This window comes from Bicyclus anynana, chromosome 26, assembly GCF_947172395.1.
Source record: "Bicyclus anynana chromosome 26, ilBicAnyn1.1, whole genome shotgun sequence".
Taxonomy (NCBI): domain Eukaryota; kingdom Metazoa; phylum Arthropoda; class Insecta; order Lepidoptera; family Nymphalidae; genus Bicyclus; species Bicyclus anynana.
The window spans coordinates 4,943,222-5,015,310 of NC_069108.1; the positions used below are offsets into that span (position 1 = coordinate 4,943,222).

The window sequence follows — 72,089 nt, forward strand, 5'->3', positions numbered from 1 at the left end:
AGGAAGGGAAAGTATAATGCTACCTAACTATAAACGACCTTCTGCAGTATCGGCTCAATGTATTTCATCAATGCAGAAATAGATCATTGCAGTTAGTTCCATGATTTATTAAGAGAAATATATTGCAAGATCATAGTTTTTGTATTCTTCGCAGAATATACTATGCACAAAAATTAAGGGAGCAGAAAAAAAATCCAAATTTTTGGGGGATTTTCAACAGGCTGTAACTTATACAAAAATGGTCGCACAGCAAAAAAATAAAAAGCAAATTGTAGCTCTAAGTGTTTAGTTTTTGGATCTGAGTTTGAAATTTTTTTTTTGAAAATATTTTTCGAGTAATCATAAGAAAACCACTGAAAAAAAATTTTCGAAATTTTTTTGGTTTTTTTTTTTAATCTACGGACGTGGAAAAAATTTTTTCGACTCAACCTCCATATGGACCGGATAGCTTGTTTATTCAGATTTAATTTCGTTTTTTTTAAATCTCGATACGAGCATTTCTCGCTGAGATATCGATGTTTGAATGGAAAAAGATCATTTTGTCTTTGATTACCAATATCTCAGCAACCAATGATCGCACAGAAATTTTGAGGTTGGTTTCAAAAATTTGAATAAACTCTCTACAAGGGTTGGCAATTGAATTTTGAAAAAAAAATTTTATTTCAATCATTACATGAATTTGAAAAAGCATCCAAAAAAGGGCTTTTTGTCGTTTTTTGGAAAATCAAGCGCCCAATCAAAAATATTGCGGAAATCACTGACGTTAAGTGTGCCTTTTACTGTTCAATATACCCACAAAAACCCTACAAAGTTTCAATTCAATCCAGCCAACCGTTTTTTTTTCCCACTTGATCGAATTTTTGAAAAAATTAAAGGAGCAAGAATTTCGCTCTGAAAATGTCATAATTTACGCTTTTGTGCTTGTGAGGTAGTGTCTGAATTTTTTTTTTTTTTTTATTCTTTACAAGTTAGCCCTTGACTACAATCTCACATGATGGTAAGTGATGATGCAGTCTAAAATGGAAGCGGGCTAACTTGTTAGGAGGAGGATGAAAATCCACACCCCTTTCGGTTTCTACACGGCCTCGTACCGGAACGCTAAATCGCTTGGCGGTACGTCTTTGCCGGTAGGGTGGTAACTAGCCACGGCGGAAGCCTCCCACCGGCCAAAAATTTGAGCTGAATGAGCATTTTGTTCCTAATAATATTGGTTTGAACCATATCACTAATAGGGAAATATCAGATAGAAAATTAAGAATTCCTCAAGCATGAGATTGAACCTCACATACAATAAGTGGTTTGATGAAGTCGACATATTTGGTATGACCGAAAGAACATACAAAAAAGTGATAATTGCAGATAATATTTTTTTTACAAATTCGAAACTATCTCTGGACAACAAACTTCTCATCTACAAAGCTGTATTGACACCAATTTGGCAATATGCAATACAGCTCTGGGGCACTGCTCGTGACTCCAGCATCTCAATAATTCAAAGAGCTGAAAACTACATACTCAATGCATCATGGTACATTAAAAATAGCGAGATCCATGAGTATATGTGTATCAAAACGGTGAAAGAGGAAATCCAACATAGCAGGAACTATAAACAGCGATTGGAACACCATCCCAATCCACTGGCAGCTCAGCTCACTATACCAGACTATCTTAAAAGCCTGAAAAGAAAAACAATCTTGGAGCTGGATGTGTAATAGTCCAGTTTTAACAACAATATGAATGTCTTTGATTGATGTGTTTTCAAATGTGTTCTTAATTTGTAAAGCGGGCAAAATAAATGCATTGTGTGTGTTGCATAATATGTGCAACAGCGCACACATTGCAGCACCTGACCTTGACACACGTGACATAGTCAGAGACAGGAGACGACAGCGGAGACACGCATACTATAGCGCTGAGAAACGAAAGTTGGGTCAATACTTGCGCTCCAAAAATGTCCTCATACGTAAACTAACACCTTGCGGTAAACAACTTGCGTTGCAGAGGCCACTTTAAAGTAAATCGATAGTAAATAGATGCTTGTAAGACTAAGCCAAACCTTTTTTAAATAGATTTCAAAAAGGAGAACCAGAACTTTTGTCATACAATTAAAAGCTCCACAAAGAATCCTTACAAAAGGACCGACAACAAACCTGAAAATCACAAATGCGAATTATTTTCTCATCTCTACACCCACAACAAATTCATTCATAGTGAGGAATCATAGAGTTGTATATCAAAAATCATCCTCAGGCCTCATGGGCGAGGATTTAAAGACCAAATCGACGCTCAAACTGTCTTTCAGGAGATCTCTTAACTACAGCCTATTGTAATATTTTATTACCAGCTGGCAATGACTAACTGAAAATGTGTACTTACATTTAAAATTACTTTATAATGTTTGACTATAATATAATTTAACTTGTACTATTCAATTGAACTTAGTAAATATTATTCTCAGTCGTTCATTGTATATTTATGTAATTAATATTTCGATCTAAGATTTTTTTGTGAATATTTTTTTAACACACCAGACTAGTTTAAGTAAAAATTAATTCATTTATATAAATTACCTTACCAGTACCTTAGTAAAGTTGTTATTAAAAAAGGACAATTAAATAAATGTAAGAATAATAAAAATGAAATATTTTTTCTATTGGAACATTTTGTTTTATTCTTTACAGGTTAGCCCTTAACAACAATCTCAAGTGATGGTAAGTGATGATGCAATCGAAGATGAAAGCGGGCTAACTTGTTAGGAGGAGGATGAATCACCCCTTTCGGTTTCTACACGACATCGTACTGGAACGCTAAATCGCTTGGCGGTACAACTTTGCCGTTACGGTGGTACTAGTGGCCGAAGCCTCCCAACAAACCATTAGGTAAAAAAGTATTATTTGTCATCGCATGCGGCAACAAAATATTTAGTTCGAATTTTATATACATAAATATGATACTAGTTTTTCTCTTCATTACGGTTAAGCAGTCGGGATTTTTTCGTTTTGTAATAATATTTTTTATTAAGGAATTATTAGAAAGGAAACGAACCCTGGGTACTACGAGAATTTAGTAGTTTTTCTCATTGTTCCAGATATGTGACGCAAACCTAAATATAAGTATATTGATGCTTCCTATGGGGGTGTCAGCTATGATTGCCATAATTGGAACCGAAGTACCCTGGAGGCTGATATGCGAAACTAAATGATACCGACGAAGCATACCTAACATTAAACATCACATTATAGCCCAAATACTTAAAAGGATGACTCCAATATTGCACACAAGCCAAAACTCTTTTAGCTCGCAGGACACTTCACCATAACCCCCAAAATCAATGCATTGTGGTGTATTATATAATATGTGCTGCAGTGCGTAATCAAAGACAGGAGACGACAGTCAAGACCACCAGCATACGAGCGCTTGGAAACGAATTATTTGTGTGTGGAATTAGGCGACAAAGTAAGATTACTTTAGCAGTAGCGTCTACAGGTATCGCAGTCACATGGCTCACTTTAGGTAAAACGGCTCACACAATGTTCAAAATAATGAAGATCTATTTTTCGTAGACGCCCTTGGTGGCAATGGGAAGACTGCCTGGCGAGAGCAATTTTTGCCGGCATTAGGCGACGAAGTATTATTTTTGGAATTTGAAACCTTGACCGTGCATGATTCATCACGAGCCATGCAGGAATTGGTCTCAGACATGCACATGCTTCTACTGTTCAAGTGGTTGGACCGCCTGAACCACCAACATTACCTCCTGTTCATAGGGGGCCACTTCAAAGGAGAAGGGAAGGAAGGGAAAGTATAATGCTACCTAATTATAAACGACCTTCTGCAATATCGACTCAATTTATTTCATCAATGCAGAAATAGATCATTGCAGTTAGTTCCATGATTTATTAAGAGACATATATTGCAAGATCATATAATATAATATGTATTCTTCGCAGAATACAAAAACTATGATCTTGCATAGTTGTCGAAAGTAGTAGTGTAGGGTATGTGAAACACATTTATTTAGCAATCAGTGCCATTTACTACCTCAAATGAACGAGACACATGCTACTTTTAGTGGAATTCAATTAGAACATCTAATTAATATTTTGAAGTCACATAAAAATATTTTGAATTTTGAAAATGTTTCAGAAATGCCAAAATAATTTTGCCATTATTGGACTGATCTTACAGTAGCCCTGTTTCTAATTCTATGATCTATTACCTCCGCTAAATCGTAAACAACCTTAACGTGGTTTAGCTATTTATTTCATTAAATTGAGGACAGGTGAGAGTAACAGACGCTTAGCAACTCTTTAAGATAAAGCAAGGTCTACATTGGAAATGATTAGGAAAAAAGTGAGGTTGTGTCTGAATGAGCATTTTGTTCCTGATAATATTGATTGGAACCATATCACTAATAGGGAAATATCAGATAGAAATTTAAGAATTCCTCGAGCATGAGATTGAACCTCACATACAATAAGTGGTTTGATGAAGTCGACATATGTGGTATGACCGAAAGAACATACAAAAAAGTGATAATTGCAGATATTATTTTTTTATGAAATTCGAAACTATCGCTGGACAAAAAATTTCTCATCTACAAAGCTGTATTGAAACCAATTTGTCAATATGCAATACAGCTCTGGGGCACTGCTCGTGACTCCAGCATCTCAATAATTCAAAGAGCTGAAAACTACATGCTCAATGCATCATGGTACATTAAAAATAGCGAGATCCATGAGTATATGTGTATCAAAACGGTGAAAGAGGAAATCCAACATAGCAGGAACTATAAACAGCGATTGGAACACCATCCCAATCCACTGGCAGCTCAGCTCACTATACCAGACTATTTTAAAAGCCTGAAAAGAAAAACAATCTTGGAGCTGGATGTGTAATAGTCCAGTTTTAACAACAATATGAATGTCTCCAGAGGGGATACTCATGTCACATACCAACATCCAACCTAAAACTCATCTGCTCGTAGTCTTTTTGACTTTGACTTTTTTGAAATTAACAGCGATTCTTTGATTGATGTGTTTTCAAATGAGTTCTTAATTTGTAAAGCGGACAAAAGAAATGCATTGTGTGTGTTGCATAATATGCAACAGCGCACGCATTGCAGCACCTGACCTAGACACACGTGACATAGTCAGAGACAGGAGACGGCAGCGGAGACACGCATACTATAGCGCTGGGAAACGAAAGTCGGGTCAATACTTGCGCTCCAAAAATGTCCTCATACGTAAACTAACATCTTGCGGTAAACAAGTTGCGTTCCAGAGGCCACTATTGTTATCGCCGCGTTTGCCGCTTTTGAATTTACATGTTGTTAATAAATAGTGTAGGAAATAGTAGTCTGTGACAGCGACGTCGCTCGATCTAGTGTCGGCTTGAGTGTGCTCGTGGCGTTCGAGCCGTCCACATCTCTTGTTGCGTAATTCTTTATGGGTTACTTGGGATAGGCGGGGAGAGTCACTTGAGTGAAAAAGGGGAGTGTTTGTATACAGTCAAAGGATCCTTTAACCCTACACACGTTGTTCACAAGTACGTGACTCCACTCAAAGTCATTCTCTGCCATTCTAGGGTCTTATTTTGGTTACAGTTTGATTTGTTAATTATGTTGTCCTGACAAGTGTTGTGAATCATAACCTTTGTTTGACATTACTTTTCATATTTTTATAATCACCTTTGAGTCCTATAATACTATAGAGTAAATCATAGTTTAGAACACCTCGACGCAAAACGCAATGGCTTAGCCATTGCTTTAACTGTGGTATTAAACTTGTGGTGGTCACACACACATAGATATGTAAATGTAAATTGTACGTTACAGTCAATCTAAGTGTAAGTGTAGGCTACACGGCTAGGACGCACTCGTCTCGACTCGCACGATTGATTACTAAGCCAAACCTTTTTTAAATAGATTTCAAAAAGGAGAACCGGAACTTTTGTCATACAATTAAAAGCTCCACAAAGAATCCTTACAAAAGGACTGATAACAAACCTGAAAATCACAAATGCGAATTATTTTCTCATCTCTACACCCACAACAAATTCATTCATAGTGAGAAATCATAGAGTTGTATATCAAAAATCATCCTCAGGCCTCATGGGCGAGGATTTAAAGACCAAATCGACGCTCAAACTGTCTTTTAGGAGATCTCTTAACTACAGCCTATTGTAATATTTTATTACCAGCTGGCAATGACTAACTGAAAATGTGTACTTACATTTAAAATCACTTTATAATGTTTGACTATAATATAATTTAACTTGTACTATTCAATTAAACTTAGTAAATATTATTCTCAGTCGTTCATTCTATATTGATTTAGACCTAATTAATATTTTGAAATCACATAAAAATATGTTGTATTTTGAAAATGTTTCAGAAATGCCAAATTAATTTTGCCATTATTTGACTGGTCTTACAGTAGCCCTGTTTCTAATTCTATGATCTTTTACCTCCGCTAAATCGTAAACAACCTTAACGTGGTTTAGCTATTTATTTAATTAAATTGAGGACAGGTGAGAGTAACAGACGCTTAACAGACGCTTAGCAACTCTTTAAGATATAGCAAGGTCTACATTGGAAATGATTAGGAAAAAAGTGAGGTTGTGTCTGAATGAGCATTTTGTTCCTAATAATATTGGTTTGAACCATATCACTAATAGGGAAATATCAGATAGAAATTTAAGAATTCCTCAAGCATGAGATTGAACCTCACATACAATAAGTGGTTTGATGAAGTCGACATATGTGGTATGACCGAAAGAACATACAAAAAGGTGATAATTGCAGATAATATTTTTTTTAGAAATTCGAAACTATCTCTGGACAACAAACTTCTCATCTACAAAGCTGTATTGAAATTTGGCAATATGGAATACAGCTCTGGGGCACTGCTTGGGACTCCAGCATCTCAATAATTCAAAGAGCTGAAAACTACTTACTCAATGCATCATGGTACATTAAAAATAGCGAGATCCATGAGTATATATGTACTATTCAATTGAACTCAGTAAATATTATTCTCAGTCGTTCTTTGTATATTTATGTAATTAATATTTCGATCTAAGATTTTTTTATGAATAATTTTTAACACACCAGACTAGTTTAAGTAAAAATTAATTAATTTATATAAATATTACAGTACCTTAGTAACATTGTTATAAAAAAAGGACAATTAAATAAATGTAAGAATGATAAAAATGAAATATTTTTTCTATTGGAACATTTTTCTTTATTCTTTACAGGTTAGCCCTTAACAACAATCTCAACTGATGGTAAGGGATGATGAAATCGAAGATGAAAGCGGGCTAACTTCTTAGGAGGAAGATAAATATCCACACCACTTTCGGTTTCTACACGATATCGTACTGGAACGCTAACTCGCTTGGCGGTACAACTTTGCCGTTACGGTGGTACTAGCATGGCCGAAGCCTCCCAACAAACCACTAGGTAAAAAAGTATTATTTGTCATCGCATGCGGCAACAAAATATTTAGTTCGAATTATATACTATACATAAATATGATACTTTTTTTTATGCATTATAGATCAGCGCTTGACTACAATTAAGCCTGATGGTAAGCATTAATGCGGTCTAAGTTGGAGCGCGCTTACCTAGAAGATGCCTATTCACTCTCGCTTTGAAGGTGTCCAAATTATGTGTCAGGAAACACAAACGCCGGAAGGGCATTCCAAATTTTTGCTGTACGAATTACGAACACTAGTTTTTCCTCTTCATTACGGTTAAGCAGTCGGGATTTTTTTTTGTAATAATATTTTTTATTAACGAATTATTAGAAAGGAAACGAAACCTGGGTACTACGAGAATTTAGTAGGTTTTCTCATTGTTCCAGATATGTGACGCAAACCTCAATATACTTTATATTGATGCTTCCTATGGGGGTGTCAGCCATGATCTTATCAGGTCACGGTTACATCCTCCCGAATGGCCCTCTAAGCCGAGGTCCGAGTCTCATAGGAGACGCCCTTAGAGAGTCATTCCGTCCTCTATCTTTATTTCAGCCTTCGGGTCTCATCAGGCGATGCTTCTGCGCTCGCCCAAACCCCCCGGTAACGTAGTGGTCCCACATGGAGCCATCAGCACTTACTCAACACGAAAAAAAAAGTCAGCCATGACTCCTATAACACAGCCTATCCCGAAGTATCCTGGAGGCTGATATGCGAAATTAAATGATGCAGACGAAGCATACCTAACATTGAACATCACATTATAGCCCAAATACTTAAAAGGAGATTCAGGATATGCCCAATGTGATAGGATGGCCAGCCATCCTATCACATTGGGCTGCATAGCCGATAATTTACGGGAAAGTCAAAAAATATATTTGTCGGATGAGTTGAACTTATCTAAGATTCACAAAATGTATAATGAAAACAATCCAAATAAAGTATCATACGCAACATACAGCAACTATTTCAACAAAAAATTCAACATATTATTCGGCTATCCTAGGATGGACAAATCTTCGACTTGCGATGAATTACAAGCTGAGAAAACACATTTCGAAACTAAGCTTCTCTCCTTGATGTCCAAGAAAAATATCAGATTTTGTCTCAACTTCAAAGAATCGAAAAAAACTTAGCAGTATGTAAATTAATTGAAGATGTAAATGACACACAAAAGGAGGCCCTAAGTGATTATGCAGAAGACGAAGATGGATCAACTTCGATTCCCCTATCCCGTGTTTCTTGCTCGCTAAGATGCATAAATTAGGCTGGTGGGAGGCTTTGGCCGTGGCTAGTTACCACCCTACCGGCCAAGACGTACCGGCAAGCGATTTAACTTTTTTTTTCCCATTCCCATTCACCAGTGCTAGGGGTGGGTACGACAATAGACCAACGGGGGATTGAACCACCACCCCTCGGTGATGACTCCGACCACTTGTACCGTTGAGCTATTGGGGCTTTTACCCTCAAACACTCTTATTCGTCAGGAAACACCCAAAATTTACGAGTAAATACCAGAAGAGGAAATACATTTATTACACCATGCTTAACAGCCTTAAAACAATAGGCCAAAATAGCCCTCATTTTAGGTCAGTAATTATTGACAACAAAAAATTTCCAAAAAATATTTGTAAATGAAGAGAAACTGACAATATTTAAAAGAAAATTTTAAATATGGTTAATGATTAATGTTAATAGGTACGCAAAATCATTTGAAACTTCGTTTCATTAGAGCTTTTATCTAAACAGATACACTAGTTTTTGTTTTATTTAAAAATACTAAATAGTTATGAATTTACATGCATTCAAAGTTCGCATAAATATCGATTCCCGACAACGATCGCGATATTGGACGTGACGTCATCACACATCATTTGGTCATAGACAATTTCGTACTTCTGCCTAAGCTACTGAAGAACTAATGGTTAAAATTGAACTTTTTTTTTGTGTTGAAAAGCCTATAGCCTAGCCTCGAAGAAGGCTATACATAACATCAAGCGACGACCAATAGGAACAAAGCACCGATCAAAAATGTGGCCAAAACGGAGAAAATAGTGTTCGGTTGTCGGCTAGTCTTCCTAATAAGTACAAATGCGAAAGGTCATTCTCACGAAACATGAAATTTGGCAGGGAGGTAGTCCATAGATAGTAGGTATCTGCTAATAATGGATTTTGCGTTAGAGCCGGATTAAAGAGGTCTACAGGTTCTTACAAGTTTGTATGAGAGTCCTTGATTTTTTATGCTACAAACTTGAAATTCAATTAATAATCCAAATTAACCAAAAATAATGATTTATTTTATAACTAGATTATTTTAGTAGATATCTTTAGACCTGGAAAAAAATATTCTTCTTAAAGTATCGAGAAAAAATCTGATTGGAGTTAGTATGAACTAACAATTTAAAAAAATATACTTCAATCAAAAAAAATCGAAACTGTCCGCAAGTACTCTTCAATTTTTTTGATGAGAAGTATAGTTTTGCCATTTTACAATTACTAAGAAATTTCAGGACATATTTACATTTTAATTTTTTCCTAATATTCCAGGTATTCCATTATCACACATCCGAGGAATTCATAGAATAAAAGATACAAAGAAGAGATCATAATATACAATTTATAACTTACAACCATGTTGGTACAACTTGAAGCAGCATTAACACGCCTAATGCTGCTTCAAGTTGTACCAACATGGCTCGACGATGGACAATGGGCTCTCAAGGTGGTAAAATGGTGAAACCCTGCACCAGAAAACCAGTGTTATATTTCTAGAGGGACAGCTGATGACGGGTGATTAGTCCTAACTAGTGACTATTCCAAACTCCTGTGGTATAAGACAGGTTCCTCCCTAATCCATGTAGTCTTTGTGAAACTAACAATATGTGGTGATATTTGTCAGGTCTGCTTTGTTTAATCTATACTTACACACTTCGAGCTGTGAAGCTGAAGTGGCAATAGGTAGGCCAGATAGTTTGAAGAGACAATGGACGTTGGGGTCCCAAGGTGCTGGAATGGTGAGCCTACACCGGAAAGCACAATGTTGGTTGACCTTCCACTAGGTGAATTGAGGACATCAAGCAGGTTGCAAGAAGCCTTTGAAAGCTGGGGGCTCGAGACTGTTGTGTTTTGAAGTCCATGCAAGAGGCATCTGTCCAGTGCAGACAATGGACGTCCACTGTCTGACAATGATGATGATCCTTACATATTAACTCCTATCTTATCAGCACCCAGCTATAGTCATAACTGGTCTCCTCACCATAACATGGACGTGATGGATTTTATTTAATTTTAGGTGTCCAAGCACAGTGATAGTCAGCAAGTAGGTTACAGGTTGGAGGCTTATGTTCAACACATGACATTCATTGACTGATGATGAAAATGATGATGACTTGATAACTGTTTTATACTATAAACATTTTAACACAACTGTTAAAAACCAAAAATAAAATATATTTTTCCAAACCAAGTTGACAACGTCAAATACAAAAGAATAAGTGCTATGCAATTATGCAATTAATGTGACTATGTTAATTTTATTTTATATACTAACTGATTGTTATTGCATGATTTGCTTTACTCTTTAGAACATGTAAACAGACATTCAGTAATTTCAGACCAATTAATAATAACACACCAGGGCCTTAAGCCATGTAGCATGTCAGTTCTCTCACTAACACTTCAAAAAGTAACAAAATGTATTCCCATACATTTTTGTAGTTTTTGAAGCGTTAGCGTTTGTAGAAAGAGAAATGACATGCTACAGGCCAAGATTATAGTTCATCACCTTACAAGCTACACAATTGTCAGCTGACATCAGCAATGAAACATCTGTCAGCTGCTACCACAAAGATGCAAAACAGTCTCAGTTATTTCTTCCCCGTTGAAAATTTGTTCACATTTTGTATGAACACTTAGTAAAGTTGACATGTTTTACGCTACCTCCTCAATTTACCGACTTTCACTGACCACCTTGAGTTTCCCTGACCTTTTCTGATATTTTCTAACTCCCTGACCAATTCAACAGCAATACACATTTACGGAAACCAAGAAAGACATCAAATGCAAAAAATGTGGTTATAATCATTCACTTTTTCACAGTAATTGAATTTTCATTTCTTTTTAGCTTCCTATTGAAGTTTATCAAAATTCAAAAGAAAACTTAAATAATTTTGGCAATAATGCATAAATTGTAGTATGTATGTTGTATGTGTAAGACATAAATAAATTACATGCCTTTTTTTTAAATAATTGAATGTACTTACACACACATCACTATTTAGCCCCAAAGTAAACATATGTTAAGTCTGTGTTATGGGTACTAAAATAGCAGATTTTAATAATACATATATGTAAATACTACTTAAATACTTTACCTATTGATGGATAAATACACCCAGACACTAGAAACCCATGTTCATCCACCAATCTAGTATGATGACTCAAAATATTTTCCATTTGATAGAATCAAACCCACAGCCGTACACACAGGAAGCAAGATCACTACTCACTGTGCCACATGGCAGTTAATTTCTCAATTACGAAGACTGTCTGTCTGTAAACTCAGATGACTGGAGCGAACCAACAGAAACCTGTACCAAGGAAATTATGCATACTAGGCCATGAAGATAGATTCAGCTAGATTTCTATAAATGGTAACCTTAGACCGAATTTAAACAAAAATGCTTCAATTAATGTAAGTGTAGGACATGAATTAATTAAGTACACAACTTTTACAATTACAAGTCCTTAAACTTTTGGCTGGATTCTGGAGTGATCTAATAGGAACCTGATACAAAAATGAACTTTTTAGGACTGTCACTAATTTTCACAGACCACTTTTAGCTGACCTAAATATCACTAACTAGGATAAACACATAAATACACACGGAATGGCACTATGAGCTAATTAACACCTAAACAACCAGGTAGTATCCAAAAAAAATCTATTCAATGAACTAATGAAGCACCAAAAGCCACGACCAACATTTTAAATTGACCAAAGTGAAAGACCAAAGCATTTTCAAGATTAAACGATGAGCAAGAACAAATAAGGTATTTCCTGACTTCGACAGTCGTATTTTCATTTGGATTTTGTAATTAATCTATGAAGTGGACACTGAACACTATCGAAGAGTTTACATGTTTGGTTTCTACATCTACATAATTGTTTTCTTCCACCACAACACAACGTCAAATTGAGTCTTCCACGAAATTCATAAATTCACTTTATAATTTTTGTTTTTCGTAATTTGCATGATAAATGAAATGATAACTGTTTAACTTTAGCCGCAACGAGTCAACGACTGCACTGCACTCTGTGTCAAGTCAACATCACCTCTGCAGTCAGCAGTATATTCCACAGATCAGTACCTATAATCTGGTCTCTGCATGCCTCCTGAGTAAATAATATGTCCCTTCCTTGCTGCTGCAGCCATGTGATGCAACAAATTATAACAATTAAATCTAGAAAATAAAATGTCGGATCAGATTGACAAATTACAAATCGATTATTCGACACAGTAGACTAGCGCTAATATTCAATGTACTCTATGGCTAGGCCAAAGAGTAGAGTAACACAGACCACAAATGAACAACAGTGAAAATCAACAACAGTGAAAATTTCATTTTCAAAGTTAAAGTTCATTTAAAGGGTTTCATATTTACGCTTTGACACCTATATATATGGACCTGTGTCATTTTACGTCAAAATTGGTCAAGGATTTAACTTTTTAAAGAATAAACAAAATTTTTTCGTAACCTCTCTAACTTAAAGAAAGCTACCTTAATGGAGCGAGATAGATATTTTTTTAGTCATTGCTTAAAGAGGTTAGACATATTTTACATGACAACATCAATTATGTCAGTTGTGACCAAATTATCTTTTGTTTTTAGTGACCAAAAATGGCTATTGTTGTGGTTCCGGTGTAACGTTATTCAAATTATTACGGAAATAATAACCAATAAGCTTGTGAATCGCAAAATAAATTAAATTTATACAATGGTGAAGTGTGCAGTTGTTGCCTGCACCAACAAAACCCAAACAAAACTAGCGGGAATTTCATTTCACAAGTTAGTATTAAAATCTTTGATTTTTCTGTTGATATTGAGTATTTTAAAGGTATTTTTTTCTAATTGACTTTTTTTTTCCATTTCCATTGACTAATTTAAAGCTTTACAATACGTGGTTTTATGGGCAATCCGTTATAGAATTGAATTATTTCACTAGTTTTAGTTTGACCGTATACGTAGTGTTGGGAAAGTGTTGTTTACAATATCGATGAATAGTGAGTGTGATGATTTGTTTTGCTATATCATCGAAATAAGCGAAAACGTATAAATTAATAAATTATTTTATGTTCTATAAGTATAGTTATTTTATATTTTTCAGATTTCCAAAAAATCATTATTTAAGACAAAAATGGCTAAACAGCTTTAACAGGCCTAATTTTAAGCCATCACGATATAGCTGCATATGTAGTGATCATTTTAAGAAGGATCACATTAATTTAACATGCGTTCCGCGCCTCAAAAACAATGCCTGTCCATCTATCCCGGTGAGAATCTTTTTTCATCGTATTCATTCTTGTTTGTGATAATATAGGAATTCCCTCATTTTAAAATATCTGAATACTAGCAAATTTTAGTTTGAACATTTATTTATATAATTTTTTTATTGTGTCCAATAGTGTAAGAGAAAGATATCATTCACAAATTTGAAAAAAGATTTTGCTGGTTGGTTGCTTTATGTACTCATATAAATACTAATGTTGCATTTATAGTAATATTTTAGTAGATAACCAAAGAATAAAAATTACCTATTGCAGAATTTATCACCTGAGCAACAAGTAAGACAACCCTTGCAAGAAGTGAATCTTAATCTGTTATCAGAGAGTCATGACAATGCTGTTTCCCAAAATGGAATACAAGTATTGTATTGTATTGTCAAAAACATACTTAAAAACTAAAATTTTCTTGTAATAACGTCTCAAAAAAATATGAAAAAAAAAAATTGTCTGGTAGAACGATAATCAAATTTTAAAAGACCATTTATAAAAAAGTGTCAACTAGCTATTACTTTTTGTTATGTATAACGTCCTTGTATCAAAAATTGTAAGTTTTGCAACTTCTATACGGTTCGTATCGTACTGACAAGAGAACGTATTTGTTTTTGAATTTCATATTCGTACCGGGTACGACACCGTCATGTTCCGTACGCTCCATCTGTATATTATTGATTAATCTGTGTTAGATACAAAACAATTTAATGAGAAAATCAATTGTATGGAATTTTATATTATAATAATGTAAGACAGAATTTAAAATGTTTCATTTTAGTAAACATAATATTTTGTATAATTTATTAATTTTATATCGAGTGCTTAATTATTATCGATAAAACAGCCCTAGCTCAATTTAGAGACCAAACATGGTTACCGGAAGCCTCAAAAATAATTACTTGTCACATATCCTCTATTATCTATGTATCTAAGGTAGAGAGTAAATTGGCGTCACCAAAGAATATAATATACTCCAAGAGAAGAAGTGAATCTACATAAACGGAAACGTTGGATATAGCGACATTATTTCCGCATATGAAATATTTTTGACTTAAATTAAATGGAGATTTTTGATTTGAATTTTTTATTGATTATAAACCACAATTCCTATTGACCATTCAGAACTTACTTGAAACTAAAGTACGCTTATTGTCTAACTCTAGTATTTATTTCCGCAACGTTGGTTATGCATAAACTCCAAAAGTCTTTGTACTGAAGTTTCATGTTTCGGCCACTTGCTCGAACCAATCAAGTCACAATTTTTATTTTCTATGGTCACACAAAATTCAGAAACAGCTCGTAAAATTTAGATACTGGCCGACATTGCAAATTCACCGAGCATTATGTATACAAATAGGATCATGACCCATTTAGATACTAGCCTCGTCATTGTTTCCAACTCAGTGGCGTTTTCACTAGATCTGGTAGTTTAGACTTACCTCATAAGCTTAGTTCGGACTACTTTAGTATTTTAGTCGAGTACGAACGATTTTTAGATTTACCGCCCAAAAAACGTTCGTACTCGACCAAAATACTAAAATAGTCCGACGAACTAGGCGGCCTGGTATTAGTAGCTAATCTTTTAGTGGTTACCGTTATGGTTTCTTCAGATAGTTGTAAGGTGCGAAATTCAACCTGTCACGATTTATTCGAATTTCAGAAGATAACTTGAATTTAATTCTAGGTACAAGAGCATATTTTTTTGTGTATCGTTGTCACAGTTTGTGAAGAAAAATGGTGCAATATTAACATAATATCAAATAGCGAAATCACAGATTATTCAATAATAGGCAGATGGAGCGATATTATTATTTTTTTCTTTTATTCTTTAGCAAGTTAGCCCTTGACTACAATCTCACTTGATGTTAAGTAATATAATAATCAATAATAACCAAATAAAAAAATACTCCATCTTATTTCTTTTGTTTTTGAGAACAGTTTTTAAAACATTTTTTTTTCTTTACAAGTCAACCCTTGACTACAATCTCACTTGATGGTAAGTGATGATGTCAAGTCTAAGATGGAAACGGGCTAACTTGTTAGGAGGAGGATGAAAATCCACGGTCTCTACACGATATCGTACCGGAACGCTAAATCGCTTGGCGGTACGTCTTTGCCGGTAGGGTGGTAACTAGCCACGGCGGAAGCCTCTTACCAGCCAGACCTGGACCAATTAAGAAAATCTCAATCTGCCCAGCCGGGGATCGAACCCAGGACCTCCGTTTTTGTAAATCCACTGCTCCACGGAGGCCGTCAAAATTTAAAAACATAAGACGCCATTTTTAGTTTACTATTTAAAGAATAATAGTCAACCAACTTAAAAAACGTAATTGGAAATCGAAAATTGCATACTAATTCCGTTGTTAATTAAAAAGATAAAGATGTCAGTACCATAACTCAGTGTCTGTTGAAACTAGGTGAGGTGAGAGGTACATGCCCCGGGCCGGATTCGATCCCACACCCTCCGGAATCGGAGGCAGAGGTCATATCCACTGGGCTATCACGGCTACCTACAGATAAGAAATAGAACCTTACAGTCAGATAAAAAAATTATAAAAAAATAATTTCAACCCTCCCACTACGGGACAATTGAGTAGGCAACCAACCAGAGCAAGGTACCTACACACATTACGAGCCGTCTCAAGAATCACTTACTTAAAATCAAATCAAATCAAATCAAAAATCATTTATTTCAAGTAGGCTCAGTTTACAAGCACTTTTGACACGTCAGTTGACTTATTTGTAAAGATTCTACCACCGGTTCGGAAGGCAGGTTCTGCTGAGAAGATACCGGCAAAAAAACTCAACAGTTGCTCTTTTGAAAAAGTCATACAGTATTATAATTTACAATTGATAACAATTACTGTTTACATTTCTTATAGTTTTACTTCCTGTGTGAAGGTGGAAGCTGATCCAACGGCCTCCAAGCATCTTTATCATTAAGGAACTCATCAATGTTGTAGTACCCTCGACTAAGTAAATGTTTTTTAACACATTGCTTAAAGCTATTACTATTATTGGCAGGTCCATCACAGTCTTGGGGATCTTATTATAGAAGAGTACACCCAAATCTACAAAAGATTTTTTTACTCTTTGGAGACGATATGCAGAAATAACTAACTTATGCCCGTGTCTAGTAAGTCGTGGGTTTAAATCTCCTAAACTTTTACTCACTGTCTTCTGTATCCGACCTAGTCCAACTTCGCCCAGAGAATTTCATAATTCACTAGATCGAATGCCTTGCTTAAGTCCAAAAAACACGCGTATACAGATGTTTCACGACTTGTATAATAACTTACAGCGTGCTTTAAGGCAACAATAGCCGAATGTTGAGAGCCCGGGACGGAAGCCAAACTCTAGGTCTTCAATCACTACATTCTTCAGCAGTTCGGGTTGTATCAAACATTCTAGAATCTTACCTGTGATAGTTCCCAGCGAGATTGGACGGTATATACGGATTAAGAAATTCATTCTGAATTTGTGACCGTAATTTACATATTTCGCAACATTAATTGTTATGTCTTCATCTATTGAGAATGGTGACCCTAATTTAAAGATGGACAAAAAGGAAGTTACAAATTAAATACCTACGAAAAATTTAATAAGTGGAGAAAAGAACAACGAGTTGATTCACTTACGGAAGATGATTTTTAAACTAATAACTCCTACGTTTACATATTGGATAGAAGCAGGCGTTACTTTGCGGAAGTTCATCATGATTATACAATGATTTATTTATTCTGCTATCATCCGCGAAAATTCGGCGAACCTTCGATGTTGACTCTACAACGTGCAATTGCACGTTGTAGAGTCAACATCTCCTGAGGATGCTCCGGTTTCGGGGTGAAACGTACGTAGAGAGTATTTTGTCGGACCTGGGTGACGTTGTCGCATGGGTTCGCCGAATTTTCGCGGATGATAGCAAAATAAATAAATCATTATATAATCCTACGTTTACCTCACATACTCATTATTCATCTTCACAACAGTCGGAAATTAAGTTTCCGGGTAAAAGCAGCCCTTTTAACATAAATTTTTCTAAGTTCGTACATTTAACTTTTAATTCAAATAAAACATTGAATTACCGTACGGAATTATTTTATTTCTCGCAATCGTAGTGAAAAATATAGTGTAACACGCGGGGCTAAACCCATTACAAACTCGGTTTCTATTTAGCGGTTTAGTATTTAGGTATTTAGTAGTTCCTAAAAATACCTCGTATAATGGGTCGTTTTAGCCCCTTGTATAACAATCTACTATTCTTTTATTTCCGCTAGGGTACAATAACTGATATCCGGGGTATCCTGGGATCCATACAATTTTGGACCATCTCCTTTTTTGTTTACACCAGGGCCCTTGGTTACCTAGATACGCTACTGTTCGTACTACGATATTGACTTACGACCCTAGAGTTGATGTATACGAAGTTTGGTATTACCAGTTTGGATTTTTGGTACACGGGATTTTACGTTTTATATTTTTGCAGTTTAATGTAACTTATCATTTGACCCTAATGAGGAGAGATCGACGTTTGAAGGGTCAAATTAATATCAGTATAGTGATGTACGAGTTAAATACATGTTTTATCGATATATTTAATTTCTCTCATTTATTGTATTAACAATTTGTGTGTTTTTATTTTTGAATGATCTATTTCACAGCGGGGTTGACTGGTGACAGATGGGCTGGCTCATTATTATCCGACTACGTTAGGAGGGTCATATATTTCGACCGTATGATAGATTTTGACACATGAGGTGTCACTGAGTTTTTCAGAATTGTGGTAGCTAAAAAAAAGTTTTCAAAATGACGCCCGAAAATGAAAAAAGGTAGGTGGTGGGGATTTTTCACCCTAACTTAACCATGGCCTTCTCGCTACCGTTCAGTTTGATAGTATCAAAATGAAAGGTAGCGAGAAGGCCATGTATACATATAATACTGTTTTTTTAACAGAAATTGTCAAAAAGCTTGCTTAACATTTAAAAAAAACAAGGGTAGGGGTAGGGTAGGGGTAGGGTATGGGTAGGGTAGGGGTAGGGTAGGGGTAGAGTTGGATAGGGGTAGTTGAAAGTTTACATCGAGTTCCACGCGGACGAAGTCGCGGGCGTCTGCTAGTTCTAACTAAATATTATAGTGCTGCAGGCGGGAATAACAATACTTTCTTACCTACGCGCAAACATCAAAGAAACATCCGTACAAACTTTCGCGTTTATAATATTATTAGGATATTGAATTATTAGTTTTTATCTAAACTAATATTTTAAGATTAGCTTTTTACTTAATTGTTTGTTACGATTTAACTCAAAAACTACTTGACCGACTTCAAAAACATCTTTATTAGAAAGCTAAATCTAATCTGAGTAACGTAAGCTATGTTATTTTTACGGGACCTACGCGGTTGAATCCGCGGGGCGTGTGCTACTTTATCGATAAATGAATAGAGGTACATCACTAGTGTAAGCGGATAAAACGTACTTCTAGGTAAGAATGCTATGTAGCTATGCCAAATAGTGGTGATCGGTCATGAGACGACGTTGTGTTTCAAACTTTAATTTTTAACTGACTTAAAAAATAAGAGGACATTTCTGAATTCGACCGTATATAGTTTTTTAATAGTTTTTAAAATGAGGTAAGTCCATTCCAACGACATTATTTGTACCTACTTAGTCCACTCATGTATTTTTAATTTATAATCACAGAGTATCCAGAGAGAGTCTTTACAAACTGCGTGCTGAAGCCTCAGACTAAATACATAAGGACTAGTATCGCACCCAAATTCACGAACAAAATTTTCTGCCATTTTCTAAGGAAAACGAGCTTAGATTTAATACATATCTTATACTAAACTAGCAATTTTTGTTTGTTTTTTACACATTTAAATACACAAAAAGGTATTTTTACGGAGGTTTTTAACCGACGGACACGGTTGTAAACTATGAAGCATCGATTCTATAGAGACAGTGTTTATAATCGCATAAGATCGTTGATCATATACTTTGACAGAAAAATAATGTCTTGTGACGCAGGTCTATATCTAATTAGTCTGAGGCTGAAGCCGGTGCAACCCACAAAAAAAAACAAAAGTCACGCGTCTCCTTGTCATCCGCATATACAAACTTTTTTCATATTCATAATTTGTATTTCAAAATTTAACACTAACAGCAATTACGTAAATTAATATAATTATCAATAATAACCCACTAACCAATAATAAAATAATCCATCTTAATTCTTTAGTTTTTGAGAACAGATTTTAAAATAATTAAACAGCTTTTCCGGTAGCCTGTAAATAACTTATAGTAAATAAAAAACGTTTTTGGTCGCATTGTATTGTTCTTGTCTCTCCTGTAAAGTTCGTCCGTTTTTTTTTAAATTTTTTTTATTCTTGTCAAGTTGGCCCTTGACTACAATCTCACCTGATGGTAAGTGATGATGCATTCTAAGATAGAAGCGGGCTAACTTGTTAGGAGGATGAAAATCCACACTCCTTTCGGTCTCTACACGACATCGTACCGGAACGCTAAATCGCTTGGCGGTACGTCTTTGCCGGTAGGATGGTAACTAGCCACGGCCGAAGCCTCCCACCAGCCAGACCTGGACCAATTAAGAAAATCTCAATCTGCCCAGCCGGAGATCGAACCCAGGACCTCCGTTTTGTAAATCCACCGCGCATACCACTGCGCCACGGAGGTCGTTAATTTGCACTTACGAGCTATCACATCTAGACCGACGATATTCTTTACCGAAAATATTTTCTTGATAAATAATATTTATTTATTTATTTATATTTTTTTTACTACTACTAGAGGACGCCTACGAAATTATCTTATCTATTATTAAATTATGTTTTATAAACCTCGCTGGAACCATGGATTAAAAAGTAGCCTGTGCTCTGCTACAAAGTCCTATTTATCTATATATTTCTTTTGTAAATAAATCTTAAAATGTGTACACCTCCTTATAATTATGACGTAGCCAAGTTTTACTCGTACTTATTTTAAATAAAATGCAAGGATAGATAAAGCCGTGTGTTACATGAATAGTCGGAATGGGGATGACTAGGTTTGAATATATTGATTTTTATGATACATTCGGGTAAATAAGGTCAATGTTAACTAATTTATACATAAGCAAAGATTGTCTGGATATTTGCAAAATAAATAAGATTATAAAATTTCAAAATCTATTAAAAATCTTTTATCGTAATTAGTTGAAAATTCATACAGTTTTAGCTTCCTTACATTAAGAGCGCGCAACGCGTCGGTACGATATGGATAAAATTCGAAGCGCGAACGAGACTCCGAATTATGACTTTCACGTGAGTCAAAAGCACGGAGTGATTGACGCGCGACGCAAATTTTATTACGTGAGCGCCAAAACCATTTTTACCTAATTCCAAGTAAAATAAACAACATAATGAAAAACAAAATGGCCATGTTCAAGATATATACCTAATTTTCTATACAAAACAAAAATTTAAGAAAATAAGTTTGCTTTTCCTGAGATTTAAAGCAAAATGTGAGCAAAACATGTATTTTTCAAAAAAATTAACTATCGAGAAAAGTTTTACAAATTGTGTATTTTGTATAGTCATAACGAAGCTAACACTTTGAAATATCATTTACCCAAATATCAGGCTCCTAACTTTTCCAGAATCTGAGATCCAGAACCATTTGTAACCACCAAATTACATATTGCGCACTCTTAAATGTGACATTTTTCAATAAATTTTTCAACAAAAATAAACATAAACGCACAAATAACAAAGATATTAGTAATTTTGTTTGAACGCCCATACAAACCTAACGATCAGCGAGCCAACTCACTAAATCGTGCCATTTTGTATGGGGCGTTTTTCAGGGATCCGCGGCAGCGCCGCAAATCTGACCCTTTAAATCCCTGTAGCTCCGAAAGTAATGATCGCAGATACCCTGTTCCTTTTACAAAATTGCTTTACTATTAGCATACTCTTAATTTATATACAATTTAAAAAACTGTCATCATCCCTAATCTCCCTACCATATCATATTTCTACGTAATGCGGTTTTCGAGATTTTGTGCTAATCGATCTTTTGTTTTTAAATTTTTACATAAATGAAACAATTTTTTTCATATTTGGCAGGTTACAAGTGTTACCGTTTACGATGGCGTTACTGGCTTCCTGTACAGCCATAATCAAATGGGATGTAAAGGGATCCGAGAAAAGTGCCGGTGACATCGTCGAAATAGCTTTCGTATATCAACTACAACCACCAGGGCCACAACAACCATGGTCACAGCAACCAGAACCACAACAGCAACCAGGGACACAACAATTAGGGCTGCAACAACAAGGGCCCCAACAGCAAGAGCCCCAAGAACAAGGGCTACAACAACCATGGACAACACAACCATGGTCACAACAACCACGGCCAAACCAACCACGGTCACGACAACCATGGCCACAACAACCAAATCCACAACAACAAGGGCCACAACAACCAAAGTCACAGCAACCATGGACATTAAAACCAGGGCCTCAACAACAAGGATCCCAACAACCAGAACTACAACAACAAGGACCCCAACAACAAGGGCTACAACAACCAGGACCACAACAACAACCAGGGTTGCAACAACAACCAAAGGCACAACCATCAGGAGTGCAACAACCAAGATCACGACCAGCAGATCCACAACAACAACAAGGGCTACAGCAACCATGGTCACAACAGCCATGGCCACAACAACAACCAGGTACACAACAATCAGGTCTCCTACAACAATGGCCACAACAACAACCAGGGACACAACAATCAGGGCTCCAACAACAATGGCCACAACAATCAGGGCTCCAACAACAATGGCCACAACAATCAGGGCTCCAACAAACATGGCCACACCAACCATGGACACAAACCCCATGGCAACAACAACCATGGTCACAACAAACATGGCCACAACATCCAGAGTCACAACAACCATGGTTATTACAACCAGGGCCACAAAAACAAAAAGGGCCACAACAACCAGGACTTCAACAACAAACACCCCAACAACCAGAGCTACAACAACAAGGACCCCAACAACAAAGGCCAAAACAACAAGGGCCACAAAAACCAGGACCACAAACTCTACCCGGATTGCAGCAACAGCCAGATTCACAACAATCAGGTCTGCAACAACCAGGACCACAACAACATGAGCCACAACATTATGGGCCTCTACAACAAGGGCTTCAACAACAAGGGCCTCAACAACAAGCGCCACAACAACCAGAGCCACATCAACCAGGACCACAACAAAACCCAGAGCTACATCAACAACCAGACACACCAAAATTAGGTTGGCAACAACCAGGACAACAACAACAACAAGGTCTCCAAGAACCATGGTTACAGCAGCCAGAAGCAAAACAACCATGGTCAGATAACCCATATCCACAACAAACAGAGACACAACAACCAGAGCTACAACCACAAGGGCCTAAACAACAAGGGTCACAACGACCAGGGTCACAACAACCACAACAAGTGCTAGAACAACAACCAGAGACACAACAGTTTGGTCCGCAACAACCAGGACAACAACAACAAGGGCCACATGGACGAGGACCACAACAACGACCAGGGACACAACAATCAGGGCTGCAACAACCAGGACCACAAAACCAATCAGGGCCGCAACAGCAACCAGGGACACAACAATCAGGGCTACAACAAACAGGACCACAACAAGAAGGGCAACTACGACCAGGGACACAACAATCAGGGCTGCAACAACCAGGACCACAACAACAATCAAGGCCACAACAACAACAACAACCAGGACAACAACAACAACAAGGTCTCCAAGAACCATGGTTACAACAGCCAGAAGCAAAACAACCATGGTCAGATAACCCATATCCACAACAAACAGAGACACAACAACCAGAGCTACAACCACAAGGGCCTAAACAACAAGGGTCACAACGACCAGGGTCACAACAACCACAACAAGTGCTAGAACAACAACCAGAGACACAACAGTTTGGTCCGCAACAACCAGGACAACAACAACAAGGGCCACATGGACGAGGACCACAACAACGACCAGGGACACAACAATCAGGGCTGCAACAACCAGGACCACAAAACCAATCAGGGCCACAACAGCAACCAGGGACACAACAATCAGGGCTGCAACAAACAGGACCACAACAAGAAGGGCAACTTCGACCAGGGCCACAACGTGTACCAGGGACACAGCAATCAGGACTGGACCACCCATGGCCACAACAACCAGAGCCACAACAACAAGGGCAAGGAACGAATAATATAATTGGTATGATGCTTTTTTAATGTGCTATGGAACCCATATAGATTTATTTTTAAAATATGGCTTCTCAGTTTGCGCTAAAGACTAAAAAAAGGCGAAAGTGGCCAAATATAGACCATCGTCTGTCGTCATGTCGGTCGGTCCTAGTCAAGTCATGTCTTGCTAAAGTAAGGCGAAAGCAACCTTACCATAAATTCTGATAGAGTCCAGGGTAGGGGGTGGGGTAGGTCACGGGTAGGGTATGTTTTTAGGGTAGGGTATGGTAGGGTTAGAGTAGGGGCAGTGTTGTAGCGTGTACAAATCTAGGCGTGGGCAAACACGCATCTACAAAGCCCTTTTTTAAATGACGAAAATGTTTAGGTTCTAATTAGTCCGAATTTGATGGTTCTTTTTGTTTGAAATTTTGTATACTTAAAAAAAAAGAGAATTTCTCCGTGATATAATTGTAGTGCTATATTAATTAAAGCTGTGTGTATAATATACAAATGATAGTCGAAGAAATATAAATGTACTGAAAGAGAATACCATCATACTAATGTTATAAAGTGGTAATAAAGTTTGTGGGCTGGGGCCTCGCGTCGTAGCGCGGGGCCCCAGCCCCGCGCTACGACGCGGGGCTTTCTGGCTTTCTGGCTACGCGAGGCCAAAGGGGCTTTTTGGCCTTTGGCTGTAGTCGGCCGCTTACCCACGCCTTCCCAAGCCACTGGGTAGTGTCAGGGAGTGGAGGAGGGGTACAAGTAAGTACACATAAGTCAAAGCGAAGCTTGACCGGGTCCGCTAGTACAGATTTATCAATCAACACTACAATATAATACTTGTAATCAATACTTGTATTGTGTGGCGTGACGGATAGCAGCGACAGTAATTGTACCATTATTTTGTGTTAGAGGAAACACCTCGAGCAGGCTCCAGGATTTGTGACCTTGGGAGTAGGTTTAAGGAATCCCTTCTAATACTCACCTTCTCTGCCCGACATGTACTTCATGTCCACACTAAAAAAATATGATAAACAATAATGGGGATGATGACTAGGTTGGAATATGTTGATTTTTATGATACATTCGGGTAAATAAGGTCAATGTTAACTAATTTATACATAAAAAGCAAAGATTGACTGGATATTTGCAAAATAAATAAGATTATAAAATTTCAAAATCAACTAAAAATATTTTATCGTAATTAGATGAAAATTCATACAGTTTTAGCTTCCTTACATTAAATGTGACATTTTTTAATATGTGAACTATAAACATAAACGCAGAAATAACAAAGATATTAGTAATTTTGTTTGAACGCCCATACAAATCTAACGATCATTAATTACCTACGACGTCATAAGTTCGTACCATTTTGTATGGGGCGTTTTTCAGGCATCCGCGGCAGCGCCGCAAATCTGACCCTTTAAATCCCTGTAGCTCCGAAAGTAATGATCGCAGATACCCTGTTACTTTTACAAAATTGCTTTACTATTAGCGTACTCTTAATTTATATACAATTTAAAAAACTGTCATCAACCCTATTACAACACAAAACATTATTGCACAAAATCACTGACATGACTGGCAGTGTGACGGTCTCTACACTGCCTAACAAAGGACTGAGCTCAAGTCATCAAATATCCTCCTATTTATACCAACACTGATACCTCCCCTCTACAATAACATAAATAATGAATGTTATTGTAGAGGGAATACCGCCTGTAATTGAGGAATTTGTAACATTTGCAGAACCGTCAATTGGCTTCAGTTGCTACACTACAGATCAGGAAGAAGGCATATGTGTCAAGTATACCATGTGTATGAACGAAGCGCCAAAGATGTACTCAAGGAACGCCTTCGTATTCAGGTAATAACTTGTCAACAGGTTTCTTTTAACGCTTCGCGCAAATGTCATGGTTTCCCGCACACTTACTCATATGATCGTATGCGATAAGGTAACTCGCGATTTAAGCAGCCACGACCATGGCCAGTGGCCACAACAATCAAGGCCAAAACAACAAAGTCCACAAACCAAACGTCCTCCGGGTCCACGCCTTCCATTGCCATTTTTGCTAGCATGTACAAATTCGTTTTTTTATCGTCTTTCAGCTGCTCAGCCCATTGTGTTGCTGAGCGGCTCCTCGGTCTTTTCGTCAGTGCCTGAATGCCTGTTACTATAAACTGCTCTAAGCTGTAGTCACCTCGTCGCATAATCTGCCCGAAATGCCCCAGTAATCAATATGCGTTGTTAACATAAGAATGGTTCCGAGCTGCGATAGAATAGACACGTTTGGCTTGGCTGTCCAAGGTATTCTTAACATGCGCCTCCACCACCACATCTCGAACACGTCTATTCTATGCCTTTTGCTTTTATGGTCCAAATTTCTACTCCATGCATAATTAAAGAGAATATAAGGCACGGACAAGGCGACTATTGATGTTGTTTCGTATGTCCTCTATATTATGCCTCGGATCTTCCAGATTTTATTCAATCGTGCCATGGTAATTTTCGCCATTGCAATGCGTCTCTTTATTTCTCACATACAGCTGCCTTCACTAGATATCTGAGATCCAATATAATAATCCTCCACAATATCAACTGATGGTATGATTTTGGTAATTGTAATTGTAGGTAATTTGCCCGCTCTATCAACTATCATATGCTTTGTCTTGTTTTTGTTTATACTCAAGCCCAACTCTCGACTTTCTACTTAAAGTCTTTTCATGTCTTTCACTGACATTGTAATGAGGACAGTATCATCGGCGTACTTAAGGTTGCATATTTTCCACAAAGAGAGAAACCTCCTTCTCATCACCTTCCATATGTATTCTCAGTATACGTTGAAAAGCATCGGCGAAAGGATACAACCCTGTACGCCCTTCTTTGTAGTAAATACATAGGAACAATCGGCATCTTTTCTTACAAAAGATCGTTAGTTACAGTAGAGGTTTTGGATGAGCCCAATCAGGTTGTACTCCCATTTCTTCAAGTACTGTCCACATTCTGTCCCACATTACACAGTCGAACGCTTTGGAATCATCTATGAAGCAGAGCACGGCAGGATTATTAAACTCCCTGCTCTTTTCTATGATCTGGTGGATATTTATTAGGATTTGTTTTCTAATCCTCACAAAACCTGCCTGTTCCTCTGGTATCTGCCGATCAAAAGAAGATGTTAAACGCCTATTGATCACAATAGAGGGATTTTATTCGCATGTGATATGAGGGTAATAGTCCTATAGTTGCCACATTCGTACCCTAAGCAATGATAATTTTATGCTATATATCAGTAACGTCCCTACAAAATCACCGCAAAAAGTGATCCGAAGAATAGACGACAGAACTGAGCGCACACATGCACAATTTTGACTGTAATTCCATTATTTATTTATATATATATATACACATCGAGGCATCGACTATATACTTCTTCTGATAACGGAGAAGCCGTAGCCTCAGGGCAAGTTCTAAGCTTTAAGTGTCAAGGATGGCAGATACACAAAGTAACACTATCAATCATCACCGAATCGATCATTTAACTTACAACTACAGTTCTACCCTTTAATTACACTTGATCAAGTATAGCGCTGATACTATCAGATGTAAACCAGGATTAAACTAGCGTACGGCAGTAAGGCAGCCAAGAGTGAAATCGCGGGCTGGTAACCGCTAGTAGCAAGGTTGAAGGATCCTTTTACAGTATACAAATACTCCCTTGCTCCACTCGTGTTGCCCTCCAGCTAAGTAAATAACAATGCAATGGCCTTACTTCTATTAACTCACCCATAAGCTTCTATATGACTATCACTATTTTAACACTGCACTATTACTATTTAACAAATGGAAGACGAGTATCCATTCCAAGAACTTGATTACACTGAACTAGTCAACCAACAGGCTACAGACTGGCAGAGTGCCTCCACTCCATAAAGCGCACCGCCTACGCGCCATTTTAAAGCAATATCGTTATCGTTTCCTATTGGCGCCGCCACGTCCGGCATGGTGGAAACCTTTTACAGTCTTATTTATTTAAACAGTAAATAATTAAATCCCAATTACATGAAATCCTGATTCTAATATTATCGCAATAATAAACGTAGATTTTGCTATCCGTTCAAATAACTCACTCGGCGACATACATATATAAACAAATAAATTCCTCGTATTCTGTTCTTAAATTATTTCTATTTTCAGATCCCAAGACAGGAGCCCGTGTAGTTTCCTCAAGATGTGTTGTCCCACCAATAAACTGCGCTTGACACCGGAAGTGCCCGTCATCCCCCCCACTGCAGGCTGCGGGTACAGCAACGCAGTCGCCGGAGTGTTCAGAGAGAAGACTGGCACCTCCAGCAGCGGACGTGCCGACTTCGCAGAGTTCCCCTGGATGGTCGCTTTGTTGCGGAAAACGTAATGGATAGATACCTCATTATCATATTTGCTAGCCTCAGACTTAAACACTGTCTGTCAGATTATAAACACTGTCTTTATAGAATCGATGTTTCATAGTTTACAATCGTGTCCGTCGGTAAAAAACCTCAGTAAAAATACCTTCTTGTGTAGTTGAATGGTGTAAAAAACGAACAAAAACTGCTAGTTTAGTATAAGATATGTATGAAATCTAAGCTCGTTTTCCTTAGAAAATGGCAGAAAATTTTGTTCGTGAATTTGGGTGTGATACTAGTCCTTATATATTTAGTCTGAGTTGCTAGCCCATACTTTTACCGAAACACAATTTGATGATGATGATTAACTTAGTATTGTGGTTCGCAGGGATGGTTACTGGAACGACGCGGACTACATAGGAGGAGGGTCCCTCATACACCCATCCGTCGTTCTAACCGCCGCCCATAAGGTCGAGATGTTTAGGACGAATGAGGTAAGTTTTCATTTTATTAAATTTTTTCTCTCTCATTCATTTGTTTATTCTTTTTTTTAATTTTTAACAACGTGCTAGTTTCGCCTTCTCTAAGCCGCTCCGGCAGTTTTTAGTCCAATACAAGAAATCTCTTAACAATATTAAAAATGATCTCAAGCTAATTCACATCCTATATACCTGGCAGTGATAATAATTGTTTGGTCCCAGTAGAGCAATACTAATTAATATAATAGCTCTTCTCGTACCAAGTATGACCCTCGTAACTTTCATTTGAAGTTTTCGACTTTACTTACCACCATTTACTTATTTTATTAGATCATGGTGCCTATTTGAAACAAATTAATTATGATTATTGAATTTTTTTTGATTAATGTATCCCAATAAAATAAAATATCCTCTCTATAATTAAATTAAAATAAAATAAAACTAAGAATTAACAGTATATAAATTTACAATCAATAAGCAATAAAATATTTATAAGAAATACACACCATCTAATTGTTCACCAATGGGCAGCCCAATACGGGTCGGGATAGCGATTGCTCAACGCGCACGACGCCCGCACATCAAGAGAGTGTCATCAACGAACTTGCCAAGCTATACGCAGGTTGCGTCTCATACTAAAGCACGCCCCATAGATCACCAATAATAATAATTAATTAATTATCTGTGTCCACAGATCAAATGCCGCGCCGGGGAGTGGAACACTCTGAATGAGAACGAGGCGCTGCCTCACCAGGAAAGAGACGTCCAGAGGATCATCATACATCCGCAGTTCGCGAGGAGTAAGTCACAACAAATGATATTACTTTATAGTGTCGTACTTCAAATAGAAGCCCGTAAGCCGAGAGCCGTGATAGCCCAGATATGACTTCTGCCTCCGATTCCGGAGGTTGTAAGTCCGGTCTAAGGCATGCGCCTCCAACTTTTCAGTTATGTGCATTTCAAGAAATTAAATATCACATGTCTCAAACGGTGAAGGAAAAACATCGTGAGGAAACCTGCATACATGAGAATTTTCTTAATTCTCTACGTGAGTGAAGTCTGCCAATCCGCATTAGGCCAGTGTGCTGGAGTATTGGCCTAATCCCTCTCATTCTAAAAGGAGATTCGTGTACAGCAGTGAGCCGAATATGGGTTGATAATTGTAAGGTTCCTTATCCTTACTGTAATAGCAGTAAGTCACTGCTTCATTACTACTCTATTATGGCCAGCACCGGACGTCCGATCTCCACCAAAGACTATGACAGACTGCCCCCTTTCTCCCACTACCGGTGTATATATAGACAAACACTACAATAATGATGATTTACAGGCACTAAAATACAAAGTTCCCCCTTACTATTTATCTAGTGGACGCCCATTACGACGCCGCGCTGCTGTTCCTGGAGACGCCATTCGCAATCCAGGCGCACATCAACATAGTGTGTGTCGCGCCCACTCTCCCTCCCCCCGGGACTGTCTGCTACAGCATGGGCTGGGGCCAGGACTTCACCGACTCCACATACAACGCTAATGTGCTCAAAAAGGTACTTTAACAAAAAAGCGTTTTGCAATATACCAAATCACATTGCCTTTTTTGGAGATGTCATCTATATAGCTGAAGAGTTTGTTTGTTTGAACGGGCTAATCACAGGATCCGATTTGAAAAATTCTTTCAGTGTTAGATAGCCCATTTATTGAGGAAGGCTATAGGCTATATATTATCTCCGTACTCCAATGGGAACGAGAACCACGAGGGTGAAACTACGTGGCGTCAGCAAGTCTATGATAAAGGCGCAAATTAATCATCACCTGCATCTCGCACATTCTCTTACTCACCGGGACTGTCTGCTACTGCATGGAGACAGCGAAAGTTAACAAATTGGCCTCTGGTCATCAGGCGCCAAAATCTTTCATCATCACCATTATCGACGACGATAAAGATGATGATGAAAGTTTTTGATTTTTTTGGGGAAAGTCCTTAGGATGATGTTGGTGAAACATCATCATAAGGACTTCCAAACACCACGATCTTGAAACACCAAATGTACCCTGAGCATTTTGCTCCCCGTTCATCAAGGCACTAAGAATTTTAGATGGCGAATTTTAGTTTTATAATAATTTGACGGCCTCCGTGGCGCAGTGGTATGCGCGGTGGATTTACAAGAGGTCCTGGGTCTGATCCACGGCTGAGCCGATTGAGGTTTTCTTAATTGGTCCAGGTCTGACTGGTGACAGGCTTCGGCTGTAGCTAGTTACCACCCTACCGAGAAAGACGTGCCGCCAAGCGATTTAGCGTTCCGGTACGATGTAGTGTAGAAACCGAAAAGTGTGTGGATTTTCATCCTCCTCCTAACAAGTTGTCCGCTTCCATCTCAGATTGGATCATCATTTACAATCAGGTGAGATTGCAATCAAGGGCTAACTTGTAAAGAATAAAAGAAAAATAAATTGTGAAAAACTTGTTTAACAAAAAGCTGGTGATGTCCATTAGTCAAAAATATTTTAAGGTCATTTCACCGACATCAAATACAACGGTAGTGAGTAAGGTATCGTAACAAAAGCTGACTTTTTAACATATGTCTTTTTTGGCTTATATGATGATGATTAGCAAAAATGTAAAATGTCTTTACATATTTCCAGATAACCTTACCCCTAGTCCGCCCTGATGATTGTCAAAGACAACTCCGCAGAACCATCCTGGGGCCAGAATTCACCTTGCACAGGACCCTGACCTGCGCAGGAGGGGTCGCCAACGAAGACACTTGCGTGGGAGACGGGGGGTCACCTCTCGTCTGTCATGTCGGGGTAAGTTGAGCTTTCATCTTTTGCAAGTCCCAGGATAATAACCATATGGAGACTCATAGGTGAAGAATTTTTTGACGGCCTCCGTGGCGCAGTGGAATGCGTGGTGGATTTACAAGACGGAGGTCCTGGGTTCGATCCCCGGCTGGGCAGATTGAGATTTTCTTAATTTGTCCAGGTCTGGCTGGTGGGAGGCTTCGGCCGTGGCTAGTTACCACCCTACCGGCAAAGACGTACCGCCAAGCGAATTAGCGTTCCGGTACGATGCTGTGTAGAAACCGAAAGGGGTGTGGATTTTCATCCTCCTCCTAACAAGTTAGCCCGCTTCCATCTTAGACTGCATCATCACTTACCATCAGGTGAGATTGTAGTCAAGGGCTAACTTGTAAAAAATAATAAAAAAAATAAAACCATTGCACTGCAGGACACCGGGTGTTCATCCCTAAGTTACTGACATTCGTAGTACTCGTACGAAGCGATTTGCTTCTTCGCTTCTTATACGCAGGGTATGGAACTCTCTCCCGAAGTCAGTGTTTCCTAATTCTTACAACCTTAGCATCTTCAAGAAGGGAGTGTATAGATATCTTCTAGGCAAGCGCGTTCCGTCTTAGGCCACATCTACACTTACCATTAGGTAAGATCGTGGTGAAGCGCGAGCTTATTGCATATTTAAAAAAGCATTCGCCGGCGGGGCCTTGGATCAGAATTAGTTACCGATGTAGGGATTTCTCACAAAAGAAACAGAAATGCTTGCTTAAAATAAATATGTTAAAAATTTTAAAAATCCTAAGTAGGATGTTTACAATTTTTGGGCGCACGCTTAACCCAGGAAAGAGATCGTGTTTTTCAACTTTTGTCATTTCTGAAGTGATCACCACTGACGGAAAGCCCCAGATTATGTCAGATTGTGGATTAACTATAATAAAGCTGAAGAGTTTGTTTGTTTATTTGATTGAACGCGCTAATCTCAGGAACTACTGGTCCGATTTGAAAAATTATTTCAGTGTTAGATAGATATTTATCGAGGAAGGCTATAGGCTATATATTATCCCCATATTCCTACGGGAACGGGAACAACGCGGGTGAAACCGCGCGGCGTCAGCTAGTCATTGATACGGCTGATACTGTGGTATAGACTACAAGCCCATTAAAAAAAACAATTACCTGTGAAATGAACCAACGTGAATAACGCTCAGAAATGACGGCATAGTGCTCAGAGTTATTTTCTGATATAGTAACAACCTTCTAAGCATTATTCATGTTGGTTCATTTCACAGATTAATCCATGGGCTTGAAAGTTAGTAACTACGCCCCTGATTCCTTCAAGAACAATCTGTTTAATCTGGATCAATGTACAAGTCTATACTAAAGCCACACTCGAGGAATACTGTTTACTAACAAACAAATTAGAAATGAGGGTAGAAAACGCATGCCATTTCATAACTTTTTTATTTTAAATTATGAATTGTTGTTTTATGAAATACTAGCCGACGCCCGCGACTTCGTCCGTGAAACTCGATGTAAACTTTTAACTACCCCTATTCTACTTCTAGCCTACCCCTAGCCTACCCCTAGCCTACCCCTACTCCTACTCTACTCCTACCTACCCCTACCCTACTTTTCTGGTTGATTTTTTACACATTGTGTCCGAAAAACCCAAATATCTTATGGAACCCTATTTTTTTCCAAAATAAAATTTAGCCTATGTTACTTGTGGATAATGTAGCTTTCGAATGGTGAAAGAATTTTTAAAATCGGTCCAGTAGTTTTTGAGCCTATTCATTACAATCAAACAAACAAACATACAAACAAAGTTTTCCTCTTTATAATATTAGTATAGATTATTCAAAATATAGTAACTTTATCTAATTGTTTTAAGCTTATTAATCAAAATTATTTTTATTAATTTTAGAACAAGTTAATTATAATTATTATTAGGTGGAAAATGACTAGTGATTTATACCCTCATATTTAATTTGTTTGTTGGTAAACAGTACTCCTCCAGTATGGCTTTAGTATAGTTAACAAATCATGAACTAAATCATTGTCCTCAGCATCCAGATGAGCTGCATTTCGAGGTAGTGGGTATGGTTGCATACGGGCCCACGTCGACGTGCGGCGCAGACGGCGTCCCCGGCGTGTATGTTAACGTGCCGAGACTGTATAGCTGGATCGCCCAGCAGGGAGACCTCGCCGGGATCTAGAGACTTGACCAAATAATAATAATAATAATAATAATAATAATAATAATTTATTTATTTCAAGCTTCAATAGGCTCATAATTGTGTTAGTAAAAATAGAATGTGTTAGTAACTTATAAACTATAGCAAAACTTATTCTATTAAATATATCGTACTAGTAATATGTGTGTCACTGCCGCTCCAATCCATTTGACATGGAACAGCAGTGATTCACATATTTACAGTCCAACCTGCTCGCAATCATTGCAAGAATGCTGTTGGTCCCGCCCCGCACCCTGCGCACCAAGGATCCACAACGTTTGCGCATTGTGGCGTAAAAACAGTCGACACGCGCATCCGCGAACATCCCCGATGCGCTACAAAAGCGGGGCAACCCCATCAACACCCTGAATGCGTTGTTGTATTGTACACGGAGAGCGTTATAAGATTTTTGAGAGTATTTGAAAACATCCTCACAACATCCGACAGACCACTGCCACATCAACCGATGGACGTCAAATTGTCCTTATACAAATCATTCAACGCTTTTCAGACCACATTGACGGAGTATGAAATCAACCATTGATCGGCCGTCAAAACGCATTCAAAGAGCAATGCCCACAGGATATGATAATCATCATTAGGTGCCTTCTTCCAGCTGAAGTTTGGCGATCATGTGTTGAAAACTTCGGTCTTTTGCAGTATTTTTAAGCTGTGTCAACGTGCCGACACTGTATAACTGGATCGCCCAGCAGGGAGACCTCGCCGGGATCTAGAGTCTTGACCAAATGAAAACATCCTCACTACATCCGATAGACCACTGCCACATCAACCGATGGACGTCAAATTGTCATCATACAAATCATTCAACGCTTTTCAGACCACATTGACGGAGTATGAAATCAACCATTGATCGGCCGTCAAAACGCATTCAAAGAGCAATGCCCACAGGATATGATAATCATCATTAGGTGCCTTCTTCCAGCTGAAGTTTGGCGATCATGCGTTGAAAACTTCGGTCTTTTGCAGTATTTTTAAGCTGTGTATATGTCAACGTGCCGAGACTGTATAACTGGATCGCCCAGCAGGGAGACCTCGCCGGGATATAGACTTTACCAAATGAAAACATCCTCACAACATCCGACAGACCACTGCAACATCAACCGATGGACGTCAAATTGTCATCATACAAATCATTCAACGCTTTTCAGACCACATTGACGGAGTATGAAATCGACCATTGATCGGCCGTCAAAACGCATTCAAAGAGCAATGCCCACAGGATATGATAATCATCATTAGATGCCTTCTTCCAGCTGAAGTTTGGCGGTCATGTCTTGAAAACTTCGGTCTTTTGCAGTATTTTTAGCTGTGTATATGTCGACGTGCCGAGACTGTATATCTGGATCGCCCAGCAGGGAGACCTCGCCGGGATATAGACTTGACCAAATGAAAACATCCTCACAACATCCGATAGACCACTGCAACATCAACCGATGGACGTCAAATTGTCATCATACAAATCATTCAACGCTTTTCAGACCATTGACAGAGTATGAAATCGACCATTGATCGGCTGTCAAAACGCATTCAAAGGAATGCCCGCCATCGAATAAAACGTCGGCTCAGTAAATCCAGGGATACCCCCGTATAAAAGTATATGGAGATGTTAATATGATGTATAAATAAGGATCTGGTTAAATTATTGGCTTAATAAAAGTACTTGTAGAAAAAAAAAACCTTTTTTCTAGCACAAGAGGAGTGCTAGAAGAAAAAAAGGCCTTTTTTTCTAACACTCCTCTTGCTCAAATAGTTCGTCGGTGTACCAAAGAAACGCAAACCCCAACGCTTCGAGAACTAAATGAATGTATGGGAATGATGGATCTGATCGATGACCTTGTCAATAATGAATGTCATGTCATCCCAATATAAATAAATAAATAAATAAGTTTTTTATATTGTATATAAACTAAGAGTATACTAATAGCAAAGCAATTTTGTAAAAGTAACAGGGTATCTGCGATCATTACTTTCGGAGCTACAGGGATTTAAAGGGTCAGATTTGCGGCGCTGCCGCGGATCCCTGAAAAACGCTCCATACAAAATGGCACTCAACAATTGACTCACTGATCGTTAGGTTTGTACGGGCGTTCAAACAAAATTACTAATATCTTTGTTATTTGTGCGTTTATGTTTATAGTTAGTTCATTTATTGAAAAATGTCACATTTAATGTAAGGAAGCTAAAACTGTATGAATTTTCATCTAATTACGATAAAAAAAAATTTAATAGATTTTGAAATTTTATAATCTTATTTATTTTGCAAATATCCAGACAATTTTGCTTTTTATGTATAAATTAGTTACCATTGACCTTATTTACCCGAATGTATCATTAAAATCAATATATTCAAACCTAGTCATCCACCATTCTGGCTATTGAGCATTTTGTATCATTCCTCTGTTCTGTGTTTGCAATAAAGTGTACATTAATTTAATTTAATGTTTTTATTTATCTTTTTTTTTAATTTTTAACAATGTTATAGAAAACACTATTAAAAACTTATAAAAAATACGCGCCGTCTCAAGAATCACTGCCTTCTGTATCCGACTCTTTATCCAACAGTTAAGTTAAAGCTTCTTAAGGTGTTGGTCGAAGCATTTCGCTATAAGACCATTGACTGAAACAACTATCGGTTAATGTCATTATTATTCAGATAAATAGTTAATAACATCATATATGTTACTTTATATGCCCACAGATAATCTCGGGCGTGGGTTTTTATGTGTTTTAACTACGTAATTGTAATTTACGATTGTGTTATTTCGTTTTATTTTTATTTATGTTGAATCTGTAATTATGTATTATATGTAATAATAATAATAATAATACATGTAACTTCGTTTGTTCATAATTATTATAATGTTCGTTAACGATGTTGACTTTTCTTTCCAATAAATAAACATCCATTTCCTAAGAATTTTTCAAACCGCTACAGTAGTTCAGAGCCCAATTAATGCAAACAAACAATCAAATCTCTCCTCTTTATAATACTACTAGCGGACGCCCGCGACTTCGTCCGCGTGGAAATCGATGTAAATTTTCAAGCCCTGTTTCACCACTTTAAGAGTTTGAATTTTAAAAATGTTTGAATCCCATTATATTTCGTACTTTTTTCATGATTTATGTACAAAATTTTAAAACTTTTTAACTCTAAAAATTAAGGACTTTCCATACAATTTTTTTCAACCCCTATTTCACCCCCTTCTCATTTTATTTTCGCAATAAAAAGTATCCTAAAACCTTCTCCGTATTATAGTCTTAAACCGTGCCAAGTTTCATTTGAATTCATTCAGTAGTTTCAGCTTGATGCCCGAATAACAAAAAAAATGGACAGACAGACAAAAAATCGAAAAATAATATTTTTACCTTCAGTATCGGTTATATAATGCCCCCCAATAAAAATTTCAAATAATCTTCAATGTACAGATTGTACAAAATGTACAGAATTCGTATTATAAGTATAGATTCTAGATGGCGCTAGTAGTACTCTATGCCACGGTAACGTTTGGTGTTATAAATGGTATAAGTAAAATCTCAAATTGCGAATAAATGTATAGAATTTGACCAGTTTTATTATATGTATAGATACATATAGATTTGAAAGTATAATAAAGTGTACATTCAATAATATACAGATCCGTCAAAATAGATATAACAAAACTAAAGCACATAATAAGTACGTACTAGTCAGTATTGCCAACCTTAAAAAGCTAAAAAAACACTAATTCACCAATAAAAAAACAGTAGAAAGCAGTAGGTAAAGTATATAAAAAGGAAGATTTCATAATTTTGCTCATTTATTTCAAATAATAAACAATTTTCTTAGTTGCTAGAACTCACATACATTGATATATGTATCAATGATCACAATAACAAAAAAAAAAAACAAAAATCAAAATGAAATTATTTTCAGTTTTTGCCTCATCTTCAGAGTTCAGTATTTACATTTTTTTTAATCATACATATTTTTGTTGAATCCCGACAAGAGAAGATACTTCCTTCTCGTGTCATTGCGTTTTATTACGTAGTGGTTATCAAAAAATGGTTGCATAGTATATACAGGGTGATTCGGTCTTTAGTGCGGATATTTTTTTTCGTGGTTCTGTATCATTAATAGAATATAAATCTACAAACAGTTCGATACATTTATGTAATTTTTTTTTTTAATTTATGTCTCTAAAATAACAAAATAATGTACATATTATTACTAAACAAGATATATTCAGCTTAAAAGAGATCTGGTGACGTTCTTTAGGTATCAAACGAAAATAAAATAAACGCACAATAGGGTGACCCTAAAATTCTGTTTAAAAGTAAATAACTTTAGCTAACGATAATTTTGTTATTTTTGAATTAAAAAAAAAAAAGAAAAAATACGTGATCATTAAATTTTGTTTATGTACAAAATATAAAAATATCCGCACTAAAAAAATTTTCTTCCTGTATAATAGGTGGTGCTGAACGCTAGTTGAAAAACAGTAAAAAATAGGAATGAAACAGAAAAAATGGTTAACAATGTGAAAACTACTGTTAAAACAGTAGGGTTGGCAACACTAGTACTACTATTGAAAGATTTTATACAATTTAAATCAAATCGGAATCCCCTGGGGTCAATATAAATCACGTTGGGTATTACTCGTCTAGATTGCTGCTATACGGATTTTACGTGTTAAGTTTTTGCAGTAAATTGATACTTTTGACCCTACTATCATATTCCTATAGTGATGGACGAGTATCATTCAAAAGCACAAATTATTATCGATAAATTTAATTTCTCTCTTTATCTCATTACAATTTGTGCGGTTTTCCCGAACTATTTCCTATAGCATGGGTACAGTGACAGTTGCCTTATTATAAAATGTTTACTTATAAAATTATTGTAAAGATGTAAATTTTAAATGGTGAAATTGACATTTGAATCATTAAATACTTAATAAATAATTTGCATGTCAAATTGGCAAGATACATTGACCACCTGTATATAAATGCATTTGCAAATAAATAAATTGATTGATTGATTGATTGACGTTTAAAATACGTACAATTATCGTGAATAGCGACAAGCTTTCAAGAGTGAAACGGACTGTCACCCGCACCATGCTACGTAAAACTTCAGATAGCATGGGTACGGTGACAGTTGCCTTATGGTGTTTATAATATGTACTATTATCGTGAATAGCGACAAGCTTTCAAGACTGAAACGGACTGTCACCCGCGCCATGCTACGTGAAACTTCAGATAGCACGGGTACGGTGACAGTTGCCTTATGACGTTTAAAATACGTACTATTATCGTGAATAGCTACAAACTTTTTAGAGTGAAACGGACTGTCACCCGCACTATGCTACGTAAAACGTCAGATAGCATGGGTACGGTGACAGTTGCCTTATGATGTTTATAATACGTACTATTATCGTGAATAGCGACAAATTTTCAAGAGTGAAACGGACTGTCACCCGCACCATGCTACGTAAAACTTCAGATAGCATGGGTACGGTGACAGTTGCCTTATGACGTTTAAAATACGTACTATTATCGTGAATAGCGACAAACTTTCAAGAGTGAAACGGACTGTCACCCGCACCATGCTACGTGAACCGAACTCTAGCTGCCTCGACTAGTGGCACAAGGACAGGCTCATTTTTTGCGCAAATCAGCCTGTCCATTCCACGAAGATAACAATTCTATGGTTATGGAAATTTAAATTCTTTACAAACGTTCTTTGCTAACGAGCCATCTCACCAGATGGTAAGTAACGAAGTAACATTAAGGTTCATATAGTATTCAATAAAAAATATTGAAGCGATCATCCAACATTTTTTTAAAACAGTTAAAAATATAATTGATTGATCAGTGTAGATTAGTTTTATAAAGACGATTTCACATTTTGAAAGCTACATCTCTAGTTCATCACTAGGGATTCACACTAGGACGTACACTGCTGGACACAGGCCTCTTGCATGGACTTCCAAGAACATCGGTCTCGGGCCGCCAGCATCCAGCGGCTCCCTGCAACCCGCTGGGTTGCGTCGGTCCACCTAGTGGGAGATCGACCAACACTGTGCAAAGAGTAACCAGGAAGTCTTTACAAACTGCGTACTGAAGCCGGTGCAACCCACAAAAAAAAAAACAAAAAAGTCACGCGTCTCCTTGACATCCGCATATACAAACTTTTTTCCTAACAATTACGTAAAATAATATAAATAATAATAATAACCAATAAAAAAAATACTCTTATCTTATTTCTTTAATTTTCTAGAACAGTTTTTAAAATATTTAAAAACATAAGACGCCATTTTTCTTGAATAATATTAAAAATTACTGATGCGACGGTTCATGTCGTACTGACAAGAGAACGTATTCATTTTTGAATTTCGTATTCGTGACGGGTACGACACCGTCGTGTTCCGTACGCCTCATCTGTATATTATTGATTAGTCTGTGGGAGGAAGATGATAAACTACACCACAGTTTTTTAAATTGTATATAAATTAAGAGTATGCTAATAGTAAAGCAATTTTGTAAAAGTAACAGGATATCTCCGGTGATTACTTTCGGAGCTACGGGGATTTTAAGGGTCAGCGTTGCGGCGCTGCCGCGGATCCCTGAAAAACGCCCCATACAAATATGGCACGAACTAATGACGTCGTAGGTAATGTAATGATCGTTAGATTTGTATGTGCGTTCAAACAAAATTACTAATATCTTTGTTATTTGTGCGTTTATGTTTATATAAATAAACAAACAGCTAAATCTGTATGAATTTTCATATAATTACGATATATAATAGATTTTGAAATTTTATAATCTCATTTATTTTGCAAATATCTAGACAATCGTTGCTTTTTATGTATAAATTAGTTGAAATTGACCCTATTTACCCGAATGTATCATAAAAATCAATATATTCAAACCTAGTCATCATCCCCATTCTTTGTCTCTGGCGTGAAAGTCCACGTCTCTACACCATAAAGGAAAATCGGAAAAATAAGCGCCTGGACCTGCCATTTTATCGATAACTAATTAAAGGTGCACCACTTGGGTAAGCGAATAAAAAGTTATCGTAGTTAAGAAAGTCTCGCATTGCCGAATAATTGTTCATGTAACAACGACTTAGATATCAAAGGAAAAGACGTTATGATGAGAATTAAGTTTTAATTTAATAAATAGTTTTTCAAAATGAGGTGAGTCCAATTATGTCTTTTTAAAGTCTTATTCTGTTTTAAAACTAGTGTAATCGAGTTCTCCCATTTGTAAAAGGCATCTTAGGAATGGTTAATTAAATAAAAATCATTTTATCACAATCACAGATTTGACCGTTTATTCAAACAGTATTCGTGTTCACAAAATTTATATCGCTAAAATCAATTACGCATTAATTCATTATGTACTTCACTACTAATGCTTTAGTAGTATTTAACATTATTTAATATTCACAATAAACCAACTAAAATAATCTATATAGATCACAATAAAAATAATATCACGCATTACACACCTTAGTTTTCACAATCCGTTCCTCTCTGTCATTCAGAAAAAACATGGCGACCGACTCATAGACACAACCACAGACAACATAAAATAGTGAGTAACACGGTACTCTATGAAAGTCGTGTACCACATTAGTGTAGATTGTTGGATTATAAACTAGCGGACGCCCGCGACTTCGTTCGTGTGAAAATCAATGTAAATTTTCAAGCCCCATTTACTTTTACCCCACTTTAGGGGTTATATTTATATTTAGGTATTGTTTGTTTAACTAACTTTCGTTATTTACTCACAGAATTATCAATAATATACAGATGAAGCGTGCAGAATATGACGTTGTCGTAGCCGCTACAAATACGAAATTCAAAAAAGAATACATTCTCGAGATAGTACGACACGAACCAGTCACATCAGTAATTTTCAATATTATTCAAGAAAAATGGCGTCTTATATTAAATACTAAATATATTATAAAGTAATATATTTAGTATTTAATATAAGACGCCATTTTTATTATTAATATATATTTTATTAAATATTTTAAAAAATGTTCTCAAAAACTAACAACTAACAAATAAGATGGAGTACTTTTTTATTGGCTATTATTCATTATTATAACTATTTACGTAATTTTTGTTAGTGTTAAATATTGAAATACAAATTATGAAAAAGTTTATATAAGCGGTTATCAAGGAGACGCGTAACTTTTGTTTTTTTTTATGGGTTTCACCGGCTTCAGCACGCAGTTTGTAAAGACTCTCTCTGGTTACTCTGTGACTTTAAAATGGTTAATTTGGCAGCTAATAAAATATCAATATGGCGGACAGATTGCAGACTCCGCGCCACGAAAAAGGTCCCGCGGCTTAAACCTGAACTAAAATTGACAGCGCCTTACACAAACGACATTAAAACCGCCAAATGTCAATGAGCGCCATTTAAGACATTAGCCAGCGTTAGTGATCTCTTTTACCCGTTAAGAGATAGATAGAGATAACTACACGACAAGATGGCGGCACTTTGGATTAGTTCCGATTTTGGCGTTCCGAGTACAGAAAACGCTATCAGCTAACGCTTTACTTCTTTCATGAAAACTACCGAGAAAATTTTAACATAATGTGAAGTATGTGTGTGTGTGTGAAATGTGTTTAAACGTGGGCCCAATTTTGGAAATCTATTGGCTGGTGGGAGGCTACAGCCGTGGCTAGTTACCACCCTACTGACAAAGACGTACCGCCAAACGATTTAGCGTTCCGGTAGGATGTCGTGTAGAAACCGAAAAGGGGTGTGGATTTTCATCCTCCTCCTAACAAGTTAGCCCGCTTCCATCTTAGACTGCATCATCACTTACCATCAGGTGACAATGTAGTCAAGTGCTAACTTGTAATGAATAAAAAAAAATATATCTTCTTTGGCAGGTTACTGATTTTGATAGCGCTGATAGCGTCCTGTTCAGCTGAAATCAAAGGACACACGAATAGACCGAAGAAAAGTGCCGATGACGCAGATGATGTTATCCACTATCCAGGCACACATCAACAACGGCAAGGTACCGACAATAATGTAATGTAATTTTAGTGGTAATAGGGATTTATAGGGATGATAGGGATGATGACAGTTTTTTTTAAATTGTATATCAATTAAGAGTATGCTAATAGTAAAGCAATTTTGTAAAAGTAACAGGGTATCTGCGATCATTACTTTCGGAGCTACAGGGAGTTAAAGGGTCAAATATGCGGCGCTGCCGCGGATCTCTGAAAAACACCCCATGAAAAATGGTACGAATTAATGACGTCGTAGGTACTTAATGATCGTTAGATTTGTATGGGCGTTCAAACAAAATTAGTAATATCTAAATAAACTTTAAGAGCCTATTTAGCTTCTCCGCCGCCTTCGAACCGATCAATAGTATTTTTTGAGACGTGAATATTTTTTTTTATTTTTTAAAAACGCTGTCAGCCATGATGATGATAAGCAAACGGTTAAGTGTTTGTCAAAATTATTACTATTAGTAAGTTTGGCGTTTATTCGTTTAATACATTAAGTAACATTGTGACGATACAAAATGGACGACAGAGTTTTGACTTTTGGAAAAAATTATAAAGTATATACTTTTAAATTAAGTTTTTTAGGAAATTCTTTCATTATTTAATATCGATATTATATTTCGGACCCTTAATCCATGTAAATATGTATATATATACACGATATTAATATTGTCTACATTAAATTTGATATGAGTCAACTATTTTTTTTTTTTATTCTTTACAAGTTAGCCCTTGAGTACAATCTCACCTGATGGTAAGTGATGATGCAGTCTAAGATGCAAGCGGGCTAACTTGTTAGGAGGAGGATGAAAATCCACACCCCTTTCGGTTTCTACACGGCATCGTACCGGAACGCTAAATCGCTTGGCGGTACGTCTTTGCCGGTAGGGTGGTAACTAGCCACGGCCGAAGCCTCCCACCAGCCAGACCTGGACAAATTAAGAAAATCTCAATCTGCCCAGCCGGGATCGAACCCAGGACCTCCGTCTTGTAAATCCACCGCGCATACCACTGCGCCACGGAGGCCGTCAAAAAACTAGGTACCCTAATATGTTGTATAGTAAATACAACTGTCACTGAAATTGCAATGTGTCATAGAATATTATCTATAATTTTTTTCATACCCCAAATAAATAGCAGATGAGGGTAGAGCCCTTTTCACGAAAAAAGTCCCGCGGCTAAAACCTGAACTAAAATTGACAGCGCCTTACACAATAATGACAATAAGACCGACATTATCAAATGACAATGAGCGACATGATATTAACCTGGTAAATAAACAAACGCCGCGATAAGCCCCGCCCCCCAAAAATCCCCAAAAAATACCAAAATTCGATAGATGCCGACCTACTAAAAACGTTACGACGACTTAAGTATCACACGTAAATAAAATAAAATACCACGTCTTGCAGGGGAGAATATAGAGAATAACTTTACCGTTGTATTTAAACCGCCAACAAATATCTACTTTTAATAAAAAATTTTAACTTTGACTTTTATTTTTTTTTATATAAACTTTTTTAAAATTAATCAAACTTTTCTTACACATCACTAAGATTTATACACCAAATTAAAGTACACACTTTCTGAAATAAAAAACCATAAAAACAGCCATAAGAATTTAGAAATTCATTAACAAAATCATTGAACATTGATCATTACATTTGACTGTAAAACCAACAACTTCACACTTCAAAAATCAAATTTTGACAAATGACAAGTGACACGTTTCTATATTGTCGATAGGAAAAAGGCGTTGTACACACTCTACAATTAGAGTGCAACGTAGAGAATGCCACAGTTTAAATAAAATTTACAGCGACAAAAGTATTGCCGCACTAAATCTACCGGGCATACGTATGTCCCACAGCCGTTCAAGTGATGACATTAGCGCCGCGTCTGGGGGACTTCTTTCATGAAAAGGACTATAAATATCTCTATTGCCGGATCATAGACCATGTAAAATTGTGCAGAACCGCCAAGTGCCGTCAGTTGCTACACCACAGATCAGGAAGAAGGCAGATGTGTCAAGTCGTCCATGTGTTTGGACGAAGCACCAAAGATCGACTCCACGCGCGCCTTCGTATACAGGTAATAATTTATATCAAGTTTTTCGAGTAGGTTGCCTCAAAAACTCTTGCTGACCTATTTACTACTTTGGTCTTTATCAACAACCTACTAGCGGTTTCACCCGCGTGGTTCCCGTTTCCGTAGGAATACGGATAAAATAAAGCCTATAGCCTTCCTCGATAAATGGGCTATCTAACACTGAAAGAATTTTTCATATCGCACCATTAGTTCCTGAGATTAGCGCGTTCAATCAAACAAACAAATAAACAAACTCTTCCGCTTTCTAATATTAGTATAGATACGGGGGCTCGGACTACAGGGGCCCCTAACGTGTGAATGAAAAATATAAGTAAGTAATACATAATCTGTTTTTTTCCCTGGTTAAGCGTCTGCCCAAAAGTTAGTAACTTTCTACATTTAGGTTAAGTCACTCTCATATTGATTTTAAGCGAGCATTTTTTTTATCTTTTTTGAGTGATCTTTGGGCCCCTTCATTTGGGCCCCTAACTAAGTTAGATAGAGGGCCCCTCCAAGGCACGTATCAAAATTAGTTGGGGGGCCCAATATGAAAAGTAAAGATTTCTTAAAACTACTATGTTTTTGGAGTTTACTCCTTAAGAATCGATTTTTTATATATAAGGCGCCCGGTATGAGAAAAATCCGAGGGGTAAAACCAACTGAACTAACGAAAAAGTGTCACGTTTTTGGTGCGCACCTTTAGTGCGCAACTTTCTAATTTTAATTTTAATTTTATGTTTTATTATTTCACTTCTAAACGTCTAAAAAGTGGTTCATCAAAACGTTTACTTGTGTTAATAATGATGACGTATATTTAGTATTATAGTTACTCAAAAGTGATTACATAAAGAAAACTAATGTCGAACAAAGGTTATGATTCACAACACTTGTCAGGACAACTTAATTAAGCAATCAAACTGTAACCAAAATAAGACCCTAGAATGGCAGAGAATGACTTTGAGTGAAGTCACGCACTTGTGAACGATGTAAGTAGGGTTAAAGGCGCCTTTGACAGATATCTCACATTCCCCCTTTCCACTCAAGTTACTCTCCCCGCCTATCAACCAAGTAACCCATAAAGAATTACACAACAAGAGATGTGGACGGCTCGAACGCCACGAGCACACTGAAGCCGTCCGTACCGGAAGTCGTTGTAACGCGGCGATAACATTAGTCTTCAAATTTTTCAGGTCAGGGACGAATCCATGCAATCACTTCCAGATGTGTTGTCCCGTCAACAAACTGCGTCCGACGCCGGTTGTTCCCACCATCCCCCCCACTACAGGCTGTGGGTACAGCAATGCAGGCGGTGTAGTGTTCAGAGAGACGACTGGCACCTCCACCAGCGGACGTGCTGACTTCGCGGAGTTTCCCTGGATGGTAGCTTTGTTGAGGACAAGGTGAGTCACCTAAGGAACTTATTTATTTATTTATTTGTTTATTTAGTCCACCAGTGACTGTTGCAGCATTTACACAAATACAATCTAAAAAAAAACACAAACACAAGGCTCTGCACAATCAAATGAAGGTAGACACGTCATGCACATTTCCGTAATCTATACTTATAATAAATCTGTAGAGAAGTCAATTCTGTACATGAAATATATTTCCAAAATAACTATCAGGGGGTGATTAGTGATCGATACTGATGCCAAAAATGCAATCAGTAAAATTTTTGTCTGTCTGTCTGTCTGTCTGTCTGTCTGTATGTTCTTTATAGAAACAAAAACTACTCGACGGATTTTAACGAAACTTTGTACAATTATTCTTCATACTCCTGGGCAGGTTATAGTGTACTTTTCATTACGCTACCGTCAATAGGAGCAGCGCAGTGAAGAGAAATGTTGAGAAAACGGGAGAAGTTACTCCATTTTTAAGCTTCTGTCACTGTCGCATGGTCCCTACCATAGGGGTAGTAGGATAGGGGTAAGGTAGGGGTTGGGTAGGGGTATGGTAGGGGTAGGCGTAGTAGTAGGGTTTCACGCAGACGAAGTCGCGGGCGTCCGCTAGTATTAAAATAAATTAACGATTACATTAAATCAGTTTACATAAGAAAAAAAATACATTTTACAGTAACAAGAAAGGGAAACATTTTACAACTACTATTTGAATATACTATATAATACAAAAAATAAAATGGAATTGGTAAAAACAAAAAGAAAAAATAGTTTAGCAAATCTAGCAAAACTAACTTATTCACTCACTAGTGGACCCAATCCGCATGGAAATCAATGTAAACTTTCAAGCCCTATTTCACCACTTCAGGGGTTGAATTAAAAAAAAATTTGAATTATTTGGTATTATTATATTATATTGATATTATTATTTGGTATTTTTTTTATGATTTATGAACAAATTTTTAAAACTATAAACTTAAAATGAAGGACTTTCCGTACAAACTTTCAACCCCTATTTTATCCCCTTCTCATTTTATTTTCGCAATAAAAAGTATCCCATAACCCTCTCCGTATTATGGTATTGAACCGTACCAAGTTTTATTTGAATTCATTCAGTATTTTCAGCGTGATGCCCAAATAACAAAAAAACACGGACAGACAGACAGACAAAAAATCGAAAAAAAATATTTTTAGCTTTAAATATAGTTTTTATGAACACTTTAAAATATTTAAAAACATAAGACGCCATTTCTGTTGAATAATATTGATAATTACTGATGCGACGCTTCGTGTCGTACTGACTCGAGAATGTATTCGTTTTTGAATTTTGTATTTGGAGCGGCTACGACACTGTCGTGTTCCGTGCTTTCTGTTTGCCTATTATTCTTTAATCTGTGGTTTTAACTATAAACAGTTAGCTTATCCTAAGCACTACACGAAGAAAATTTTTTTAGTGAGGATATTTTTAAATTTTGTATATAAATAAAATTTAATGATCACGTATTTTTTCTTTTTTGACGTGACAACGTCTTATAAATTGGTTTGCCGGGTGACACTTCAAGAAACTGCGTTACGCTCCGCTCACGTTATGCGCTCACAATGAGAGCGAGTGAATAAAATTTTGTTAATATGAAATTCAGTGCGAGATTCTTTGTATAAATTAATGTTTTAAATATAATTCTTTGTATAAATAAATGTTTTAAATTGTTACTATTATTTCATCCTTCTTCCTACTATACGAATGAATTCACATTAAAATTATTTTACCACTCAAAGTCGTTGTCACGTAAAACTTTCGCCCGTATACCGACTTTACAGGCAACCAATTTTTTTTAACTCAAAAATAACAGTACATAAACAAAATTTAATGATCAGGTATTTTTTTTAACTCAAAAATAACAAAATTATCGTTAGCTAAAGTTATTTACTTTTGAACAGAATTTTAGGGTCACCCTATCGCCGCCCTAGGTAATAGTAGGTAACAACAAAATCAGCTGATAGGTAGCGAGCACCCGCGCCGAGGGCCGTTGACCTTTGTGGGTTTATTTTCGTTTGATACCTATCTATCTATTATTTTTTTATAATACTAAAGGTCACTTTTGAGCTGAATATATCTTGCTTGGTAATAATATGTCCATTATTTTGTTATTTTAGAGACAAAAATTGAAAAAAAAAATTACATAAAATGTATCGAACTGTTTGTTCTATTAATGATACAGAGAGCCGTGATAGCCCAGTGGATATGACCTCTGCCTCCGATTCCGGAGGGTGTGGGTTCGAATCCTGTCCGGGGCATGCACCTCCAACTTTTCAGTTTTATGAAATTCAAATTTTAAGAAATTAAATATCACGTGTCTCAAACGGTGATGGAAAACATCGTGAGGAAACCTGCATACCAGAATTAGAAGAATTATCTTAATTCTCTGCGTGTGTGAAGTCTGTCAATCCGCATTGGGCCAGCGTGGTGGACTATTGGCCTAACCCCTCTCATTCAGAGAGGAGACTCGAGCTCAGCAGTGAGCCGAATATGAGTTGATAATGTTAATGTTATGTTAATGATACAGAACCACGAAAAAAAATATCCGCACTAAAGTCCGAATCACCCTGTATATTTAAATTACCAACAGTGTACGTATTTTGATAGTATATTCAGTTACGAATTAATGCGCAGTGCAGCTGGGCTGTCTTAAGTACCTATGCACCACTTCAATCGTCATCAACCCATATTCGGCTCACTGCTGAGCTCGAGTCTCCTCTCAGAATGAGAGGTGTTAGGCCAATAGTCCACCACGCTGGCCCAATGCGGATTGGCAGACTTCACACACGCAGAGAATGAAGATAATTCTCTGGTATGCAGGTTTCCTCACGATGTTTTCCTTCACCGATTGAGACACGTGATATTTAATTTCTTAAAATGCACACAACTGAAAAGTTGGAGGTGCATGCCCGGGACCGGATTCGAATCCACACCCTCCGGAATCGGAGGCAGAGGTCATATCCACTAGGCTATCACTGCTGCTGTACAAGAATTTCAAGTAGTATTTTTTTTACAGAAAAACACCAGTATTCGAGCCATCTTTGAAATTTCCACGAGCCAGACAGATGAAATCAAACTACTTAAAAGACCTACGTACGTAAGTATCTAACAATTTACTACTTACAGGTGCAGCATACGTGTATTTTAATACAAGCTAGCCCTTGACTGCAATCTCACCTGATGGTAAGTGATGATGCAATCTAAGAACGAAGCGGGCTAACTTGTTAGGAGTAGGATGAAAATCCATTTCAGTTCTACACGACATCGTACCGGAACCCTTAATCGCTTGGTGATACTTCTTTGCCGGTAGGGTGGTAACTAGCCATGACTGAAGCCTCCCACCAGCCAGACCTGGTCTAATTAAGGAAACCTCAATCGGCCCAGCCGTGGATCGAACCCAGGACTTCCGTCTTGTAAACCACTGCGCCATGGAGGCCGTCAAAACATCCCGAATACTTAGTAATGTCAGAGCATAATGTGACGTTTAGAAATATATATACTTATATTTAAACAATACACATCACTATCTAGCCCCAAAGTAAGCATACAGAGTAGCTTGTGTTATGGGTGCTAAGATAGTTGATATTATAATATTAATATACAATTATATACTACATATAAATACTTATACTTATATAATGTATAAATACACACAGACACTGGAAAACACCCATGCTATACACATTTATTTTTCGGTTGTGGGAATCGAACCCACGGCCGAGTGTGCAATATGTAATTTGGTGGTTACCACTTACCACTTTGCTATCTTTGCAAAAATGACAAGCGTATCAAAGTATCATTACATGTAAAACAGGCAAATATGCAAATTCATATTCAGAAAGTGTGTTCAAAGTGTGTTTCCTCGCAAATGTGATCCTACTACTATTATAAAGGCGAAAGTTTGTAAGTATGGATGTATGGATGTTTGTTACTCTTTCACGTAAAAACTACTGAATGGATTTGAATGAAACTTTACCACAATATAGCTTATACATCAGAATAACACATAGGCTCCAATTTTTGAGGTTTCTAATGTGAGGTCGTAAAAAAACACATTTTTTGCGCTTACATTGCAAACGCTGACTGAATCCTACAAGATAGATCAAAACAATGTACTACAGTATTGTACAACTTAAAAAGGTCTACAAAAAAGTCCGCGATGGTATATGTTTATCTTTTAGGAATAACCCACAATAACCATTTTTTATCCTTTACTTTGTACGAGAAATAATGGCTTATTTACGAAGCGATTTTAAGCAATACAGTATTAATCCTTATCCAATTAAGTATCTTAAATACATTGTGCATTTAATAAAGATCAATATGGCTTTTACAGCATGTAAATTAAATAAATATTTTCGAAAATATCACAGATTTAAAATGCAGAGTCATAGCAATTTCGGCGATAAATACCGTTTCGGTGATAAATACCGGCAGCGGTGCCAGGCGAACGGGGCGTGGGGGGAGCGGGGTAGGTGCGGTGGGGAAGAAGTGGCTCATCGCTGAGTGCGCGACCCGAACGCGGGCAGACGTCGTTGACGGTTGAGTCCTAGACTAGACGGGACGAACCTGAAGTCCACGCGAACGAAGTCGCGGGCAAAAGCTGGTATATAATATAATAAATATATAAACCTGAACGCGCTAATCTCAGGAACTACTTTATTCTGTGCTACTGGTCCGATTTGAAAAATTCTTTTAGTGTTAGATAGCCCATTTATCGAGGAAGGCTATAGGCTATATATTATCTAGATTCTTACGGGAACATGAACCACGCGGGTAAAACTGCGCGGCGTCAGCTAGTGTCTTATAAAACGTCGTATGACATACGTGCGCTTTGATAATTTACAGCCTCTGCTTCCTTTCTACAGCTCTCGCTTTCGATTCGAGCTTGCAATATCGTGTTAGCAATTTTAAATATTGGTTCTACAAAGTCATGATACGCTGGTACATTGACGTATCATGACAGGAAACACACCTTGACATTTGTAAATAATAAATTGAGATATTGTCATGATACAAGGTATAAAAGCTATCGGTTCCTTATTTGCGAGTCAGTCGTTCGTTTGCGATTGCAGAGGCAATAAGTGATTGCGGTGAAGTGTGATATATCTATATTGTATTGATGTATAATATAAAGTGATAGTAGTGAAGTATAATATATATCTATATGTTGTATTGAATTGGTGAATAATACAAAGTATTGAAGATCAACAGTGAATATTATTTCAAAACCCCTCTGAACTTTATAATCGCCTCGGCTGTAATTTTCAACTTACCGCAGTTTTAACATGATGTACTATTTACTATATAATCTCGTGTAATAATATTCCAATTATAAAAATGATGACGATGATGTATAGCTTAGTATTTTGATTCACAGCCGGGACAACAATGACTACATAGCAGGAGGAACCCTCGTACATCCGTCCGCTGTTCTAACTGTTGCACACAGAGTTGAAAAGTTTAGGGCAATAGAGGTTAGTCGTACGTACTGAGCCCCAGTCTCCTCTTAGACTGAGAGGGGTTAGGCCATGCATGCACCTCCAACTTTTCAGTTGTGTGCATTTTAAGAAATTAAATATCACGTGTCACAAACGGCGAAGGAAAAAACATCGTGAGGGAACCTGCATACCAGATAATTTTCTTAATTATCTGTGTGTGTGAAGTCAGCCAATCCGCATTGGGCCAGCGTGGTGGACTATTGGCCTAACCCCTCTCATGCTGAAAGGAGGCTGGAGCTCAGCATGCGAATATGGGTTGATAATGATGAATCCATGTAGTAAAGTAATGTAATAATTTGTGTCCAAGATCAAATGCCGCGCCGGTGAGTGGAACACCCTGAGTGAGAACGAATGGCTGCCTCACCAAGAGCGTGACGTCTACACTGTATATAGACATCCATTGTACAATATGGGTAAGTCACTGTCATTTATAGTGTAAGATTCGTATTAGACCTTCACCCATCTGTTCAATGGATGAAAATTGTTCTATATCAAACTCAGACTAAATACATCAGGACTATTATCACACCCAAATTCACGAACAAAATTTTCTGCCATTTTCTAAGGAAAACGAGCTAAGATTTCATACATATCTTAAACTAAACTAGCAGTTTTGGTTCGTTTTTTACACCATTTAACTACACAAAAAGGTATTTTTACGGAGGTTTTTAACCGACGGACACGATTGTAAACTATGAAACATCGATTCTATAGAGACAGTGTTTATAATCGCATAAGATCGTTGATCATATCCTTTGACAGAAAAATAATGTCTTGCGAGGCAGGTCTTTATCTAATTAGTCTGAGATATCAAAGGACATGTTTCAAAATGGGCCTTTATTATTTACAATTTTTAAGCAGGTTGAATTGTTGTGAGAAAATAATTTTCAGAATTGAATTTTTGGAACTCGCATTAATTAGATAATTTTTTTTTGTTTCGCTCCCTTGTCTACATTTTAAACATAGACAATACAGTAAAAGTGTTCAAAACAGCCAATAAAAACACCTGGAATTGAATTCATATCCGGTGTAAGCTGTCAATGTCATGTAATATTGTCAAATGTCAATAAGACACAAGCTAAAAAGAAATTGTAGACAGAAAAGCATTAAACAAAATCCTTAAATTGCTTTTAAGACGCCAACGCTACTACGCGAAGATCACTGACAATCTGTCAGGGTGTGAGTTACAAGCATGTTGCCATGATAAAAATTCTTAATTCATGTCAAAAAAAATGTATTTTTTCATTAGCTGAAAAAATACATTTTTTTTTGTTTGATTAAAAAAAATGCGGGTTCCAAAAATTTTTTAGGTTATTTTAAGAAAAAAAAGCAGTGATGGCATTAAGGAATTTATTGGTGTCGCGTACTTTTCTGTAAGATGCCCAGCTAAGCAGGATTGGTAGGTTCACCTCTTTATCGAAATTGGACCTGCCTAACTGGAACGTGTGTCTTCGGTAGATTCTCGTTTCCAAATTCGGTTCACCGCTTTCTCTAAATTGGACCTGCTTAACTGGAACGGTAGATTCTCGTTTACAAATTCGAGTGCAAAGTCTTCATCTATCCTATTAAAACATTTATTTAATATACGCAGAGGAATCCTTATACTTCTACGATGTGGCGCTGGTGCTTCTGAAGAAGCCATTCACGTTCGCAGCGCACGTCAACTTGGCGTGTGTCTCCCACACGCTCCCTCCCCCCGGGACTGTCTGCTACACCATGGGCTGGGGGAAAGACTTCAACGACTCCAGAAACAACGAAAATGTGCTCAAAAAGGTATATTGTACAATCGCTTTTGATACTTGGTGCTTGTATGATGTAACAGGTAGCAGCGTCAGTGATTGTATCATCATTTTGTGGTAGAGGAAACACCTCGAGCAGGTACCAGGACTTGTGACTTTGGGAGTAGGTTTAAAGGATCCCTCTAGAATTAACTCACCTCCCTGCCCGATGTGTTCTCCATGCCCACACTAAACAATTTATGAACAATAATTACAACACAAATCATTATTGCATAAAACGAATACGCTACTGGCAGCGTGACGGTGTTCACACTGCCTAACAACGAACTGAACTCAAGTCATCAATTAGTACCCTCTTATTTATACCATAACTGTTGCAACCACTTCGTACTGGTTCGTAAGACTGGCCTAGTCATAGGACATCAACAATTTTTATCACCAACATCAATATCTACTAACTCTGAAGTAAATATTTAGAGCCTAAAAATGTATGGTCGCACCGAGAATCTCAAAGAAAACCCAAATTTGACTTATGATTAGATTTAATATTAGAAACTACAGCTAAGTTACAAGTGCCTGTTCACTCCAAAGTTGGGAGTAAAAGTGTTAAAATAATTATTACATATTGTGAAAGAGTAGGTGACGCTCATACAAAGGAATGCGGCCGAACAATGGGTGCAATCTTGCACTTTTGGCAAGGGCTGCCTCACGTACTCGCTGCAGGGTTGCCACGCGTAACAGCCTAATATAAAACAGTTTCTTATGTAGATATAGGGATGATGACAGTTTCTAAATTGTATATAAATTAAGAGTTTGCTAATAGTAAAGCAATCTTCTAAAAGTAACAGATCCCCGAAAAATGCTCCATACAAAATGTGACGAATTAGTGACGTTGGCTCGCTGATCGTTAAATTTGTATGGGCGTTCAAACAAAATTACTAATATCTTTGTTATTTGTGCGTTTATGTTTATAGTTTATATATTGAAAAATTTCACGTTTAATCTAAGGAAGATAAAAATGTATGAATTTTAGTAGATTTTGAAATTTTATAATCTTATTTATTTTGCAAACATCCAGTCAACCTTTGTCTTTTTACATATTAATTAGTTAACATTGACTTTATTTACCCGAATGTCTCGTAAAAATCAATATATTCAAACCTATACTAATAGCATTAACAACTGAGTCTTAGGGCCATAAATCATTTCTCTATATCTATCTCGCTTGCACTTATGGGTCTTATGGAGCCGTCTAGTGAAGGGTGTAACAATGAAAGACATATTATCGATAAGTAAAGTTTATTATCGTATCTTGTTCACAAAATTAAAAAAATTAACAATATTTGATTTAATATAATACATATTTCATATTATATAATTATTAACTAAATAAAATTAATCTTCATCTGAGTCTTCATCATCAGAATCTTCGTCTTCTGCCAAATTTATTATATATTAGTATCCATAGTGCGCAACGAGTAACACATGAATGTATTTATTTAATTGCAGTAAACACATTTATAGCAAAAAAAATACGCAATGCAATTACATTAGAAACCGACCAATCAGAATCGTCCAAATCATTATTGACTCATCATTAGCACGTGCGCAGGTAGCCGTTTATCGATAATTAGGGTGCGCAGGTAGGCGCGCTGCACATTCCTATCTTTTTTGACTTTTATGACCGGACGACTCAGATGATAATGCGCATACTATAGTCATCATCCCCATTCCAGATAGCCGTACCCTTAGTCAGCCCCGCGGATTGTGAGAGAAAGCTGCGTAACACCGTCCAAGGGTCAAACTTTACCTTGCACAACACCCTGACCTGCGCAGGAGGGGTCGCCTACGAGGACGATTGCGTGGGGGACGAGGGGTCGCCTCTCGTCTGTCCGCTCGGGGTAAGTTGATCTACTCATCATCACTTTTACCCGACTACGGCGAAACCAAAAGGAAGGGCAATGATTTTGGCAGGCTATGTATGTATGTTTGTTTCACCGTAGTGCCTAAACTACTGAACCGATTTTAATAAATGAGGTGTCTAAAGATTCGTAACAATTGAGACATAGGCTATATAAATTTTATAAAAAAAATTATATGACATTTGTTCTGTAAATAGTAGTACATTGGCAATAAATATTGTAATACAATAAGATAAATTATTGAAATTAATATTTTAATTGTAAAATAAAATTGCATACTGTAATTAGTTGAATGTCCAGGTAACTCAATAATTTTATGATCTATACATGTACCACAAATATTTGTTTATAATAATTTATTTATTCATCAGAAAGCAGGTTTACAAAGATTACTTAAATATAATAAGACCCAGATACTTTCTACCATAATAATTTGGTGTATGTAAAATTTAAATAGACTATGTATAATCCTAATCCTAATCCTTTGATTTGATTTGATATTATTAGAGTCTTTAAAGTCCCTTGAAAACAATTTACTATTTCACGTGATAGTCCAGTGGATATGACCTCTGCCTCCGATTCCAGAGTGTGTGCATTTTAAGAAATTAAATATCACGTGTCTCAAACGGCGAAGTAAAAAACATCGTGAAAAAACCTGCATACCAGAGAATTTAATAATAAAATAATAATAATAAAACTCATTTATTCAGCTTAAGACTGGACAGAAATAGTTAAAAGTAAATTAACTTAAAAATTAAGATAATTATAACTAAAAAAAAAAACACGACTGCACTTCTGGACAAATAGTGCCTCCCGATGTGCAGCCTCTGTGGCGAACGAACTCCTTCGTTCGCCCACTTTAGGTTAGGCCATCTACATTCACATTCCACATTCATTTCATATTTAGAATTCCCTCGACCGCGCATGCGTGGATATATTGTTTCGACCATTCATTACATCTTTACCGTTTCTCCATTCCACACCGTTTCATCTATTTCTTAAGCTTTTATTTTATATCCATATACTATTGTTACAATCAGTAAAGTGAATAAATACCTATACTAATCAACATCGCCTCATTCAATAACCAAATATCAAAATCTCCATGGCGATACCTCTATGTTATTCTATTCAATTTATTCTCTATACGTATAGTCTACCTAATACAGTTTATATTTAAATATATATATTTTTATCTCAGCTGAAAATCAGCTGATGGTTTCTTAATTCTCTGCGTGTGTGAAGTCTGCCAATCCGCATTGGGCCAGCGTGGTGGACTATCGGCCTAACCCCTCTCATTAGAGGAGACAAGCTCAGCAGTGAGCCGAATGTGGGATAATGATTTCACTTTGTCTTCAGGACCCAGATGGCTACATACGGTACACAGTGGTTGGTATGGTGGCGTATGCGCCTATGGACACTTGTGGTGCAGATGGCGTCCCCGGCGTCTATGTCAATATACCGGAACCGGACAACGATGTTGACAATACACTGAGCTACGCCGACCTAGACACATACCCAGGACAGTGACGTCATCACACAACTGCTGTTTTTTTTTTTATTCTTTACAAATTAGCCCTTGACTACAATCTCACCTGATGGTAAGTGATGATGCAGTCTAAGATGGAAGCGGGCTAACTTGTTAGGAGGAGGATGAAAATCCACACCCCTTTCGGTTTCTACACGGCATCGTACCGGAACGCTAAATCTTATCACCCTGCGAAGAATATCATACTATTTACGAGACACTCTGTATATGTAGGTTTATGTTTATATTTTAAGTTTGCTGTATTTATATATCATAATAATTCTACAAAGTGTGATATATTTTATGATATGTAAATAATTTATTAATTTCCAATGTTTTGTATTATATATTTTTTAGTATATTTATTATTTGTGGTGTATTGTATTGTATTTATAACACATTTGCTCGTAAAGTATCGCTTATTTCACCAATTTCAATATCGTAATGTATCTCATTACGCACATGTGCTGTAATGTAAAGTAAAATGCACATATGCCGTAATGTAATATAAAACCTTTATCATCCGTCTAAAAACGAAAGTTCTTTTTAAATTTTGGCAAACAGTTTTTATGACAGAAAAGTGCTCAACATTATAAAAATAAAATTAACTTTGTGAAATAAATATATAATAAAAAAACATTTAATTCTTTCATTTTAATACTTTTGACAATAAATATCAACCTCTGTATCTGTAACTGAAACACAAAAATATTAATTTACTTTATTAGTAATACTGGCTGTTTTTGGTGCATTTGCCTAAAAAAACGCACGCACTTTGCTATCTGTGCAAAAATGACAAGCGTATCAAAATGTCATCAGACGGAAAACAGGAAAAGATTTCTTTTTCAGAAAGTGTGTTCAAAGTGTGTTTCCTCGCAAATGTGTTTTAAAACACATTTGCGAGGAACAGGCAAAGATGCAAATTCATATTCAGAAAGTGTGTTCAAAGTGTGATATATAATAAATATATAAAGCTGAACGCGCTAATCTCAGGAACTACTGGTCCGATTTGAAAAATTCTTTTAGTGTTATATAGCCCATTTATCGAGGAAGGCTATAGGCTATATATAATCCCCGTTTCTTACGGAACGTGAACCACGCGGGTAAAACTGCGCGGCGTCAGCTAGTGTGTTATAAAACGTCGTATGACATACGTGCGTTTAATTACAGCCTCTGCTTCCTTACTATAGCTCTCGCCTACGACTCGAGCTGGAATATCGCCTCGGCTGTAATTTTCAACTTACCGCACTTATATCATAATGTACTATTATTGTATTTCAATTTCCCAAGATATTAAAATCATTTACTTTTAGGTTACCTGGAAGAGATCACTATTTTGTGTAATAGTGATAAGGTCGCTTTTTGGCTGTAAAATGAGTATCTTCTTTTGTTATTTTTCATTTTTGTGCAATAAATGTATTATAAATAAATAAAAAGATGTTTTTTTTTGTATTGAGAAAGAATACAATAAGGAACATAAGTTTACTTATCCTAATAATTATACAAATCATGCCCACGTGGAATGGTGGCAAGAATACTGGCTGCACTTCCGCGCTGGACATCCTGGATCCTTTGCGCTAAATGAGCCAGCCCTTCTGTCACCAGTCGAGGCAACTAGCCGCGGTAAAATGATTGGATAAAATTTTATGGCACAGCGACTCAAACTGGCAAAAGGTACAAATATAGAGAGTTACATATTTGTATGAATAAAATAAATAAATGAAATAATAGTAGATTGTTATACAAGGGGCTAAAAAGACCCATTATATACGAGGAATTTATAGGGCCCGAGAGTAAGGCGAGGGCCGCCTAAATAGCAACCGAGTTTATAATGGGTTTAGCCCCACGTGTTACACTCTGCTTTTCACTACGATTGCGAGAAAATAAAATAGTTTAGTAAAATATTCAATGATTTATTTTAATTGAAAATTAAATGTACAAAGTCTACAATTTTGGATATTAAGAGAGATGCTTTTACTCGGTAACATAATTTCCGACTACTTTGAAGATAAATAATGAATATATGAGGTAAACGTGGGAGATAATAGTTTAAAAAACTCCATTCGTAAGTGAATCCATTCGTTGTTAATTTTCTCCACTTATTAAATTTTTCGTAAGTATTTAAGTAAATACGTCTCGACTTTGATGGTAACAGATTGAAAATTTCATCCATCTCCAAATTAGGATCACCATTCTCACTAGATGAAGACAACAATAACAATTATTGTTAAAAATATGTAATTTACGGTCACAAATTTACAATAAATTTCTGAAATAAATATAGTGTGTATTATTCACGCCAATTGTTTTTTAAATTCTCGCTGTTTAATTTTATTTTTTTACATGAGAAAAAGGCAAAGACAAAGGTTTCAAAGGCACCGTAAAGGAAGTTCCATGTCTTCGAATCTCGCTCTATTCGCAACTCAATAAAAATTAATTAAAAAAAATGAACGCATTCCACAAATAAGAACGCTACATTTCATTCCAATTTAAAGTTTTTTTATTTATTTTTCAAAACAATCAGGGCCTTACCTATAATGATTCTATTTTCGAATAAAACCTCCTCCATTTTATAGTAGGCTAGTACTTGGCTAGTACTCGTAACAGACAAGAATTAAAAAAAACAAAATTACTTTAGCCCCTAGAGGCTGAAATGCTTGTTTAGCCCCGCTGTGGAGTGGTAATATAACAGTGTTTTTGAGCAAGAGTAGTGAAAATAAAATGAATATTCTCCTTCATCTTTAGCCAAAGATGCTATAAAAATTATCTCTAGTAGTATGTAATTGTAGTATCGATGTTTCATAGTTGTAATTATGTTATAGGTGGATGCCACCATGTCTCGGAGGTGAAGATTATTAAAAAAAAAATAACTCCAGGAGTCGATAGTCGATTTTGTGGGAGCCCACAGTCCCACACAAAGGGCTTTAATAGATTTTATTCGATCTAGATACACCACCTAAAAATATCTAAAACTAATTTGGATAGTTTTAAAAAAAATCCTCACCGCCTTCAAAGTGATCAGAAGGTGGCACATACGATGTTATTTTTCGCTTTTCTAACACTGAAAGAATTTTTTCAAATCGGACCAGTAGTCCCTGAGATTAGCGCGTTCAATCAAACAAACAAACAAACTCTTCAGCTTTATAATATTAGTATAGAATAATCTGTGACGACCCCTAATAGTTTTTTTTTCACTGACATCATGACATGTACCCTCAGACCAATTATTGTATAGGACCTGCCTCGCTAGACGTTACTTTTCTGTCAAAGTATATGATCAACGATCTAATGCGATTATAGAAACTGTCTCTATAGTATTGATGTTAAATTGTTGTAATCGTTTTCGTCGGTTAAAGAGCTCCGTAAAAATACCTTTTTGTGTAATTGAATTGTGTAAAAACGAGCAAAAACTTCTAGTTTAGTATAAGATATATACCAAATCTAAGCTCGTTTTCTTCAGAAAATGACAGTCAATTTTGTTCGTGACAATGAGTGCGATACAGGTCCTTCTATAATTGGTCTGAGCATGTACCTCTTACTCCGCCACTTTGGACATCCCTGGTTTATATACCTGATAACGGGATTTTACGAGTAATTATTTTTGTATAGGAATTACCATGCAAGAAGTCCATGCAAGGGACCTATGGCCAGCGCCCATCAGCTGATAAGGAGGAGGAGGGATTACCTAATTATGGTTTGCAGTATAACATTCTCTGGGGTCATTACAAGCCACGACTTTGGGTATTCATTGGTCTTGATTACTGATAACGGAATTTTACGTAGGTAGTATATTTTTTTTTTAATGAGGAAAAATGTTGTTTTTGTTTTGTTTTGCAATATATTGCTAGGTACTTATCATTTGACCCTACTGTCATACTGGTATAGTGATGCGCGAGTATCATTCGAATGATATATTTTTAAAATTTATCTATAAATTAGAATTTTCTCATCAAGGGTACATATAAGCTTCTCACAAAAATTAAGGGAGCAGAAAAAAAATCCAAATTTTTGGGGGATTTTCAACAGGCTGTAACTTATACAAAAATGGTCGTACAGCAAAAAAAAAAAAAGCAAATTGTAGCTCTAAGTGTTTAGTTTTTGGATCTGAGTTTGAATATTTTTTTTGAAAATATTTTTCAAGTAATCATAAGAAAACCACCGAAAAAAAAATTTTCGTATTTTTTTTGGTTTTTTTTTAATCTACGGACGTGGAAAAAATTTTTTCGACTCAACCTTCATATGGACCGGATAGCTTGTTTATTCAGATTTAATTTCGTTTTTTTTAAATCTCGATACGAGCATTTCTCGCTGAGATATCGATGTTTGAATGGAAAAAGATCATTTTGTCTTTGATTACCAATATCTCAGCAACCAATGATCGCACAAAAATTTTGTCGAAACGCTAGGGTCAGAGGCCCAGTACTCGCTTTATTTTTTAAAGCAAAGCGATTAATCGACCAGAAGGCTATATTTACGTCAGAAAATCAGGCAGTATTGCCATACGACGTGGCAATACTGCCAGCCTTCTAGGAACTTGACCATTGAACATCAATTCGGATGAATTCTACGACATGCTATTTTTTTTCCAAGTACACTCAGTAAAGTTCATTTGTTTTTTAGCACTGCCATAACCGATCAATGGAAAGAACATACATACGATGTTATTTTTCGCTTTTAGAGAAATGCATTTCTAAAGTCGGGTAAAATTTATTGTTAAAAAAATCTTTTTTTTCTGTTTTTAGTGTGTCCTAGCATAGTGACCGTAAACGCCAAAGTATTGGCAAATTCGTTCACTTATTTCACCTATTTTGATTTTAACACAAAATTAGGTACATAACTGATTTTCGTGAAATTCAATGGGACCTATCTAGTAGTATTCTCTTTCAAACAATAAAACATATTTTCAATATTAGTTACTAAATTGCAACGTTATAGGTAACAAACATTAAAAATTGAGAATGAGAACCTCCTCCTTTATATGAAAAAACGCAATAAAGTTTCTAAAAATGATGGTCGAAGATTTTGATTATATGACCAACTGGCCTATTCACTATTTTGATCTTTATTAATTTGATGTTTATTTTAATAGGTTATCAACCCATTATATATTGGCGTAGATTTATCGATATGTGAATAAAGGTACATCTCTAGTACAAGCGTAATAATAATCGAATTCAATGTTTGAAAATTATTATTAGTGGTCGTACCTATTTGATAGGACGTTTTGTTTTAAATTACATTTACAAACTAATTTTATTACATGGTTTTCTCCAGAATGAGGTGAGCCCATGTATTTTTTACTGACTCAAATATTACCAAGTTTGCTATTTCATATAACTTGTCTATAAAAAAAAATAGGATTGTTGTTTTGACCACCAAAAATCAATTTTTGGTTTCACATGTAAGTTAAAAAAAATTGTTGGTCGCACATTAGAGCAATTATTACAAATAAAATACAGGCATGTGATCTTAGTACAGGGTTGGCAAGGGAAACTAATCTGTACTTTTATATTCTGTCATTTATTTATTAGTTCTTTTTTTTTAATTTTTAACACAATGTCAAAATAAAATGCAAAACACTATTAAAAAATTATAAAAAAAAATCGACTCTCCCGCTGCGGGACATTTGAGTGCCCAAACAATCGGTGGTCAGTGGCTCCAGAATGTGGAACCTCCTCACAATACGTTTCTTCGAGGTCGTTATATCAAGTTGTGACTGTATTTATATCTTCATAACTACTTCACAAAAACTATTTTTCACTACTCTTGCTCAAAAACACTGTCATATTACCACTCCACAGCGGGGCTAAACAAGCATTTTAGCCTCTAGGGGCTAAAGTAATTTTGTTTTTTTAATTCTTGTCTGTTACGAGTACTAGCCAAGCACTAGCCTACTATAAAACGGAGGAGGTTTTATTCGAAAATAGAATCATTATAGGTAAGGCCTTGATTGTTTTGAAAAGTAAATAAAAAACTTTAAATTGGAATGAAATGCAGCGTTCTTGTCTGTGGAATGCGTTCATTTTTTTATTTAATTTTTGTTTGAGTTGCGAATAGAGCTAGATTTGAAGACATGGGACATCCTGTACGGTGTAATACCTTTGCCTTTTTCTCGTGTGAAAGAAAAATAAAATTAAAAAGCGAGAATTTTAAAAACAATATTGCCGTGAATAATCCATACTTGATTTTTTTAATGAAATTTATTGTAAATTTGTGACCGTAACATACATATTGTTCAACGTTAATTGTTATTGTTGTCTTCATTTTCAATTAATATAAATCATTGAATATTGTACTAAACTATTTTATTTTCTCGCAATCGTAGTGAAAAGCAGAGTGTAACACGTGGGGCTAAACCCATTATAAACTCGGTTTCTATTTAGGCGGCCCTCGCCTTTGTCTCGGGCTCTAAAAATACCTCGTATATAATGGGTCTTTTTAGCCCCTTGTATAACAATCTACTATTGTTAATTCGAAAACATAACCAGTTGTTACATTACTATCGATTTTTACGACTTAATATAAGTAGTCCCTTCTAGGAAGTTATAACAAATTTTGACTGTATTAATTCATTCATAACTACTTCACACAAACTATTTTGTTAATTCGAAAACATGACCAATTGTTACATTACTATCCGTTTTTACGACTTAATATAAGTAGTCCCTTCTAGGAAATCATAATAAAATTTGACTGTATTTATACATTTATAACTACTTCATAAAAACTATTTTGTTAATTCGAAAACATGACCAGTTGTTTGTTACATTACTATCGGTTTTTACGACTTAATATGAGTAGTCCCGTCTAGGTAGTTATAACAAATTTTGACTGCATTTATACATTTATAACTAGTTCACAAAAACTATTTTGTTAATTCGAAATTAAATGACCAGTTGTTTGTTACATTACTATCGGTTTTTACGACTTAATATGAGTAGTCCCTTCAGTGTCGTTATAACAGGTTTTGACAGTATCCTCATAATATAAAATGGCTTTTTCACAGGTTCACAATATTAACAGTTTTGCTTGTCGCTAGCAGTGTGTCAGGCTGGGTCAGACAAAGAACTAGACGACAGAGCAATGGACTTAACCCTGCTAACGAATACAATGGTATATTTATTAAAGTAACTACTTTATTGGTCTCGTAGTAAACTGGGTTAGCCAAAGGAAAGCCAGGGATAAAACCCGTGTCGGGGTAAAAAAAAATACGTTATTGGGGTTTTTCCTTTCACGAAAAATCTTAATAGCAGTTTGGAGTTGGAAAGTTAGCGGTGTTGGTACCCTCCCGTGCCTGATCTCTCACCAGTCGTGTCTGCCGTCCTATCGGACTATGAGAGTGAGGGAAAAGAGTGCACCTGTGCTTGTACATACATTTGTGCACTTACTCTTGCGTATATTTTTAATCTCAACATGAGATTGGACTAGTAGATAGTGGTTGTTTTATGTAAAGCCGCCATGTCCATCTGTTTAGTAATATGTAGCTTTTTCGTAATTTCTGGATAGGTAATACTTTTTTTCATAATTTCTAGAAATTACGTTTTATCTTAATTTCTAGAAAGGCCGTGCGAAACGGAAGAGGGCGAGGCCGGGGTTTGCGTGTATTACTACCAGTGTGACATTGCGACCCGCACTGTCATCGGAGACGGCACAACCCTCATAGATATGCGGTAAGTATCATCGTCATCGCCATCGCCATCGCCATCGCCATCGCCATCGGTATACATTTTTAACCTGGGTGCAAACTACGTAGAGCCGAGTTCACCGATTTTCATTTAAATTAAACGTAGTTTGAACAAGGAACGTTTTTTTCCTGTTCGCCAAACGCTTTTTGACTCTGCTTTGTAAACTGAGCGATTGAAAACGGCGAGTGAACGATTTATGAATAATTTATTACCCTGTTTCTTTTACAAAATTGCTATACTATTAGCATACTCTTAATTTATATACAACTAGCGGACGCCCGCGACTTCGTCCGCGTAAAAATTTATGTCAATTTTCAACCCCAATTTCACATTCTATTTTGCATACCCCTACCCTTACACAACCCTTAAACTACCCTACCCCTACCCTACCCTACCCTACCCCTACCCTATACCTTCCCTACCTTACCCCTACCCTTAGCAAAATCGATCCAGCCCTATGAGCGTGGTGCGATGACAAACGGAAATAGAGACTTGTATGCTAAAATTATAATGAGGTAAAGTATGTGTGGTTGTCGGAGGTAATCTTTGGATCTACTGGACCGATTTGGAAAATTGTTTTACTAATAGAAAGCTACGTTATTTGCGAGTATCATAGGCTATGTTTGATCCCCATATTTACACGGGAACGGGAACTACGTAATTGAAAGTGCGGGGCATCATGTAGCGGAATTTTTGTGTCTTTTAGAAATTTTGTATTATCTCCGAAATTATTTAACTAATTAACATACTATAAAGGGCAAATCTAATCTCCATAATATCCTTGTGATTATTAAATAATTTATTTTGATAAGGATTTAAGTTAAGTAGCATAAATAATGACGCAAACCTAAGTATATAAAATTAATAATTTTTAAAAAAGGTACTATATCTGCTAATATAGGAGATAGATATATGGTGTCGCGGACTTTTTTGTAGAATTTTTAAAGATACATAAAGCCTCTATACATTAATTTAAATTTTACACAATGGTTAAGGCAGCGCATGCGAATAGGTCTGCTTAAGAGGATTTTCGGTCCGACCTGTATGACAAAAACTGTGTTAACTCCGCTAATATATATGATATCAATATATAATATAGCCTATAGCACTCCTCGATAATGTAGCATTCTACTGGTGAAAGAATTTTTGAAATCGGACCAGTAGTTCCTAAGATTACCCCATTTAAAGAATGTGACAAACTTACAAACTTACAAACTTTACCTCTTTATAATATTAGTATAGATTTAAAAAACTGTCATCATCTATCATCAGGTCTGCCACGAGGGAATGCCCCACATATCTGGAGATCTGCTGTCAGGCCAAAGATCGTATTACAGAAGAGTCCTCGGAAAGGAACAAACAGGGAGCAACATATTCTGACAAAATAGATCCGTATAAACTTTCAGAGACACAGCAAATGTTTGACATAGAAGATATGAACTTTTTGGAGACTTTGGGTTTGTTCTCTCTGTGCCAACAAGTTGGCCTATTCACTATTCTGGTCTTTATTATCAACCTATTAAAATAAATATCAAATAAATTGATAAAATGTCATCTACACACCGTGTGATATCCATCAGTAAGCACCGGATGACATTTGTTACATAGAATCTCAATTTAGTATATATCAACTAGCATACGTAAATAAGCCTGCAGCTGGCATATTTGCCAGCATATTTTATTAGTTTTGACGACCTCCGTGGCGCAGTGGTATGCGCGGTGGATTTACAAGACGGAGGTCCTGGGTTCGATCCCCGGCTGGGCCGATTGAGATTTTCTTAATTGGTCCAGGTCTGGCTGGTGGGAGGCTTCGGCCGTGGCTAGTTACCACCCTACCGGCAAAGACGTACCGCCAAGCGATTTAGCGTTTCGGTACGATGTCGTGTAGAAACCGAAAAGGGGTGTGGATTTTCATCCTCCTCCTAACAAGTTAGCCTGCTTCCATCTTAGACTGCATCATTACTTACCATCAGGTGAGATTGTAGTCAAGGGCTAACTTGTAAAGAATAAAAAAAAAATATATATTCGCTGTGTTTTGTGATAGCCGCGTCGCAACGACTTGCAGTACGGACGGCTTCAGTGTGGTCGTGGCGTTCGATCCGTCCACATCTCTTGTTGTGTAATTCTTCATAGGTTACTTGGGATAGGCGGGGAGAGTGACTTGAGTGGAAAAGGAGAGTGTTTGTTAACAGTCAAAGGCGCCTTTAACCCTACACACAACGTTCACAAGTGCGTAACTTCACTCAAGGTCATTCTCTGCCATTCTAGGGTCTTATTTTGGTTACAGTTTGATTTGTTAATTAAGTTGATATAGTCGGTTTGATTCTTAGGTGATGATTTAGTATTCGATACACAGAGTAACCAGAGAGAGTCTTTACAAACTGCGTGCTGCGCGCAACCCATAAAAAAAAACAAAAGTTCGCGTCTCCTTGACATCCGCATATACAATTTTTTTTCATAATTTGTATTGGTCGCTAACTATGGGCCTCATAAGAAGGCTCAAAGTCACACATGGAACGAGCTATGTTAGGAGTATCTCTGCGTGATCGAATCAGAAATGAGGAGATCCGCATAAGAACCAAAGTCACCGAAATAGCTCAACGAGTTGCGAAGTGGCAATGGGCGGGGCACATAGTTCGAAGAGCCGATGGACGTTGGGGTCCCAAAGTTCTGGAATGGCGACCCCGCACCAGAAAGCGCAGTGTTGGTCGACTCCCCACCAGGTGGGCAGGCGACATCAAGCGAGTCCCAAGTATTTGCTGGATGCACGCGGCTCAGTATCGTGATATTTGGAAGTCCCTACAAAAGGCCTATGTCCTGCAGTGGACGTGCATGCTGACATGATGACAATACAATTTCGGGTATATTAACATTAAAAGATGAAAATTTTTACAAAAATTTTTGTGTGTGTGTGTGTGTAAGTTAGTGAGTAGTCGTTAGTCGCATGAGGCAAAACAGAGACGAACGACAAAGCTCTTCTTAATTTCAGACAATCTTTCAAAGAACACAAGTTTCACCGAGGAGTGCGGTTGGAACGACCCGAGTCTGTTCGTGTTCCAGCCGCCCAACCAAGACGTGTCCGACCGGGGGGTGTATGCCAACTACGGGGAGTTCCCCTGGATGGTGGCGCTACTGAGGTGGGTACTTCGAACACTTTTAACCCGAACGACTAGTAGCGTTATCTAGTATCATCATCATCATCATTATCAACCCATATTCGGCTCACTGCTGAACTCGAGTCTCTTCTCAGAATGAAAGGGATTAAGCCAATAGTCCACCACGCTGGCCCAATAATGTGGATTGGCAGACTTCACACACGCAGAGAAATAAGAAAATTCGCAGGTATACTTTCCACGCGTTTTTCCTTCACCGTTTGAGACATGTGATTATTAATTTCACGGAGGCAGAGGTCATATCTACTGGGCTATCACGGCTGACTAGTTCACTAGGCTATCTATTATGCGACTCAGCAACTACATTTATATAACGCACGAACTTCTGGTCGTCCTCTACCTCGTGAGCATCTAAAAATGGCAATCTCTGAAGGTGCAGGTACCAGAGGCAACGACGGAGACGACGCTATGCCGCAAGCTTCGGACAAGACACCGCCCTGCTGCAGGACAGCGATACGAATGCAATTCGCGCGAGGCGAAGAACTGGGACTGACAATCGTCTGGTAGACACTCTGGATAGCGAGGAATTGAAGACCGAATGTGGCTCCTGCACTGACACCTAAGACAACCTCCGTGGCGCAGTCGTATGCAGATTGAGGATTTATTAATTGGTTCAAGTCTAGCTGGTGGGAGGCTTCAGCTGTGGTTAGTGGTAATTATTACCACCCTACCGACAAAGACGTACCGCCAAGCGATTTAGAGCTACGGTACGATGTCGTGTAGAAACCGAAAGAGGCGAAAAAAACCATAGGCCATGAAACCTCAGCCCGAAAGGGGCTGAAAGAAAATTACCGGGGAGAAATATCCCCCGCGACTTCTCCGGGCAAGGAGGCTAAGTCCCACCCGGATTTATCATCTGGAAGGAGATGACCGTGTGAGTCATGATAGCTCAGTGGATATGACCTCTGCCTCTGATTCCGGAGGGTGTGAGTTCCAATCCTGACCGGGGTACACCTCCAACTTCTCAGTTATGTGCATTTTAAGAAATTAAACATCAGGTGTCTCAAACGCTGAAGAAAAAACATCGTGAGGAAACCTGCATGCCAGAGAATTTTCTTAATTCTCTGCGTGTGTGAAGTCTGCCAATCCGCATTGGGCCAGCGTGGTGGACTATTGGCTAAAGCCCCCTCATTCTGAGAGGAGACTCGGGCAGCAGTGAGCCGAATATGGGTTGATAATGATGATGATGAACTGCCTGAACACTTCTCATGTTTCCAGGAAGTCCAACACAATGGTGTGGGTACAGAACGACTACATGGGTGGCGGCGCCATCATCCACCCGTCCGTGGTTGTCACTGCTCAACACAAGCTGCGGAAAATCAAGGCCCATGAGGTAAACGAGCTGGTTCAGTACGACTGTCACTTTCACTCGGGGTCACCCCCAGAGGACCGTTCACCCGCTGAGTGTCGAATTTAAACTATGCGTTTCAGAATTCGACACTCAGCGGGTGCACGATCCCCTGGGGGCGCCCCCGCAACGTCTATTAATTCCACTGTTAGTTGTTAAAGGAAAAGACAGATGGCCTGATTCTTGGTATAACAGAATTAAACTTCCAGGGTATTGGACCGATAGCCTGCTATAAAAAACATATCAAAATCACTGGGTATATTTAAAAAAGCTGTCAAATTACATTATCTTCTTTAATAATTCTTAAAGTATATAGATGTTTACTGTCATGGCATACTTTAATTATGTTATGTATTTTTATTATTTTATATTTATCTTTGTAATCTGGTTTATGTATTAGTGTGTAATTATTTGAATGTATGTATTTTTTTATATATGTAAATGAAGTTCTTATAAATTACATTTAAATTGAATTTCCCGCGCATTAATTAATGTCAAAGTATTATCTGTGGTGGCAGCACTTTTTTACTCTATGTTTAGTTTATAATTCATCTGTCAGAAAATTGTCGAAGTTATTTTGTACAAGTGAAGCGTTAACGATTTTATTGGAAACAATTTTGTTCTATTGTAAAATAATATTTGAATAATATGCGCGGGAAATTCAATTTAAATGTAGTTTATAAGAACTTCATTTACATATATATTATAATTGTTTTTTTTTTCATTTTATTTATACAACCTGCATTCTCGTGTTTTGCATTTTCCTAAACCCAAGGTTGCCTAAAAGAAATCGCTACGTAGCGATAAGGCCTTTTGTATCCTATCCTTCAGTACTATTTTTTTTTCTGCCTTATTATTTGTTTTTTCTTGTGTTATGGTGTACAAATAAAATATAAGTCCGCAAGTAGTTAATATACTCCCCAGCACCCTGTATAATGTACTATAAAGCAAGTTTAAATGTCTGGTAACAGTTGAAATGCCGTGCCGGCGATTGGGACAGCAAAACAACGTATTTTAGGAAAAAAAATTGAAATCAGACGAGCGATAGTTGCCCGACAATCACAAAACCCGCTATAATTTAAATTTTTACCTTTATTTCTGATTGTCTATGGTTTTTTACTTTTCTTATACATAAATTTACTCTACCAAAAAATAAAACACTCATAAAGTACAAAGATTTAAAAAAAATATGTTTCTGAAATCACGCGTCTGTGGACCGCGCACCCAGAGCGCAGTTTTAAAAAAAGAATTTAATATCCAAAGACGTGTTTTGTAGAAGTAGTGAGAGACCTATTGCCATCCTTGTTCTTTTTACTATGTGTAATATAAGTAACTGCCTCATTGGCCCCGTGGTTAGCTGGTTCAGCTACGGACAATGAGGTCCAGGGTTCGAATCCCGGGTCAGGCCAACAAAAACAAAAATAGGTTATTGGGATTTTTCTTACAAGGAAAATCTTAATAGCAGCCTGGAGTTGGGAAGTTGGCGGTGTTAGTACACCTCCGTGCCTCGGAGAGCACGTAAAGCCGTCGGTCCTGCGCCTGATCTCTCACCGGTCGTGTCGGTCTGCCGTCCCATCGGATTTCGAGAGTGAGGGAAGAGAGAGTGCACCTGTGCTTGCGCATACACTTGTGCACTATAATATCTCCTGCGTACATGGTTAGTCTCACCATGAGATTAGCCGCCGTGACCGAAAAGTCGGTCGGGTGCATATTAATATAAGTAAGAGTGTGACACAAAAGGGGCTAAATAAAGAAGGTAAAAAATAACTTATTTGGTCGATCCACAGTGGGGTGATTTTGACATCGATTCACAGTAGAATGGACTCCCCAGAACCCTGTATAATGTACACTATTAAGCAAGTTTAAATGTCTGGTAACAGTTGAAATGCCGTGCCGGCGAGTGGGACACAGAGATCGACAAGGAGCAGTTCAGTATACAGGAGAGAGACGCTGATCGCTTCGTCTCTCATGAAAGGTATTTTGGGGGTAAGTTTTCTGCTGTCATTCATCGTAATTATATTTGATCATATTGCCATCTGTTTTTAACCCGCCATCGACGACGTCAATTTAATTTACGCAAACGGTGACGCCGGTCTCACAGACCGGATTTTTCAATAAAATATTTTTCAGAAAAAAAAAAAATACAGCTTTAAATGTTACCTAAGCGGCGAGCTTAGGTACACCGGCGATCACTATGCCCTAGAACAGGGTAGGCGAACCTTTATGCATCAACGTGCCATTTTTTCTAAAAAATGTTTAATGGGGTCATTGGCGTGCCATCAAATAATTTTGACTTTCTGATTATTTGGAGAATAACAATAATAAATACTATCAAAACTCTTTATGAAATAAAGTAAACAAAAGAGGTACATTTTGGAATGTTTTTATTACACGCATAAATTAAATTATTGTAAAA

General features: G+C 37.0%; 3 protein-coding genes and 1 long non-coding RNA gene across 4 annotated transcripts in view; all 4 read left to right on the forward strand.

Moving 5' to 3' along the window:
* The first annotated feature begins 13,152 nt into the window (after positions 1-13,152).
* LOC112056014 (uncharacterized) lies at positions 13,153-14,926 on the forward strand. The gene is made up of 3 exons (XR_008252171.1): positions 13,153-13,308; positions 13,375-13,551; positions 14,307-14,926. It is a non-coding gene; the product is annotated as an uncharacterized LOC112056014 (long non-coding RNA).
* A 7,230-nt stretch (positions 14,927-22,156) lies between these two features.
* Positions 22,157-34,763, forward strand: LOC112056013 (uncharacterized). Its single transcript, XM_024096334.2, has 9 exons — positions 22,157-24,344; positions 26,066-26,183; positions 28,512-28,724; positions 29,088-29,193; positions 29,873-29,978; positions 30,547-30,722; positions 31,819-31,983; positions 34,035-34,197; positions 34,623-34,763. The coding sequence occupies exons 1-8, from the start codon at positions 22,184-22,186 to the stop codon at positions 34,182-34,184; spliced, it is 3,195 nt and encodes a 1,064-aa protein (XP_023952102.1). The 5' UTR covers positions 22,157-22,183; the 3' UTR covers positions 34,185-34,197; positions 34,623-34,763.
* Positions 34,764-41,319: 6,556 nt separating this feature from the next.
* On the forward strand, positions 41,320-58,312 carry LOC112053456 (phenoloxidase-activating factor 2). Its single transcript, XM_052889677.1, has 10 exons — positions 41,320-41,407; positions 43,127-43,257; positions 45,229-45,346; positions 46,534-46,743; positions 49,794-49,874; positions 52,158-52,254; positions 52,586-52,691; positions 53,870-54,051; positions 55,754-55,918; positions 57,299-58,312. Exons 1-10 carry the CDS (start codon positions 41,403-41,405, stop codon positions 57,467-57,469), a joined length of 1,266 nt encoding a protein of 421 aa, XP_052745637.1. The 5' UTR covers positions 41,320-41,402; the 3' UTR covers positions 57,470-58,312.
* A 4,358-nt stretch (positions 58,313-62,670) lies between these two features.
* Positions 62,671-72,089, forward strand: part of LOC112053454 (phenoloxidase-activating factor 2) — a 14,230-nt gene continuing 4,811 nt past the window's right edge. Inside the window, exons 1-7 of the mRNA XM_024092862.2 lie at positions 62,671-62,747; positions 64,474-64,580; positions 65,026-65,137; positions 66,425-66,609; positions 68,142-68,289; positions 69,544-69,658; positions 71,554-71,659. Of these exons, the coding sequence (XP_023948630.1) occupies positions 62,728-62,747; positions 64,474-64,580; positions 65,026-65,137; positions 66,425-66,609; positions 68,142-68,289; positions 69,544-69,658; positions 71,554-71,659 (793 nt within the window). The 5' untranslated portion in view covers positions 62,671-62,727. The remainder of the gene's footprint in view (positions 62,748-64,473; positions 64,581-65,025; positions 65,138-66,424; positions 66,610-68,141; positions 68,290-69,543; positions 69,659-71,553; positions 71,660-72,089) is intronic.

Coding starts and splice junctions, on each gene's coding strand:
- LOC112056013 (XM_024096334.2), top strand. CDS start 22,184: ATGGCGTTACTGGCTTCCTGTACAGCCATAATCAAATGGGATGTAAAG. Junction 24,345..26,065: donor AGGAACGAATAATATAATTG/GTATGATGCTTT, acceptor TAACATTTGCAG/AACCGTCAATTGGCTTCAGT. Junction 30,723..31,818: donor ACGCTAATGTGCTCAAAAAG/GTACTTTAACAA, acceptor ACATATTTCCAG/ATAACCTTACCCCTAGTCCG.
- LOC112053456 (XM_052889677.1), top strand. Junction 45,347..46,533: donor ACGCGCGCCTTCGTATACAG/GTAATAATTTAT, acceptor CAAATTTTTCAG/GTCAGGGACGAATCCATGCA. Junction 54,052..55,753: donor ACGAAAATGTGCTCAAAAAG/GTATATTGTACA, acceptor TCCCCATTCCAG/ATAGCCGTACCCTTAGTCAG.